General features: G+C 38.1%; 1 protein-coding gene and 1 long non-coding RNA gene across 2 annotated transcripts; both read right to left on the bottom strand.

Moving 5' to 3' along the window:
- Positions 1-12373: 12373 nt before the first annotated feature.
- LOC124230117 (uncharacterized) lies at positions 12374-19105 on the bottom strand. Its single transcript, XR_006886070.1, has 4 exons — positions 17479-19105; positions 14802-14931; positions 13757-13900; positions 12374-13585 (listed from the first exon to the last, which is right to left on the bottom strand). It is a non-coding gene; the product is annotated as an uncharacterized LOC124230117 (long non-coding RNA).
- A 1680-nt stretch (positions 19106-20785) lies between these two features.
- Positions 20786-24108, bottom strand: PRMT6 (protein arginine methyltransferase 6). Its single transcript, XM_046645881.1, has one exon. The coding sequence runs from the start codon at positions 23112-23114 to the stop codon at positions 21984-21986; it is 1131 nt and encodes a 376-aa protein (XP_046501837.1). The 5' UTR covers positions 23115-24108; the 3' UTR covers positions 20786-21983.
- Between the last annotated feature and the right edge of the window lie 47981 nt (positions 24109-72089).

Raw genomic sequence — 72089 nt, 5'->3', positions numbered from 1 at the left:
TGCACATCTTTCAGGCAGAGCTATTGACAGCTTTTAGTTCTCCCAATATCTTTTCAAGGATGTTTGTCTGGGGACAGCCTTGAAGATAGAGATAGCCTCTCACTCTGGAGTACAGGGCATGTTTTCTTAACTTAGAGTATAACAAAGATAATGTCTCCCTCTGGAGCACAGGTTGGACAGCTTTGCTTGTAGGCCACTGTAAAAGTTTGGGGTTTTCTAAGCTCAGGGTTTCTCTATTGTGATGCAAACCCACTGCATGTGCAGCATCCACTGGGCCTCCGCACAGTGCCCCCACTGGACTTGAGTGGGAAAAGGGAACTGGCATGAATATGAAGCTTACTCACCTTGCTGTGTTTTGAGTAATAAAGTCATTTGCTTCCGACCCAAGAGTCTTGTGTCTTTTGCCAGCATCTGTGAAACTGTGACAGGCTAACTTGTTAGCTTGCAAGTGGGGTGAACTCTCAAACTTTTCACAGGCCTTGACAGGTTGGTAATGGAAATTTGGGAATGATCAGAGTAGTGGCAGTGGTTACAGTCTTAGGATTGCGTAAGATCTCCAACACAATGTGAAAAGAAAGCAATTCTTCAGCCGGGGATACAAAACATTTGTTTTCTTTCTTCTTATTATTTCATTTCCTTTGTTCTCCTTTCTTTTTTCTTTTCATTTTATCCTTCCTTCCTTCCCTCCTTTATTCCTTCCTTCCCTCCTTCCTTCCTTCCTTCTTTCTTCCTTTTTTTCATTCCTCTTGACCCTATTTCTCTCTCCCTTTATCTCTCTTTTGTAATGGCAGATAAATCAGTAGGAATTGAGAGCAGACTGCATCTCTCTCCTTCATCACTGTAGGTAGAGATGGCATGCTCTTCCCCTTGTCCAAACAATCCTCTCAGAGAAAACATCCCATCCAGATCTCAGAACAGGCAACCCTGCCAGAATTTCATAGCCTGGCCGTGTACTAGATGGAGATGAGAAGATAAGCTGCTTCTACTTAAGAGGACACAGAAGAAGCTGATAATAGCAAAGTACTGCAGGGAGCATTCTGTGAAACCAATTGAGAAGAAAGGTTTGTTTATGAGGGTTCCAGAGAAAATGTCATTTATTAAATCTTTTGATTTCTCTACATAGACACTGTAGCAGAATAAGAACATTTAATCTGTTTTAATACAGGAAGTTAACACTTTGGTTTTTCCTCCTTTTCTTGCTATCCTGGAACTGCTTCAGATAAGCCTGTGTTTCTATTTCTAGTGGTAGGGGCAGAATACTACTGTGGTGGGGCATGAACCACAGGAAGAACTTTGGAGATGAGAAACACGTTTGTGTTTTTGGAGATGGAGTAGTCAACAGATGAGATGCCTAAAGTTTAGGAACTAATTCCAGGAAAATTTTCAAGAAGTGAGAAGAGAAGGAAGAACTTGATGGGTAGACATAATGAAGAACCACTGGATAAGATATTGAAGGACCTGCCAGGGGCTGGGTCTTGGTCCATCAACCACTCAGCTTGCAGTCAAGCAAGAGCATCTGAGGGCTAGCACCAGGGACTACATTCGTTGAGTCTCTTGAAGCCCTAAAGAAAATCTTTCTTGGGGCCAGCCCAGTGGCGTAGCGGTTAAGTTTGCGCATTCCACTTCCGCGTCCCGGGATCGCCGGTTCGGATCCCGGGTTCGGACATGGCACCGCTTGGCAAGCCATGCTGTGGCAGGCGTCCCAGACATAAAGTAGAGGAGGATGGGCATGGATGTTAGCTCAGGGCCAGTCTTCCTCAGTAAAAAGAGGAGGATTGGCAGCAGTTAGCTCAGGGCTAACCTTCCTCAAAAAAAAAAATCTTTCCCTTATGACACATCCCCTTTCACTCTGAACGCCAGCAAGAGTAATGAGCATTCACAACACAAATCTTAATTTGATTCTGCCACCCTCTGTGTACACCATTGCACACCTGCATGGTGTCACAGAACACCCACAGGCCCTGAGGGAGCGGTCCTGAGCTGGAACCATTGGAGGCAGAACCTCATCAAGAATGTTTTTTGAAAGAGGGATATTTTTAAGCAGGGCTTGAAAGAAGGATGAGCACTTTTCTGGGAAAAAGAGTGGCATGAGCACAAAATATAATTTTTTTAAAAACTGGGGGTTATTTTGCAAAAAATGGTGACTAACCTGAACCAGTGGTGATTCTATTGGTAGTCCCTAGAAGGTTACTTACGTCGATTAGAGGATAATTATATTACATAGAAAAGAAATAAGTGATTTAACTTCTGCAGTACCGAGTTTTGGCATTGGGTATCTGTGAGTGCAGATGGATGAAATAAATTTAGGATGCTTCAAGGCATTGCTGCTAAGTGCAGAATGTTATGTGGTTAGTAAACATTCTTTATCTGTGGAGTTAACTCACTCTTCAAACTAAAAACGAAACTGAAAAAAATTAATAATCAAGGCAGGGATATACAGTAAAATATTTCTAGAAGAAAATAATTATTATTTTCCTTTATTCCTTTTGGGAAAAATAAAAACCCAGTTATATAAAAGTAAGCATTTCAACGAATAACATTATAGTACCCCAAGTAAATGCTTTCCATAAAAGTATGCATCCCATTTTCTATATATTTGTTTCAAAATATGGATCTAATTTTCCAGATACTATTTGTGAACACGGGAGCAACACCTGCATATACAGTTCATGTTTTTTTCCGAGGGTAGACAATATGCATACTATGGCCTATGCAGGCTTGTGAAAAGAATGTCTGTTGAAAAGATATGGACTCATTGTTTCTGCAAATGCACGTCTGGATAAAAGATGTCAATAACTATTCATCAATACGTTTTACTGCCCAGTTTTGGGTTGTCTTTTTTTTCCAGCATACGCAGTTCCTGTAATGTGTTGTGATAATGCTGGTTGAAAATAGCTATGATTCCAGTCAGTTCATATTAACAGTAAACAGATGGCTTATCAAAGGATGGATCTTCTTTTCCAATAACCCAAATATGCCACATAACCTACTTTTATATATATGAACACCTATAAAAATGATCTTCTGTGATGGTTAATTTTATGTGTCAACTTGGCTAGGCCACAGTGGACACATATGTATTTAAACACTATTATGGATGTTTTCTGTGAAGGTGTTTTTTGGATGAGATTAACGTGTAAATTGGTGGACTTTCAGTAAAGTAGATTACCCTCCACAATGTGGGTGGGCCTCATCTGATAAGTTGAAGGCCTTACTAGAACAATGACTGACCTCCCCCCAGCAAGAAGGAATTCTGCCGGTGGACTGACTTTGGACTTGAACTGCAACTCTTCCCTGAGTCTCCAACCTGCCAGCTTACCCCATCAGATTTTGGACTCGCCAGGCCTCCACAATTGTGTGAGCGGATTCCTTAAAATAAATCCCTCTTTCTACAGATAGATAGACATAGAGATAGATAGATATGTAAATACATATCCTGTTGGTTCTGTTTCTCTGGAGACTTCTGACTAGTAAAATTAGAAGTCACTCTACCTATTTAAAAAAAATCTTTTTAGTGGGTGTTCTTAGAAAATTCAGAGTACACATGAGATTAAAAGTATCTTGTTTGTTGACTTGTAGGTCAAGGAAGAAGGAAAGGGACCACATAACTATGTTGAATAACCACAAACACCAGCCAAGCATTTTTCACGTAGCAACTCCATCAATAAATTGTTCATAAATTCCCCTATGTAATTAATTTTATTGAATGCTTACATGTGGCATATATCCTATTCTTGCAAAGGGAATATCTGAAGGAAATAAAGCAACCCCTCTTATCATAAAGTTATATTAAGATGTTTAATAAACCACATACTATATAACATGTACGTCGAACACTAAGAGAAGACATTGCCAGGAAAGATGCGGGAATAAGAGGAAGCTTATAAAGGCCAGCCCACACTGAAATGTACCAAAATGAACAAAATAGGCAAGGAATTTGAAACGAGGGATTAGTTTCAAACTTATAACACAAAATTTATGGAGCAACTTTCAGGATAAGTACAAACTAACAAAACTGAAAGAGGACTCTGTAAATTGACACTAAATAATCTTTCCAAAGGGAAGGATTCAGTGTTTCAGAAAGTAAGTGAAGTAAATCGGGAAAATTATCAATTAACATTTCCCATTTTGGAAAGTGGTCTGGAGGTAGGAACTAGATTTGAGAGTAATAAGGAAATCTTTTCATTACCAGCTGAGTGTCATGGATTTAGTGCCCAACATGTATGCTCCGGAAAGAAAAATCCCTCCAAATCTTCAGGGAAGACAAGCAGATTACCTGCAAAAGAGTGAAAATATAGTTAAGATGCCCTAACTTTTCCTTAGTGATAATGGATACCAGAAAAGTAATTTCTATGGATGAGCAAATGTCAGTAAACAGTTGGATGTATGGTCTATAGCTTGCAAAAGAGCTCTGGCCTGGAAATTTAAATACCTACTTTTCAGCTTCACCTGATTGCTATCAAGAGGAATGCTAGGCCAGTATTGCTGGATAACCCAAGCTAAAATTCCAGATTTTTAAGTGAAATCTCCTGATTCTTAACTATTTGAATTTAAGACTATTTGAATTTAAAAAGAAAACATTTGGAGGCTGACACATGGTTAAGCCAAACAAAGCACAGGGGCCATTAATTTGAAAACTCTGGAATAGAATAAGGAAAAAAGGCCCTAAACTGAGTGTCAGTGAACTCTAACAACCATCAGATTTGTTAAAACACATATACCCAACTTGATCTATAGATTCAAAGTAGTCTCAGTCAAAATCCCAGCAAGTTATTTTCTGGATATTGATAAACTGATTCTAAAGTTTATATGTAGAGAATAACCAATACTACATTGAAGGAGAACAAAAAAGTTGGAAGACTGATACTACCTGACTTCAGGGCTTACTGTGAAGCTACAGTAATCAAGCTAGTGTGATAGTAGCAAAAGAATAGACAGATTAATGGATCAGAATAGAGAGCCTAGAAACACACCCACATAAATATAGTCAACCGATCTTTGATAAAAGAGCAAAGACAATACAATAGAACAAAGACAGCTTTTGAACAAATGGTGCTGGGACAACTGGACATCCACACAGGCAAAGAAAATTTATCTAGATGCAGACTTTACACCTTTCATGAAAATTAACTTAAAATGTATCATAGATCTAAATGTAAAATATAAAACTACACAACTCCTAGAAGATAATGTAGGAGAAAACCTAGATGATTTCGGGTATAGTGATGACTTTTTAAAAACAACACCAAAGGCATAATCCATGAAAGAAATAATTCATAAACTAGACTTCATTAAAATTTAAAACTTCCACTCTGCAAAAGATGCTATCAAGAGAATGAGACAAGCCAAGACTGGGAGAAAATATTTGGAAAAGATACACCTGATACAGGACTGTTATCCAAAATATACAAAGAACTCTTAAAACTCAACAATAAAAAACCAAAAATCTGATTAAAAAATGAGCCAAACACCTTTACAGACACCTCACCAAAGAAGATATACAGATAGCAAATAACCATATGGAAAGATGCTCCACATCATAAGTCATTAAGGAAATGCAAATTGAAACAAGGAGCTACCTCTACATACCTATTAGAATGGCCAAAATCTGGAACTCTGACAACAGCAAATGCTGACAAGGATGTGGAGCAACAGTAAGTCTCATACATTGCTGGTGGGAATGCAAAATGCCACAGCTACTTTGAAAGACAGTTTGGCAGTTTCTTACAAAACTAAGTATACTCTTTCCATACAATCCAGCAACTGTGCTCTTTGGCATTTACCTAGAAGGGATGACAACTTATGTGCAAGAAAACTGTATACCGAGGTTTATAGCAGCTTTATTCCTAATTTCTGAAACTTGGAAGTAACCAAGATGTCCTTCAGTAGGTGAATGGATAAATAAACTTTGGTACATCCAGACAATGGAATATTATTCAGCACTAAAAAGAAATGAGCTATCAAGCTATGAAAAGACATGGAGGAGTGTTAAATGCATATTACTAAGTGAAAGACACCAAACCGAAAAGTCTACATGCTGTATGATTCCAACTATATGACATTCTGGAAAAGGCAAAACAAAGAAGACTGTAAAAAGATCAATTATTGGTGGAGGGTGGAAGTGGGGGAGAGGATGGATAGGCAGAGCACACAGGATTTTTTAGGACAGTGAAAATACTCTGTATGATATTATAATGATGAATACATTTCATTATCCACTTGTCCAAACCCATAGAATGTACCACACCAAGAGTGAACCATAATGTAAACTCCAGACTTTGATCGATTACGATGTGTCAATGTACGTGCATCATTTACAACAAATGTACCACTCTGGTGGGGTATTTTGATAATGAGAGTGGTTATGCATGTGTGGGGGCAAGGGATAAATGGGAAATCTCTGTATCTTTCTGTGATTTAGCTATGAACTTAAAACTTCTCTAAAAAAATAAAGTCTTTTTCAAAAAACAAAAACATATAAAAGCATGATGCTGAACCAGGGACACATAAATAAAACAATGGAAAGTGTAAATAGTTACCAAATAAATCCAAATTTTGGAAATCTTGGTATGGTGGCATTAAAAATGAGTGAGGTAAATATAAGTTAGTCAATATTTGATTTGGGTACAATTATATAGCTATTTGGAGAATAAAATCATGTTGAAAACCTGTCTCACATATTACATCAAAAATAATTTGTACTTGAATGTAAAAATGTAAAAAATAAAATAATAAATATACTAAAACAAAATTTAGGTATATATTGCTGTAATAATAATATAATGAAAATAACATCTGCACATAACCAAAGCCATTGTATCAGTTATTTATTGCTGCATAACAAACTAGCCTAAAATTTAGTATATTTAATTAATGCTGTATTATTCCTTATGGTTCTGTGGATTGTCTGGGTGGTTCTTATGCTGATCTTGGCTGGACAGACTCACATGGCTGCAATCAGATCATAAGTCAAATAACAATAATTTCTTACTATTTTTGAGACAGTCCATATTTGAATCTCCCTTATTGCCCCAAATATAATTTTTACAAATGGTTTGTTTGAATCAAATCCAACTAGGTACTCACATTGCATTCAGTTGTTATGTCTCTTGACTCTTTTATTCTTCTAACAACCCCCTCCTCCGTCATTGCAGCCTTTTATATGCCATTGATTTGGTAGAGAAATTAGGCCATTGTTTTTCTGTAGAATTCTCACATTCTAGATTCGACCGATTGCCTCTTCGAGGTATGTTTAACTTATTCCCATATTCCTTATATCTGTTGTAAACTCAGGTTTGGTATTTTAGGCACGTATACTTCCTGCCGCATCCATCATGTTTTAAGACAGAGTAACTGGTTTTCCCACTTTTTGTGATTAGTCCTGTTGATGGATTCTGAGCATGTCAGCCTAATTCCTTCATTATAAAATTTTCCATTAACTTTGCCCCTCCTGGTTTCAGCAAACTATGGATGATGATTGCAGAGATCTATTAGTTCATTATGGGTTGAAAATGGTGATTTTCTATTATTCTTACTGCTTTATTTGCTGGAATTCTATAGATTAGAACTTTCCTTCACTAACTATTGGTTATCCTGAAATGCAAGTCAGGAGGCTATTGTGATTGGTTTGGCCAGAGGTTTTGGTGGCATGGATTAAGGTGATGGCAGAAATGATAAAGAATAAATGGTTTCAAATATATTTTGGCAGTAAACCCCTTAGTATCTGCAACCAATCAGATGTGGCAAAGAAGTCATATGAGGAGTTAGGACTGACCTCTAATTTTCTGACTTGAATAACTAACTGGTGGGTGGAGGTGCTACATACTGAGATCCAAAAGCTTTGTGGAAACCAGCCATGGGAGACCATGAGATAACTAAGGAGGTAGCGTACAAAGACGAAAAAGAGTGCCTTCATCATACTTGTCCGTTATAGTAACTTTTGACAGAAAAGGAGTTTCCAAAACCAGAAATGAGTTTTCCAAACTTTTAGAAACACAGGAAAATATTTCAGCAAGCATTCAACCAGTTTTGTATTTGAAATACTACATCTAGCACCCTCGTCATGCTGCTACACTGACTGAGGCAGCAGCAGCAAATGCTATTACAGCAGCACATTCATCCTTCGAAAAGTTAAGGGTCTGTTGGTATTTTCATTATAAACTCCAATTTTCAGGGGTTTATAACTTGGCTATTTTAAAATCACATCAGGCCGAAACTTGCAAGTAATAAAACATTTAGAAAACTAGATTTAATGCATTTTTGTCAAGATCTAGTCAAAATATTGCCTAATTTTTCTGAGATAAAGCGACTTACAGTTAATATATTGTGAGACAAACGTTTAATTAAAAACACTTTTTATTTTAAAGTTTCTGAAAATATTACATTTTATAATAACGCCACATTTCACATGTATAGATTAGATATGGATGGACCACAAACATCATACCGAAGCAATTTTAACACATTATAGCAGAAGTTGGCATACACATTGCAGTTTGGGATGAATTTCTTCCCAATAAAACTTGTTGTAAATTGGTTAAGGTTTTTTTAAGGAACAATAACATGTTCAATTTTATTTTATACATAGATATTTTATATTTTACCAGACAGAATTTATTCTCAAAGTTATTGTTCAATTAAAAAATACACCATCTTCTGTTTGGGATACAGTATTTTGATTTCCTTTTAGTAATAGAATTTACTAACATATGGATGCCAAGTTCATCAAAGGCCTTTTGTAAAGTCAGTTAGGCCAGGAATTCTGCCTTAAAGTACAAAACACTCTCTTTCCTCATGAGGAACAGGAAGAAACAAAGCGAGTGTTATAGAATCAAAACAATCAAATACTATATGGTAGGGAAGGTGGAGCAGGTCAAGATGAATAAGAAATGTGCCCTGCCCTTAAAGGACAATAAAACTAAATGAAAGAAGACCCAGGTAAGACCCCAAAGGGTAGAGTGGGTAAAGTAGAATGCGAGATTGTGAAGAGATTCCTTCCATGGAGGGAGATGAGGAAACACCTAGTACAGGAGATGGAATGTAAGCAGGACCTTAAAGCTTGGACATGTGAAGGGAAAGGGAGAAGACGAGCGTTCCAGACAGCAAGGGTGGCAGCATGAGCGAAGGAAAGGAGCTAGTGGGTTGCATGCTGTTTACTGGGATGACACTGCCATGTTTCTCAGGAACTGAATCACATTTGCCCAGCAGATGTTGCCTTCTGGGTCTGTTTCAAGCACTTCTAAAAAGCGCGTGTGTGTGTGTATGTGTGTGTGCATATTTGACCAATAGGGCAAATGTGTTAAGTGCAAAGTGGACTCTACTGGGCAAGTTCCTTGATGACTAAATTTAATGTTAGGAAGAAGCTTTCTGTTAGGGGAAATTTGCTCACGGATTCTTCCTTGTAGTGACAAAAATATTCCAGTCTAACACAGAGAAAATCGATATCCTTAAAATGTGATTTTTCTATATATTTTAACAAATGGCATTGGAAAGATAACCCAAATGACTCAGTGTATATAAAATACTTGTCCCATTTTGTTTGGAAAATGTCATTCTTGGTTACAATCTCATTAAAGGAAACCTTTACATGTGCAGGAATAAGGTACACAGGATGCATTTACTCATACCCTCTAAACACAAGTTAGCTACATCTTAAAATTTTGTTTCTGGCAATTAATATTGCATATTATTTGGATTAATTATCTAATATCTTTATTTTTCCAGGATTATCTCAAAACGTATAAAATTTGTAAACTTACCGGGAGGTTAAGAACAGTATTTGCAAGTTTTTAAACAAATGAATATTTAAATTTTAAAATATTTAAAAATTTATAAATTTTAAAACAAAATAAATGTTTATTGATATTGATAATAAAGAATAATAAATATTAAGAAAATAATTCTTTAAGAGAATAGCAAACGTCAGACTGTCTTAGAAACAATTATCCAGGATTATAAAGCCTGCATCAGAGTTGGCTCAGGCACTTAGGCAGGAAAAAAACTGATACACAGCAACAGTTTTTTGAATAAAAGTATTAATGATGATAAATTTTGTTTACACTGCAGATCATATTGTTAGGTTCTTTTCTTTGTCAGATATTTCGTCTCATCTACTGTATCTGTATTCTGAACAATTTTTGAGTTTCCAAGCTCCAACCACTTTGTGAAAACACTTCTTGTTTACACCGGTGGACTGCACTATCGTTTTGATCCTCTCTAACATTTGACTCACTCCTCTCGCATTCTCTTTTCTGACTTAAGACTCTCAGTTTTTCTCCCTTTTCCTAAAAATCTATCTATTGCTATTCTCCATGCATTTTTTTGTATATAGCTTCCCCCTTTCTTCCACTTTATCTATTATTAAACTTATATTTTCTCATACTTTTGAAATGTTGAGATAGTTTATGAAGAACCTTGATCCAACTTATGCTAAAAGTGAAATCCGGCAATATTACGCAGATTCTGTGCTTCTACATTGAAAACAAAAGTATCCCTATCTCAAACTGTAAAAAACAAACTAAAACACAAATTACATAAGGATTAAATAACTAAATTTAAAAATCGACCTAAGCGCCCATCAATGGATGAATGGGTACAGAAGATGTGGTATGTATACACAATGGAATATGACTCAGCTATTAAAAAAAAGATGAAATCTTGCCATTTGTGACAACATGGATGGACCTTGAGAGTATTATGCTAAGCAAAATAAGTCAGACAGAGAAAGTCAAATACGGTATGATTTCACTCATAAGGAGAAGATAAAAACACCACCACCAACAAATAACCACACAAATAAAGAGATTAGATTGGTAGTTACCAGAGGCGAACAGGGGAGAAAAGAAGGTGAAAGGGGAGACAGGGCACACGCACATGGTGGTGGATGGTAACTGGTCTCTGGGGGGTGAACGTGATGCAGTCTACACGCAAACTGAAATATAAGGATGTGCACCTGAAATTTATATAGTGTCATAAACCAATGCTACCTCTAAAAATAAACAAAAAATTAATAATGAAAATGGAAGATAATTTGGGAGCATATTCCCAACTTTCAATCAGGAAAAGCCTTCTTAACCAGAAAAGAAACTCAGCAGTAATTACAAATAAAATTACTAGATTTGGATTCATTAAAATGGAAAAGTTCTGAATGACCCAAAATTAATGAAGTAAAAAAGATTAAATGGACATATTATAGCACATATGATAGACTACTCCTAGTTAACAAAGAGCCCCAAATAGCCATAAAATCCAACAGGAAAATGGGTAAAATAAACAGTAAATTCACAGAAAATGAAATGAGAAGGGCCAATAAACACAAAGAAAGATGCTCAACCACTAGGAGGTAGGGTAATAAAATTTAAAATAAGAAGTTAGCATTTTCACTCACAAGATTAAAAAATAAGACTAATAAACATCTAGGTTAATGAGAATATCAAGAAACAGACTCTCTCATATATCTTTGGTAGGCACATATATTATGACAATCTTTTAGAAAGCAATCTACCAAAGTTTATTAACATTGAAAATAAGCAAAATACTTAGGAAAATCAATCCTAAGGATGTGAAAATTCCAGCACATAAGGTGATATTTATAAGGATATTAATTTAACATTTATACATTAATTAACTAGTTTCTTGAGTTCGTAAGAGAGAAGAGGACTCTGCTCTCTATAAAATGTAGATTTTATTTGGAGGAAGTCAATACAGAAGTAAAGAAATGAACAAAATTTCAGGTAGGAATAGGTGCTGTTTGGAAAATAAAACAGAGTAGTGTGATAAGCAAATTAAGAGTTGTAGAAGACACCATGAGGTGATTTTTATAAAGATCAAAAATAAGCATACATAAAAGTTGGAATAGAAAATACTCTAGGGGGTGAAACTATGGGTGATGTACTATTTTTTCTCTCGTTTCTGTAGTTTAAAATTTGCTGTAATCAGCATGCCTTACCTTCTTAATGAAAAGAATACCATTAAAATAAATGAATTGTTTTTCAAAATAGTTTTTAGTAAAATTCTGTCAAAATACGTTGGCATACTGTAGCCTCACTCTGTGGTTGCCGCCCCTTACTGTGGTCTGTCATAAAGAATGCCTTCGATGAGTTTTGCCCACTCAGAGCACTAAGTGGGAAGATCCCACCTGCTTCCCACCACAAGCGAAGAAATGCAGACTCATACTAACCCAAACGGACTAGGCCAGGGATGAGCTCACGGCATAGACTGGGCAGTGTTAAAGATGACAATGAATGAAGAGCATACAGATTTGTAATTCCTTCAGTGGCTTTTTGGCAGTTTTGTGGGATCTTGTCCACTCAGGCCTGGTGGGGAAGAGAAGACTGGCAGATAACTACTTGTCAAACAGTAGCTGGGGAGAAATCTGAGTAAATCAGTATCAAAATATAGTTTTGAAAAAAAAGTTTTCATCAACCTTAATAAACTAGACCTTGGTTTCATTTTCATCCTTCATCATAATTTTCAGCCTTTCTTTTTTGTTTATGGAAATCCTAAAAAATAAGCCAGTTGGCTTGGAAGTCTCCTCAACACTTTTATTTGTCTTATGCCTTGTAAAATTTTATTTCTAGAGATCCAATCAAGTCTTCTTTGACAAGCTTTCTTCTGTGAGCTCAGGAAAAACTGGCAGATCCAGAAGGCTCACTGTCTCCAAACTGGCCAGGGGTTATTATTATAGAGGCAAGCCCTATCACTTGCACTGATCATCAGTGATATTATCAGCATCCTAGGTATTACTGAAATTTTCACATAGAGAGTAGAAAGCTGTCTGTAGACCATGACTGAAAAGAACTCTCTAAGGCCATGTGTGTTTCAGACCATCGTCCTTGCGTAGAATGGCCACTCTGTCTTCTCATCTAAGTTCCTCTTGGTTCACAAGGCCCATTACCCAACAAATATTTATTGAATACCTACTTTGTGCCAGATAATGTTTTAGGCAATGGATAGACAATGGTGAACAACAGAGACAAGCTTCCTGCTCTCATGAATTGTGAGAAAGACAATAAACAAGTAAATAACTAAATTTCAGATAACAAGGGGAAAACAGTCTCTGTGGTGGGGAAGAGGACTGTTTTCATCATTTCAGTCACGGAGAGCTACTCTGAGGTGACATTTGAGCAAAGAACTGAAAGAAGAGAGTGAGAGTGAAACATGCAGTCTAAGGAAAGAACGTCCCAGGTGGAAGGATCTTGAAATGACCAAGAATCAACAAGACCCAGTTCCGTTCCTCCATTTTCAATGAGAAGCTCTCATTCCCCTATCTTGCTATGACGGAATTCTTATGATAGCACTTGTCTGTGTGACTCATTTGGCATTGAATGCATGTTGTGTTATAATACTAGTTACCTTTGAGAAGTTGAGATGCTTGCTCTCTACTTAAGACTCAGCTCCTTCAAGTCAAGGATCTTGTCCTATGTTTCTTGATATACCCAAAACCCAAAATAGTACTCTTATGTAACAAGTATTTAATGAACACTCACTGAAGATGATGATCCGACGTAATGATCTGTGCTGTTGTTATGGAACATATCAACTCTTGATGAAAGATACGTGGGCAGAGGATAGTGAGAGGTTCTGGCTATTTAAAAAATATATCCAATAAATATATACTGGTTTTGAAAAAAACAGAAGCAAAACTTAAGAATATGCTGTTTAGAGATATATACATATATGGTAAAACTATATACATATAATTATATATAAATATACATATATATAACAAAGTTTGGTTATGTTAGGCTTGAGGTACCTATCATGGCCAAGTGGAGATGACAACTAAGTAGTTGTATACATAAGCGTGAAACTCAGTAGAGATGTCAGGGATGACAATATAAATTTGTGAATCATCAGCATATAGATGGTACACTATTTAAAGTAGATGGGATGAGATCACCTAGGGAGAAAATAGAAAGAAGAGAAGGGCAAGTAAAATTTGTAGTAGCAAAGAATTGCAAAGAATTATCAATAGAAAACTAGTGGAATAAATTATGGATTATGTATACCATACATTTTCACATTGCTATTAATAAGTTATATATACACATATTTACTTCCTGAGATATTTAGTATATGTATTTTAGCCTGAATAAACAATTTGCAGAGTAACACAAATAGCGTGTATGTATTTGTAAAAAAACTACATAAATATGTATATATATTTATGTAATAGAAAGATACATTCTAAACTGTGGGGAACAGGAGATTATTAACTTTTTCCTTCTAAACATTTGTTATATTTGTATTTTACTCATTTTAGTTTTAAGAATCTAATGAAAGGGGGACATAAACAAAACAAATGTTTCTGTAACAATTTCACTGTTTAGAATGTAAGGGAATCTTAGAAAGGATATTTATGACAGTAGCAATACCCGATCAGTGCTCCACTTACGTCCCTTTGTATCCTTTACTTTTTTTTTGTATATCTGCTCCCCTAGTACTTTCACTCTCAACCTTCTACACTGGGCAGCCCTTAGCTGGGGGACTGTCTTTAGGCTGTGGAAACTGCTATGCCTGCCTGCAGGAGAGCTAGGAATTTATGTCTCCCCAGGGGCAGCCATTAACCACTGTCTGATGGGTGGAGAGAGTATACTGTTCCAGCTCCCTTGCTCCCTAATTAGCGACATTCAGAGGCATGATCTATGCTGTCTCCAGAGCATGTCTGCAGGACTGAGCCACATTCTCTTTCTTAGGAATTGGCTTAATATTACACTCACCCTGGTCTCTTTCCCTTCTGAAGCCGGGCCTAAGACAATGACCAATCTATTTTAAGTGCTAATAGATGTCACCTTACTTACCTCTTGAGAGCCCAGGCATCACGGATAGGATATATAGTGCTCAGACTTTCAGAGATGAGTCCCAAACTCTGCCACTTACTCTCCACATAGTCATGGACATTCACCAAACTCTATGCCTTTGTCTTCTCACCTGCAAGATGAGATTGATAATGGAACTACTTCACAGAACTATTTCAAGGAGTAAATAAAATAATATACTTTATGTGCATCTAGCACATTTTAGGCACTCAATGATTTAAAAATTGATAAAGATGCTTTATGTAAGTATCATGACTATTTATCTCCATGTATGCTGTGGCATGTCTGACAAAAGGAGGAGCTGCCTTTAAACAAAAATTTATGATATGGAGTCTTCCTTAGGAAGAAAGCCACTCTTTACAGAACATTATTTTATTATGTATAACTCATGTGAAGTAAACAAAGTTAATACATCATTGATTTTAATGGGACTTTGCACAGTTTGATTAATATACCATTATTGCATAAAAACATTCTACATGCTGAGAAGTAGTAGCTGGTGCATTAGAATATCATTTGGTATAAAGTTTCAGCATCTGCTTTTTCACTGTATGTCCTTATGAATGCATTATCATCTGGTATAAAATAAATCAGATAATGAATAAAAAATGAAAAATTATATCTCCCTAACAACTATATCACATATTTTAGCACTGAATATTGTATCATTTTAATATCTTAACATCAACATTTATGGGGATGGTGCAAGGACCACATCCTTTAATAGTCTAGTTTTAAGAACTTTGTCTGATTACTTAGAGTAACTCAATTATTCTGTTTTGTATCTGCGTAAGGACTTAGCATCCTGAAGTCTATTTTTCTTGGACTGAATACCATGGAATTAATTTATATGTGAACCTATTTTATAATAATGTCTGGACTCTACAAAGTTCCCCTCGTTGGGGTTCAAGCAAAGCTAGCTGATACTGAATTCTATTTATTACAAACAGCACATTTCCTGGTAGTTTCTAATTTCATTTTGTATTAAAATCCTCTTGTTGTAATTGCTGTCATTCTCTCTCTGTTTTTCCCTAATTATTCTGCCTAGAGTAAATTCTCAACTATTCAGGAGCTGTGTTATTTAATCTGTGGATTTTCCAAATCCTCTCTTTTTAATTCTGTCTTTCACTGTACATTCTTAACCATTTCGACATCTCCTATTTTTATAATTCACCAGATGATAAAGGATGGTAGAGTGAGGAGTTCACATTAAAATAAGCAGTTTGTTATTTTTATAGAAATTCCTGGTAAAAACTCTGATTCCAATGAATGCATAAAGTGAAAATTTTAACCATTTGTGGATCTTAATCCTTTTTTCATAATCATATATAAAGTTAAAACTCTACACTTCCTTCTTAAATATAATAATTTTACCAAGAGTAAAGCTGCAAGTGCTTTTTAAAAAATGCCTAATGTCATCCCACTCCATACCACCCATTACTAAACTACACATAGCTTGAGATAATGGAGGTTGGAAGGTTTTGTTCACAAATTTGAGAGATCAAGAAGCTCTTACATAGAAGAGTCATTTAACAGGTTTAGAAATTAAGCTGGAAAGAGAGGTTAAGGACAAATATCAAAATAAGCAATAGTTTGTAATCAATCAAACTACCCTTAGTTATGTTCTGAGTGGAAGACCAGAAAAAAATTACCTCAAGGATATTGTGATATAGGTAAAATTTATGCATGGGAATCCTAATCTTCATTTATGTGCTTCTCTCACTGACTTCAGGTCTCTTTGACCCCAAGATGTTTTTTATGCTGTCCTTGGGCTCTGGAAAAACACCTATTGTCCTAAATCCTACTTTCTAACTACCTCTCCAACAACTATTTTCCTTCCACTCCACACAGGTCAGAATTTCTATTCCCCCTTCCAGTTGATCTTTCCAGGTGACAAAAATAATAATAAATGGATTCATACTAAAAGGTGGTTATAGCCACCTGTAAGACTCCCCCGCTCCACTCCATTTTCCTTTAAGAAAATTTGCATTGAAAAGAAATGTAAACCCAAAGGAATTCTAAATTACTTTAATTTCTGGAAATTGAACAAAAGACAGAATGTTCTGCTACAAGGCATATTTCTGTAAAATGAATGAACTCAGATGACATTGGTAAAAAGAGGAACAATGTCAGAACACAATGTGGAAGTTGGTTGATTTATATGTGATCATTTTCATCATTAATATTTACCACCACCAGGTACCAACTACCGAACACAAAATACACTGACACAGTTGATTGCCGCCAGCCAAAGAGAAGTGTATCACAACCTACATTCTTCCTCTTGGCTCTGTCTGGGCACATGCTCTGTGTCTTTGAAATGTTTATTAAACTTTCTCCCCATCTTTGTGCATTTTGCTTTTTCTCCATAACTCTTTCTTACGCTCTTCCATCAAGCTATCTTGACTTACATTTACTGCAGTGTTTATTTATTAGGATTATCTTTTTAAACTGCCACTGTTTTTATTAGAATTAACATTCTTAGTACTCTTGGTTACAATAGGTTTTGATGGACTACCCAACCTAATTTTCCCTTAAGTTTATTTTTAGTGCATAACATTGCAGAATGCGAATGTTTTCGCAAACACATGTATCATGTGATTGCAGGAATGCCTGTAAAGAATTTAAAAAGTGTGGGGAGGATTTCTTTCCATCTCACCTTCCTTTCTTTGTCCTTCCTTTTCTTGCAGAGGGCAGCCTGGAGAAAAAAGACGAGGAATTTTACCACTCACAGCTCTCTCTATTCTAAATGTCTGTTACAAGTGATTGTTTTTAAAGTTAAAAAGCTACCCAATTAACTGAAATCTTCACCAGTCTTTTCCCAAAGTTACTATTATCAATGATGATGAATTTACTTATCAGAGCACCCAAAGCAGCACCATTCCAATGTTACTGGTCATGTCTTATTAGAATTCTCTCTCTGTTTAGTTAGGTCTAGATTCTTTGTTTCAAAGGTCTTTTCCTACAAGCACATACGATATTTTGAGAAACAGTCTCATTATATCATCTTTCTCCTTATCATCACTTTGAACTATTTTGACATATTTTTGGAAGAGGTTTGGCAACCTACATTTCTCCTTACTGTTATGTCTAAGATTCAATCAGGGCCTGTTCTAGGCTTACAAAGACCTGCAGAATGTTGAAGCTTTCCTCAAGATTGCCTACCTGTTTCACACATTCAGAAATCTCGTTTCTACAAAATGTAAAATGCTACAGGTTGGCTAAAAGGTTGGGATCCAATCAACTATCCACCCGTATGAAGAATTTGGGACACCACATTTCTCAGGAAATAAAGGGAGCACATGTGAGAGTCCTCTGGTCCTTTCTCTAACTTCCTCACCCTCAGAACTTCTGCAGGTATTCCAGAAAGTAGGAAAATACTTTAATTCCAGAAAGTGTTAGAAGAGAACAAAGATACATAAATTCTAACAAAGCATGTAACATTTATTATAAGTGAGAGGAATAAATCAAGAAAAAAAACTGGTGCATGGAAACGGAGCCAGACATAAAGCTAAAAAAAGCACCAGTGAGCCATAAATTTGGCTCAGTTTTCTATTAGCCCGTGTGGGAAGGGTCATCTACCAAATATACTGTGAGCATTAGCCGAAATAAACCTGTTATTTAGAGGACACACATTTTTTTTCGGAACTAACCCACAGAGGAATTGTTCTCTGAGGATCTCCCAACCTATGTGATAAGTAATACTTTTGCACTTGGGAGAAATTTAAAGGATGGAATTGATAAGAGGCTTGGCTCTCATCCTTGCTTCAGCAGACATAAGATTAACTTGGAATGAAGTCTTTCCAGGCTAAAGAATACATGTAAATTCCTAATGTAGGTGCTTTTATTCCCCTCCGTATCCTAATTCTTTGGGCATACGATTTGCTTATTTATCACAGAACTTAATTGTTAGATAGTTGGTATTTATTAAATCATTAAATGAATGTCTCATCAGATCAGATGCCTCTTCGCTCTCCAGCACCAAGCACCTATAGCCGGAATGGCAGAGTTCATCTACTTTTGCTACTGTGTTGAGGATTCAGTTTCCTGGGAGCCTCAGAAAGAGTGCCACATTTGATTAGCTATGTTAGGGAAATGGGTACAGGAGGTGTTTCAGGAGAGCCTATTATTTGTCAACCTTGAGGTCCTATATAGTGAAGGTGGCTCTTCTGGGCCTATGAGATAGATCTCCAATGAGGCTTTCTTAAACTAAAGGGTTGTCTGGGGTTAGGAATTGAAAGACTTGTGTTCAGTTTGTCAAGAATTAGCTATGTATCCTTAGGCAAATCCTTCAATGTCTAATTCTTTCCTAGCACGTAAAGTGAAGAAAATTACCCACCCTCCCTAGCATCTACACCATCCCAATCTTTTAGCCCATTATTGTTTATGTATTTTACTTTCTGCTTTATGCCATGAACATACCTTTTTGGAGGCAGAAACTGTTTTATTGGTTTGTATCCTAAATGCTTATCACAATGCCTGCTACATGGTACACTCAATAAAATGTCCATTGGCCCAGTGATTTAATGGAAATATTTGGAAAGTTTCAGTGCTAAATAAATAGGAAAGCAGGTGGAACTTCACCGTCTTCTTTCCTCAGGGCTGGTAGTTCCTGCCTGTGGCCCAAATGGCCCTAAGCAATCATAACAGTTCATACAGAGATTGGACAGTGCCTGGATGTTGGCGCATCTCACACTTTCATCCTTCTGGAAATGTCCTCACTCCAAAGGGCTTGGGTTTCCTTTGGCTCATCTGGTGTCCAGTGTCATACATTGCTCGTCATATACAGCCATGCTGATACTGTCAAACAATACCTGCAAAAAATTAAAATGTTGAATATTTACTCTGTAGCACATTTTCTACGTGTCCAACGCTCCAGGTTTGCATACTGCTTTTCCATAATCACAACAGCTAAGAGATATTAAGATCTTACCATGTACCAGGCACTTTGTTCTTACACGTATTAACTCTTTGTAGCCTCACATTTCTACTGAGCAGATATGATTGTTATCCCCGGTTTACATGAAAGCATTGGAGAAAAAACAAAAGTTAAGTATTTTGCCCAATGTTGCAGTTAAAGAGCGGTGGAGCCTAGGTTCCAACACCAGCTGGCTGGCTTGAGCACAACCTTTCAACCACTGTGCTATGCTGGCTCTTGACCAATTGCTTTAGTAACTGTATTTTTATGGTAATTCATTGTTCTTTTGGAAAACAGTAACAGTAAGAATTTTTAAACTTATTTTGCCTAATTATGAAATACTTACCATTTACTTCTATAGTTACGCAGTTTTAACTGGTGTTCCCTTTGTGTGCTTATATTGGTAATAACTCTCTAGTACTTGCATATTTATGAAACATAAATAAAAAATGTAATTTGTAAGAATGTTTTTGTTTGCCCATAAGCAAAGGGATTGTTAAAGGAAGTTAAAAAAAAACCCACCAAGAATCTACTCAAAACCATACATTGAAATTTCAAATAAATAAATGTTCAACTTAAAAATACAGCTGACCCCAAAAGAAGGAGCTATTTTATACCTCTAGTTTAAGAGGCCTAGGTTGCTATGACTGCACTATTTACACAGGCTGTTAACTGTCTTCACATCAAAATGGTGACAATTATCTGTATTGCTTGCTATTCAAGGAGCCTGTAAAGTCGTTGATTTTGTGTTTCCCTTCATAATGGCAGATCTCATGTGCTAACACCAAATTATAATACTTAAGTACTTTAATATGTGATGATTAAAGTAGAAAACTCAGTTACAATAAACTATGTTAGAGTACTTCAGAAGACTAGTTTTTCACACCTGTTTTCTATTAGCATACAAAAGCTACCAGTATGAAAACAACCATACATTAAGCATAGCTGAATTACCCTGAAGCTCTATTCTGAAGGAGTTGTAACACTTTTCTTAAGAACTGACAATATTAAAAAGGCAAAGGCATTATAACTCAGACAGTACACAAGATTTCTTACTTCATCTATAAAAAGACAGAGAATGCCAATGGTTTATTTGCCACGGGGATAAGGAGGGAAACAGTGGTGAAATAAATCTGATAACATGACACACCTCATTACAAATGATTTTCCTAAATTCACAACTTTCATATTTGGCTGAGCTAAAAAGAAAAAAAACTAAAAAAGGAAATTTCAGTTGATGTAAGTAGGCCAAGTCACATGATTCCTCTAAATGAGGGAGTTTAAATGAGAATGAGTGTACTTTTCCAGCTGGGAAAATATTTTCCGTAATTTAGGCAGCTTAAATAATTCCCCCCTGGTGATGAATAATAAGCCCTTGGGTCAGGTTCAGCAACCTCTTCTATCAATCTGTTTCATAGCAACTACACAAAAATTTATTATGGGACATACATGAAACGTTTTCTTGGTTGTCTTAATAAAGAATAAAAATATCATACTACTTCACTGTCTCTCGGGTCTTTTTCTCCTAAATATACCTTCTAGATTTCTTAGGAATGCTGTACAATTAAATATAAGATCTTTATTACTCAATGGAATAACGTGTTCATCAACTCTAGCACCCTACGGAAGCAGCAAGTGTGATGAGAACAGGGCTATTTAAACCGCTTCCTCATTCTCCTCCCTCTCATTACCAGTAGTAAAGTTTTCTAAAAAACAATGAGAAATAAGTACCGTAGCCTAGAGGCACCGCGGGAAGGGAGGGAATTCAGAGAATGAGAGAATATGGCTCTGGAGCGATATTAAAGTCAGAGTGGAAATTTATGGAGTCTAAACCCTTTTACCCTTCTCCCGGGTTTCAGCCTTAGACAAGATGTGAAGTGTCAGGGATGTGCATAGAGCTTTCACACAGTGACATTTTCTTCCGTGAAACAAAAGAAATAGAAACCCAAGTGCTTGGTCCCACATGCTTTTGAGACTTAAAAGCCCATTAATAAACACGCTGTTTCCGTCTTTGGGGGCATCGGGATTACTTTTTAATTAAATACCGCCAGAAGCAGCTCCTCGAAGGGAGGCTGAAGTCACTCTCCCTCCCCAGGAGCCACGAGGGAAAAAGGGAGACGGAAGCTGTTTCCCCCTATTTGCACGTGGGATCTCCCTTTCTCCTTCGACCCCCCCCCCCCCCCCCCGCCCCGCCTCTCCCCGGGAGGGCTGGCCGCTCGGGAGGTAGCTGGGAGAAAAGGCCACGCTCAGTCCTCCATGGCAAAGTCTTTGGTCTTTTCCTCCTGGTCGCCCACTTTGTAGCGCAGCAGCACGCGCAGGAGACGGTGGTTGTCCCGGGAGGGCAGCAGCGTGATCTCTCCGGAAATGGCCGTATCTTGCTCCACTTGCACAGGCTCGTTCAGGTAGAGGAGTGCCTGCTTCCAGTGTGTGACCGGGTGGAAAGGCGAGGTGGACAGCACCAGGGGTTTCTCTGAGTCCCCTCCGGGGAAGGTCACCTGGAACCAGATGGCGAAGCCGTGCATGGGCGCCGAGCCGTAGCAGCTGAAGCGGAAGCGCCCGCCCACCCCGGCCTCCAGCTCCTGCTCCAGGCCGGCGCGGGCCAGCTCCAGCTGAGCAAAGCGCTGCGGCCGAGCCAGCACGTCCTCGCCGGACAGGCCCTGCACCACGATTTCCGAGTGGCCCATGAGGCAGCGCGTGGCGAAGCTCTCCAGGCAGCTCATGTCTACATCGTAGAGCTGCTTCACCTGGCTCCAGAAGTCCAGGCGCAACTCCAGCATCTGGTCGCTGATGGGCGCCACGAAGAGCTCCGCGGAGGCCGGCAGGAGAAGCCCGCCCTCCTTCAGCCACTTGGTCCGCGCGTGGAGCACCGAGCTCAGCATGGACTCGTGCAGGAGCCCGTAGCCCATCCACTCGCTCACGATGGCATCCACCTGCTCCGGTAACTCCACCGTCTCCACTGGCCCCGGCAGGACGTGCACCCGGTCCTCCAGCCCGTTGAGCCGCACCACCTCCCGGGCCTGTTGCCAGATGGCGCTGGCCTCCACCGCATACACGCGCCTGGCCCCGGCCTGGGCACAGAAGATGCTAAGGATGCCGGTGCCCGCGCCCACGTCCAGCACCGTCTTGCCCCGCAGCGCCGCCCAGTTCCGCAGGATGCCCAGACGGTAGGCATCGGTGCGCACGCGGTCCGCAATCATCTCCTCGTGGACCGACACGTCCGAGTAGCACTCGTAATACAGCCGGTCCCGCTCCCTTCTAGTCCTCCGGGGTCGCGGCACGGCCGCCTCCAGCTCTCCGCCATCTTCCTCTTCAGTGCCCTCCCCTCCTCCTCCGCCGCCGCCCCCCGACTCAAGCTTTCTTTTCTTGGGCTGCGACATCTTGGCGGCTCGGGCCGGCTCCCGGCGGGCGTTGCGCGGCACCGCGCGAGCTCCAGGAAGCGGGGCCTTCTGGGACTTGTAGTGCGCGCTCCTTCTTCCACTTCCTGCGGGGTCGCGGGTCCAGTGCCCGCTTGATACCTCCGAATTCTACTCAACTGTGTGGTGGTATACGCTGCTTTGGTGTCCTGGAATCTCTTTCCCACCCACCGCGCCCACATTCTATGATTCTTTACGTTCCCTCTCCTTCCCTTTAGCTCTTCAATTCTCTTGCTTTAACTCCCTTCCTGAAGTGGACACGCCCACTGAAGACTGAAAAACCTCGTTTTGTCTTGTCTGCTCAACACCCAGATTTTATTCCACTGAGTTATCTGGGCCGCACCCTTCACACACTACCACCTCACCTGGACAGTTGCAGCTCTCAAAGCTCGCCAGACTGAAGATTTAGAAATTGCACTAACACGTTTTTCTTTTTTGTTTTCAGTGGCTTTAGGGTGCGAAGAAAGCGTAAGTGGAACAAAGTAAAAACCTGACAATTTAAAATCTTGGTTCTGATTCCAGTGAGACCATAAATTAATTGAATGATTAGGGCAAGTTATATAACTACTCTTGCCTTCCATTGTCCATTCACCCACCAGCAACAAAGAATCTTCAGGGCAGTTGAAGGATTACGTTTCTGGTGTCTATTTCAGGAGAATAGCTGGTTGGCTCTTAGTCCTGCTCGGGTAATTCTGTGGCTCATCCAAGAGTTAAATCTTGGAAGGGTTCAGATTAAAGAGCAGCTGGAAAGCAGCAGTGGTGTCATACAATGAAACCCATTGCCGGGTGTATACTGATAACCAATTATAATTATTTTCCCTCCAGAAATAACTCAATCCTTCATCCCTTGTGATCATGTTTTCGCTGAAAATTCCTTATTTTATCCTGTGTGTTTCCTTGTCTGGGCAAGATTGGTATCCCCTTCTTCTTCTGTTTTTCTTTCAGTCAACTATCAGCTATTAATCTCTTCCCTCTTTGTTGTTCATAATAGAAATAAAATATATTTTAAAATATGTGTATATGAGTGGTCTGTGTTTTTAACAAGTAAGGTGAGAATAACATTTTTTCCAAGCTTAAAAAAAAACACATCAAAGAAAATGGACTTTTATTTTCTTGTAGCTCGAACTATGTCTGTTTGACCAATGGGCCTATATTCTATATCTGGGGGAAAAGTTCCTGCACCCCATTCCCTCTATTAATCCATCATTTAATGGGGTAAGTTTATTGACCTGACATCCTCAGGTGTACTTCTGCCTCAGGGCTCTCAATTCTGGCTGCTCATTAGAATCTTCTTTTTAAAAAGTACCTATGCCTGTGTTCCACCTCAAACTAAGGAAATTCAGAACCACTCTGGTGGAGCCTGCATATGGTTCTAAAAGCTCGCCAGAGAATTTGAATGCGCAGCCAGAGTGAGAACCACTGTTTCTCCCTAAAATGATCTTAGTTAAATCTTGCTTCATAATTTTCATTGGGTAAATTATCTTTCTTCAGTGGCCTGGGCTCAACCATTTAAGCCTAAAAAAATTCTCAGAGCAGTTCCTCTCTTTTTCTGCCTGGTTTTAATATTTCGTTTTAAGAAAAGAGAGGCCCAGAGCAGGACATGGGATTAGAGTTGTAAATGTGACCACTTTAATATCTTACTTTAGGCTTACTTGGTGTATACGTCTCCCATTCTTTCCTTCCTCACAATTTTTTCCTTCCTCTTAAAAGCATTCAGTGCTCCACCCAATTTTTGATTCACTTACTTGTGGTCTCTCTTAAGAAAACTCTGAATGTAAGTTTTGTTGGTTCTACCTCCAGAATACATCTGAGTCCATCTTTTCTCCTTCTCCACCGCCAACACCCTAGTCTAATCCTGCATCTTTGCTTGCTTGGAAATCAGTCTTGTAAGAGATCTCTCAGCTTCGAATCATACCCCTGTCTAATCCATTCTCCACATGGCTACAAGAAGGAGCTTTTAAAAACCCAAATTGGATCGTGTCATGCTCCAGAAACTTCCAATTCCAGTTATTGCAACAATCCAGTAACTTTACGTAACTTCCTGTCTCATCTTGTACTACTCTTTCCAACTCCTCACTGGGCTCGAGATAGACTGGCCTTAAATTAGACACCTCTTTCATGTCTCAGATTTTCGTTTATGTACTTCCAGGGCCTGGAAAATTTTTTCCTTAGCTCTTCACTTCAGTGGCTCCTTTGCATTCAGCAGCTCTCGACTTAAATATTACCTCCCGAGAAAGTCCTTTCCTGGCTACTTTAAAGACTATTTTCTAACCCAAGACGCTATTTATTTCCTTCATAGCTTTTATTATTATCTGATGTATTTGTCTATTTATTTGTCTGTTTTCTGTAAAATATAAACTCCAAGAGACTTGGATATTTGTTTCCCCACTGTCGTAGTTCCTAGTAGTAGAACAGAGCCTGGCACATAGAGAGTGCTCAATAAATAGTCTTCAACGAAGAGTGTTGTGGAAGCAGTTAAATTGTTATTTATAGAGGAAGGAGAAGAGAGTTTTGCTTTTTGTAGTGCAGTGTAACAATTTGACTCTGGTAAACTTTAAGGTAAATCCAGATATAGATTGAATTTAGGATGTTCCCAGATGTAAGAGTCCTTTCATTTTCAAACACTCGTAACCCTTTTAGATAGAATAATGATTAGCCCTAAGGATTATGCCCACAGTAAAGAAGAAATGGCCTGTGGCACTTTCCCTTCCTGCTCTTTGGCCTAATATAGAGAGGGATTTCTTTACTCATCTTTTCTACCACTGAGTTTTAAGTAGGAAAGGGACTTAGATCATAGTCCCTCTCTAAGAATTGCAGCTCAGCAGCAAACCACCTGGATGAGAGGAGAGTTGGAGCTGTGCTGGCAGAGTGTCCTTTGTTATTTTCATTTCAGTGGTCTGCTCCCCACATCTATTCGATACTCAGACCCAATGTTTTTCAAACAAATGGATCTTGAAATTGATTTAGTACATCTTCACTAGCATTAAGAAAAAAAGAAGTAGAAAATATTAAATGTATAAAATGAGTAAAGATGAGCATTATTTCATAAAACTTGTTTCAGTTAAGTATACTATAGAGGTATTTCTTGCAGTTAAAAAGTTCGAAATGCACAGCTTACTGTTCTCCAACAGCGCTGTGAACTTGGACATTTCTGTACCTTTGCTTTGGGTCCCCATACTCTTTTGTCCTCTCACTGCTCTTTTTAGCTAGTGCTCAAATGTTATCATTTATTTGCAGCTTTTTCAACCAGTCTGTGGCCAGACTCTTTTTTCACTTATCCCGTTGTACAAGAGGTATTTGTATATCTGGCTTTTCCAGGCCAGATGGCGGACATTGAACACCAAGATTTTGTATTTTACATTGAGAATCAAGCACGTCGTGCTGGAATCTGAGCCATTTCCCCATTCCGGATTGTCGGTGTTGAGTACACACAGGATCATAGACGTGTTTTCTGTGACTAGGAGAACCATGATCGATTTTGTATGTCACACACATTCATGCATTTATCTAGTCTTTCATTTATTCAACAAACATTCTTGACTTCTACTCTGCACTAAATATTCTAGAAACAAGGAACATAGCAATAAACAAAAAGACAAAAATCCCTACCCCTGGAGAGCTTATATTTTTGTATTAATGTTATCTATTCTTACGTTTTCTTACTTAAGCAAATTATTATACCGCCTTTAACTCTCAACTTTTTTCCCTGTATTACTTGATTCACTGATGTGATTATCTCTCACAAATACTTACTTCTAATTTCTTTCTCTCTTTAATTTGAAGTTCTTTTGTTTAAAAATGTATTTTAAAGCCTTGTATAAGAACTGAAGGTAGTTCCTTCAGGATTTCAAGAATTCATTATAATTCTCAAAGTGTGTGTTGGGAAAGGGTAAAGGAGCAATGACATGAAAAATGTTATAAATATCTCTTTGATATGAATATTCATTAAATGGTGTAGTGCTTACCATTCTGCAGTTACTTGGAAGCGGCCGGCATAGACAGAGGCACTTCTGTCAAAAAAAAAAAAAAAAAATCCTTTACAGAACATGAAGACAAAAGGTGTTAATTATAGTATTTAAACAAATCGGAACATCAAGCATAGAAAGCCTAGGTATACGTTATTCTCTTGGTGTGTGTAGTGTCTTTAGATCCATGGTATACTGGCCCAGCTATTAAACCTAACACTAAAACAGATGAATAGCAAATTCATAGCTCCCTGATTATATTATTATGAGTAGTTGTAATTCTTTTAAAAAATGTTTGTATTGAATTGTGTAAGTCGTGACAACAGTGATATTATGGACTTAACCCATAATTATCAATTTGGTTTAAATTTATTGGGCCCTCTTAGAGTATTGAATATGGCATTTTAACAATTTCAAGTATAAATATCGGCTATGACATTTTAACAATTTCTACTATAAATCAGGCCACTATAATGAAAATAGTACAGAAAAACAGGAACGTAAATTGTAAAATGGGGAAAGGTAACGATTCAGTGCATCTCTGGAAGTAGGCATTTTCTCCTGGCCCAGGTGTAATAAGAATCAGGTAGCTTAATGAAAATCAGGTATTAAGCTTAATGAATATCACTGAATAAGATTTTCCTCTCTCTTTTTCTCTTTGTGAAAACCTTTAACATAGAAGGAAGCCAACCATTTACTTCAATCGGATGCTTGTGTTCTCATGGTATTTTGCTACTGAGGGCATTTAAAGTGCATAGAAGTAAATGTAGTCACACTAGACCTGTGATTCTCAAAGTGTGGTTTCTAGACCAACGGTATCAGCCTCACCTTGGAAATTGTTAGCATCACGCATTCATGGACCCCACTCCATGTCTCATGAATTAGAATCTCTGGGCTTGGGATTCTGCAGTCTGTTCTAACAGTCCTTCGGGTGATTCTGATGCACACTCAAATCTGGGAACCGCTGCACTAGACAGTTTGAAGAGTACCAGGACCAGTGGGAGGCCATGTAGAGTTTATGGAATGGGGGATCTATTCTTTTTTTTACTGCTAGATAACAAATTACTACAAGTTTAGCAACTTAAAGCAAGGAACATTTTTTTATCTCATATGGTCCGTGGGTCAGGAGTTCAGGCACTGCCTCCCTGGGGCCTCTGCAAGGCTGCAGTCAGGGCATCAGCCTGACTCCATTACTTTCTGGAACTCAGGATTCTCTTCCAAGCTCCTGTTGTTGTTGGCAGAATTCATTGCCTTGCGGTTGTAGGACTGAGGTTTCCCTCTTCTTCCTGATTGTCAGATGCAGGCTACTTTCTGCTCCTAGCGACTGCTGGCAGTTCCTTGCCACATGGCCCTCTCCCAGGCTTTCTCACAACACGGCAGCTTACTTCTTCAAGGGGAGCAGAAGCGGCCTTATTGCCTCAGGGAGGCCTAGTCCAAATCATGCCCACCCCCTCCCCCCCCACCCCCAGCATAATCTCCCTTTCAATTAACTCAAAATCAGCTGACTTGGGACTTCAGTTACATCTGTAAAATAACACTTTGTGCTGGAGAAAATGGCTCAGGGTAAAGAGACCAAGGGTGTGTTCTCAATAAAGCTTGATAAATGTGGCAAAATATCTGCAAATAAGTCCATGTCTCAGAGAACTCTGGGTGTGGCTCAGTGGCTCATGGCATGTGGGGATGACTGGATCAAATAGATCAGAAACAAAGTTTTGAACAAGCTGTGTACCATATCTGGGCAGAAAGTTTTAATGCAGCCAGCTGTCCAGTTTGCCTCAGTTACCTTGAGTTTCTGAACCCTGTCCCGTGAAAAAGTATACCCCAAATAATGGCTACTTTTCTACTCTGGGTCTAAGAAGAGAAGACTCCTGGAATGAAGCCAAGCTGAGCTGAGCTTAAATGAACCCAGGGGAACCTAGTAGACTGCAGCTTTCATGTAACGGAAGCAAGGAACAAAAAACTTTTGTTGTTGTGAGCCTCTGAGATGTTGGGGTTATTTGTTACTGCAGCAAAAACAAAGCTGACTAATACAAATATGTACAGGATGAATTGTCATTATTGAACCACTACCCAGGTCACATCATAGAACATTACCAATGCCATAATTGTTCCTGTGTCTCTCCAATCCTATACTTTTCCTCCTGCCCAAAGGTATGTATCCTAATAATATCATAAAAGATTCAGCAACGTGGTTTTTGAACTTCACATACAACTAATCACACAGTATGTTTTCCCTTGTGTCTAATTTCTTTTGTTCACCATTATGGTTGTGAGATTCATCCACGTGACTATGTGTAGCAGTCTTTTTCACTTTCATTGCCATATTTTCTAGTATTCCATTGTATGAATAACCCATAACTTGTTTAACCTGGTTTCTGTTGTTGCAGAGATCCTCTGAGATGGAAATACTCATTCCTACCAGGAATTTCATAGTTTTTTTTTCTTTACAATTCTTTTGACTACTCTTAATATTCTCCTTTATTATCATATTATATATTAAGTGCCTAATAATAGCTAAAGCTTATTGTGTGTTCACCATGTGCTAGACATTGCCTGAAATGTTTTATATGTATTATTCATTCATTCAACAAATATTTGCTAACACTTGATACTCTGTGTCAAAAAGTATGGGGTAAACAAGACAGACGCAAATCCTGTGTAGGGCTGGGGCCTCTCTTGCTCAGCAAGGGCCCCCAAGTCCATTGTAACCATGTATCCTTCTAGCTCCCTTCTGGGCAGGATGCCCAGCTGCTGGGATTTGTAACAATCCAGGGCCTGGCCAGCCTGGATCCTACATTATCTCACTTAAAGAACATGGCGTCTTAAAGGGACACAGAGCCCCTCCAACGTGAGCTACTGTTCCTGGGAACGCTGGTCATACAAGGGGCAGCCTCTTGGCAGGTATATAGCCTTTGTGTCCCTTGCCTATATGAGAAACCCTCTCCCCACCTGCAGTTGTGGATACATATTGCTGGCTAGTAGGGCACGACTGGACCTCCCTGTAAGTAACTCCCAATAAACCTAAATGTCTCATTCGCTGACTCTGGATCTTTCCTTTGGTCTCTCCGCAGCCTATGCCACACTGCTCACCCAACTGGGTGTGTCAGAACACTGTGTTTTTATGAAGTTTGTATTTTAGGAAATCTCTAATTCTCAAAATCTATGTGGTGAATATTATTATCTCTATTTTCACAATTTGGGACACCAAGGCACACAGGAGCTATGTCTATCTTTTATTTATCTTTTTTTTTTACTGGATTGTAAACACTTTGCACTGAAAGTTAAGCTGTTCTAAGGGGATTAACTTTATGGCTTGCACAATGGGAAACTGAGGGGCAGATGATGATGAATAAGCCCTTGTAGGATCAGGGTATGTGGAAGAACATTTGGGTTCTCATGCAAGAGCCAGAGGCAATCCTCAGTGTCTTCCACATCCTAGCTTATAAGGCACTGACACCCCCGGCAATCAGGATGCTGATGCTCTAACTGGGGACCAGCCCTAGCAATTGACCTTTCAGTAGATATGGCAGATTGGGTACATAGAAAGAGTGGGTACATAGAAAGTGTGGCCACTGTAGTGCCTGGGTGAGTTGGCGTATTGCCAAGGATGCCAGCTTGCCCTTGAAATACAGTGACTTGGTTAATGCAGTAACAGCACGTCCTATGTGTTCTAAGCAACACCCAAGGCAACTGCCAAAGGTGTGTGTGGCCATTCACCAGAATTCCCAACTGGTAAGGGATTGGCAAATTGTTTATATTGGCCCCTCCCTCTGAGTGAAGGTTCTAAATATGCCTTGATTTGTGTAGCTACTGCGTCTGGCCTAACCCAAGCTTTCCCGTCACCATGCAAACCAGGCTGCCACCATTAGGGAATTAGAGAAACTGAGTACCATGTATGGACACCCTCATTGAATGGACAGTGATCAAGGGTCACATTTCAAAGGTCCTGATATGCAAAACTTGGCAAAAGGACATGATATTGAATGGAGGGTCCATCTCCCCTATAACCTGCAGGGTTGTTAGAAAGGAAAAATGGAATATTACAACAATAGATTAAATTACTAACAAGTAAAACCCACTTAGTCAGCCCTGGTGGTCTCGTGGTTAAGGTTTGGTGCTCTCACTGCCTTGGCCTGGGTTTGTTCCTGGTCAGGGAACCATGTTACTCATCTGTTCGTTGTCATACTGTGGCTGTGGTGGCTGCATGTTGCTGTGATACTGAAAACTATGCCACCGGTATTTCCCAGGAGGATCACCCATTGTGGAGACAGGTTTCACTGGAGCTTCCAGACTAAGACAGACTCGAAAGAAGAACCTGGCCACCCACTTCCAAAAAAGTTGTTTGGGAAAACCGTGTGAATAGCTGTGGAGCATTGTCTGATACAGCGCCAGAAGATGAGAGGATGGAACAAAAAGACCAGGCAGGGTTCCCCTCTGGGGTACATAGGGTTCTAGGAGACAGAATCGACTTGATGGCACTACCAATAACAATGAAAAAGCCAACCTTGGGTGAGTGGATTAAAGTACTGTCCAGGCTGAGTGATAAACTAACAGGGCCTATTGCCCCATATGTCAGACTGGGGACCCTTGCCAAGACACTCAACACCATACAGGTATGGAAGTGTTGGGAGACAGCTATTGCCCTGCCTCTTATGCGGATTATCGTGCTCTGCTACTGAGAAGGCTAAACTCCATCATGCCTGAGGAAGGCATTATCTACTGGAATTGGCAACGGGATGCCCCACAAGGATGGGTGAATTACTTTGTACCCCTGGGTGAGGGGAAACTACTCAGTCTCCACTGTGATCCTGTTGTCCTGCTGCAAGCCCTCTAGGCCTTTTGAAATGCACTATACCTGGAATGGAACATGCACTCCTGAAAGAGGGAAAAAAATGGAGGTCCTGGTCTGGTATATCCTGCCCCCAGTCCATCTACTCACACCTGACAGTGTTGCCTCTCCCAGCCAACAGGTATGGTGTGTACAACCAAGTCAAATGCAGCCACATTGGCATCTAAAGATCAGGCCACAGGTGTAATTCTTATATAAGGGGAAGATCTTTCCATACAAGTTCCTACTAAATATCTGTCTTTTTGACCTTAGACTTCTGCTGCTCTTGTGCTGTCTGGTTACAGGAAGGGCATCTGATAGAAATAGCTTTTTACAGTGGGCCCACTTATTTGCCTGCCAAGGAAATCAATCCAACTGTGGGACGTGTGGGCATCTGTCCCTCTAGCTTGTCAGGATTGCTATGGTGGGTATTATCATTCCAGGGAGAGAATTGGAAGGCCCTAAAGCAGTACGTTAAGGAAGAACAAGCTAGGACTAGTGCTCTTAATTTATCAGATATTACCAATACTGACCCAGAAACCTAGCCTGTGGCACTTACTATCAAAAACACTGGGCACGGGTATTCTTTTTCTGTGAATCAAACTACATAGGCAGCCCATCAAACTGCTGACCAGAAGAGTCCTAAAAATACTATCATCAGAGCCACGGGTGGCTGTGCTCAGATTTGGGATGGGTTCATGTGGTTCACCCTGGGTTTTGGACATTTCAGCATCCGGGCACCCCCATTTTAGGAACAGAAGAATTACTCTAAACAGAACCAACCCAACTGTACCAAGGACATGGGATGGATATCACCAGAAAGAAGTGTGTAGTCATTCTGTCTCATTAAAGAATAGGAACTGGTTTGGCCCTGACTGGTTGTCCTGCCCAAGTATTTATTAGGTAGCCCTGAATGGGACCCAATGTTGTGTGGCACAAATTTTTGGCCATGGCTTCCACCTGGGTCGTTGGGCCACTACACTTTGGGTTTTCCCTGGGCATGGGAGAAAGTCTGCCCCACAGTAACGAAAATTGTCAGACTCCCTCTTCTCAAGGCCACATGGGCACTTTCTGTTTTCCACTGGTACCATCACTTGGCCATTATCTATGTTCTCTCCATTGGCCTGGAGGACATTATAGCATACATAAGAGCCCTTACTAAATTCACACAAGCCTTAAATGATAGCCAGCAAAGCCTGTCTTTACTGAACTGAAATGTCTGTAATGAGATAAACTGTCCTCCAAAATAGGATGGCCTTAGACATTATTACTGCCTTGCAGGGAGGCAACTGTGCCATCATCCAAACAGAATGCTGTATGTTCATACCTGATGAGTCTGCTAATGTATCATCTTTATTAAATCACGTGAGGACACAAGTGAACACCCTGAGTGATCTGACCTTCAGCCTAGCGGATTTAATAAATCAGTGGTTTGGATTATGTGGCTGTTCGTGGAAAAAATTTTGAGAATCGTTATCTTAATCTGTGTTTTCTCTTGCATGTGCCTGTATTGTTGCTTGGGTATCTGCCTCCAATGCAGCCAGATAGCTGCCAAATGAGCCATCTCCATGATAATGGAACCCCCTGCTGACCAGTCAGGGCACATGTGGAAGAGGGGGACAAATAAGATTGTAAGAACTAGTCATGGAGCGATGGAATGTTGGAGGAGGTCATTGAGAGGACGTGACCTCCTGTTGACCCATAAGCTGGTTGCAGGCAATTAGAGGCTCCTTATGCCTCTCCTCCATCCTTGAAATGTATATTTAGTCCACTGTTCCCACAGTGGGAGCTGTTTTCAAGGATGCAGCCTTGAGAGAGTAAGGTGTTGTTGAAACTGTCTGGACTGCGTACATGACTGAACCCCATGAAGGTCTCTGTATAAACTTTAAAGATTGTGGCAGACAGACATGGAGATCTGCTTGTCTTGCGGCAGCCCGAGATCAGCCTCATAAGTAAGTTCCCTTGCTTATTAAACCCATCACTTATCAATCTGGAGTGGCCTGCCTCTTTCTTTGGTCTCTTCTTGCTCTTTGTTGCGGGTGCTAGTTTCAGATTTCAGCTGGGAAGCTCCCAAGGGTGCAAACCAACAGTTGGGGCAGACCAACATCCAAAGAGCTCACCATCCACTTGGCAGTCATTTAATCCAGGTTTGTCCATGGTTCGCAAATGATGTTGTGTCTTTCTCAAAAACTTGAGGGTAATTCTTGTATTATCCAAGTATCTTTCCTACATGGCTCTGTAGATATTTAATTTGCACTGAATTTGTTTCTAGTTATAGAAGGTATTGTGTTACTCTTCTGACAAATGCTGTTATGTTCGCTACTTAGTTTATTTGCCTTAGGATATCATTGGATCGTGTAATGGCCATACTTAAGAATTCAATTAATTTTCACTTCATGTATATTGAAGTCCTTTGTAAAGTGCTATGAAATGGCATTATAATTATTGTTGTTGTTATCATTGAGTTTATGCTTTCTTGGCATAGTCAACAGGAGGAAATACCTGGATGATTGAATCTAGTTTTTGTTTTTAAAATGTCCGTTGATTTGAAGACTTTCTCCAAGGACAGAAAGCAAAATTTAACACAGGCTTCTAGGCTTTTCTTTACATTCTCAAGTATGGTTTACAGCCTCAAGCATGGTCGTCCTTACTGACAGAACTACCTTTTATCTTCTTTTTACAAGATAAGATTGATCTATTTTTTAAGTTAATACACCACCGGCTTTATATCCTTGTTGTAGGCTTTGGGACTAGGTTAAAGCCTCTTTGTGTTGCATTATTTACTGTGCAGCTACATTCAACAATACAATGAATACACTGAAATTAATAACTCTAGAACAGTGCAAAGTGATAGTATTCACACTCAATTACAGAGATGATCTATTACATTAATATAATAGTGATGCTGTTTGAATGCAATATGGTGAATAAAAATAAAGTGGCAGGCTAACAGAATTTCAGCTTTTGAGTTTAGAAAAAAAAGGGAAGATAAATGGTTAGCAGACGTGGTTAATAGCTCCAACGCATATGCTATAAGCCCTTATTTCAGTGTCTTAGCAAAGGACACCAGGCAAATGAACTTGAATACCATTTGATTAACTAGCTTCTTAAAAACTGAAATAAGCTTTTTTTATACTTTGGAAAGAATTGCTAGCAAAAGGGATAAGAGGGTGGGTTTTAATGGAGGTAATCCTTTAAGAAATTACTCCTTAGCAGTTAGAAGTATAGAAAAGCAAGATAAACTTGAAATAAGCCTAATAAATCCTATCTTATCCATTGTCTTCATTTAATAGATACTTTGGATCTGGATTAAACTGTGCTCAGCAGTCACCCTGAGAAATCCTATTCTTTATGTATTCTCCTTCCATCCCTCTTCTTACTGAACTAATGATTACTTTTCCCCCTGTAAGTTATGAGTGAAGTCACTGAACGCAATTATTGGGTGGAATCATAGTTCTTGGATTAAGATCATGGCTGTCTAATGAGCCTTTATGTGTTCTATAAATGGTGATTCTCAGCCCTGCCTGGCCATCAGAATACCTGTATAGCTTGCTAGAAATTCACATGCCGGGGTCTCTTTCTGTAGATTTTGGTCCTATGGCTCTGAGAGGAGCCAGGACAAATACAGTTTATGATGCACGAACAGGATTGAGAATCCTATACCATTGTTGGTTCAAAGTACATTTCATAAAGAGGTGAGGATTTAAAAAAAAATTAAGTGTATTTCAGCATCGATTTGAATTTATATGTATTTTTATGCATATAAAATTAATTTTTATTATCCAGGAAGCATCAGAAAATACAGAAGCAAAAAGAAGAAAATAACTTTAAATACGACCACTGTTAATATTTTAAAATACACAAATGGACATTGAGAGTTGAACTATTGTAATAGAGCATTTGCATTTGCAATCGGAGGCAGAATTCCATAGGTGCTCCAGAGCTGTTTTTCATGTATGTAATTAGATGTTATTTGTTCAGATTGGCATTCTTTACTGAAGGGAGGATCCCATCCATCCCTTCTTCCTCTACCCAAACATTTTTCTGGTTCTTTCCGTCAAGAAAGTTGCATATGTGAGTTTAAACTGGGGGTTCAACAAAGCTGATAATGGGCTGTTGGAATTGTCAGTCCTTGGGACATACCAAACTGGTTCATTCATCCATTCATTTATCCATTCAACAGGAATTTATTGAGCACCGACTAGTATGCTGGACATTATGCTACGTGTTGGTGATACTCAGTCCCTTCCCTGGAGAAACTTCACACACTAGCCTGGGAGATAGACAACAAGCAAAAATTATGGTATATGGTGTATGCGCTTTGAAAGATATATGCATAGGATGTGTTTAGTGCACAGATAAGGAATACCTAAATAGAATAGGGAGCCGGGGAGGATGAATGTAAGGAAGGGATGTGAAAGCAGGTTGTCAGAGCTAAAAGACACTCACATGTGGCCATTGCTGATTTTGGAATTCTTTATCAAGGTGTGTGCTAAGTCTTCACGCACTGTATTTACTGTCCAGAAAGATTTTTGTTCTGTGATATTCCCCCCCTTTTTTTTTTTTATAGTGTTTTGTTCTCTTTTTATATGTGCATTAGATTTTGTTATACTTCTAGGGGTCTTAATGATATTTTGAAAATTTCTTCTTCCTATGTAGTTTCAGTTTGCTCTGAGAAGCCCTTTCATTTTTGTTTGTTTTGGACCCTATCTATCAAGGTAGAGGTCAGATTCTTCTGAGAATGCTCTCCTGATCTCATGCTTGATGGGCTATACATAGGCCCGTTTTCAACTTCTGTGAAGTGCAGGGGTAAGAAGGCTGGGGTGGCAGCATTCAGGATGTAAATGTCCACTGCAGAGGAACAGTCACCCAACTGATCTGGTTTTACTGGTTCTTTTTTTTTTTTTTGAGGAAGATTAGCCCTGAGCTAATATCTGCTGCCAAACCTCCTCTTTTTGCTGAGGAAGACTGGCCCTGAGCTAACATCCATGCCCATCTTCCTCTACTTTATACAGGGGATGCCTACCACAGCATGGCTTGCCAAGCGGTGCCATCTCTGCACCTAGGATCCGAACTGGGGAACCCCAGGCTGCTGAAGTGGAACGTGAGACCTTAACTGCTGCGCCATTGGGTCAGCCCCGGATAACTGGTTCTTAAAAAGACTTTTCATCAATCTTCATATTTAGGCTTTATTTTCACCTACAGTTCAGTTCCGGTGGGGGCTGTGGGGGGGGGGGGGGGGGGGGGGGGGAGTGATGGAGAGGTGGGCCGAAGTTATATCATGTAAATAGGGCTGCTTCTCATTTTGCCTTTACGTTTTGCCTTCCTGGGTCTGCTGTCAGTTACCAGTTACTTTCCAGCACCCAAACTTTTGTTGCTTTTCTCTACCTTTCTTTATCCTTGGGGCTTTTAAAACAAAACAAACAGCTCCATTATGGCCTGGTTTCAAGAAGGAAAGTAAATTTGTGTATTCTGTCTTCTCTTTGACCTGCATCGAAGTGCCTCCTTTTTGGACGCTGTGCTAAGAATTTAAGTCATAATAATTCTAGGTAACAGGCATCATTATTGTGCCACTTTTGCAGGCTTGGGAACTGAAAGATGAAGTGGCCAGAGAGCTAGTAAGTGGTAGCGCTATGTCTAAGAAATGGCTCTCAAATCCGCATAGGTTCTGAGGTCTCTTTTGGGCTAACATTGCCCTCAAAGACAAGCTTGTTCTTCTCCTGCCTTTAGCAGGGTTAACCCTAATTCCGAAAGAGGACAGTGAGGGCCTGTGATGGGAAAGTTGGCTGTGCGATACCATGAGAGAGCCCCTCTTCTGGACAAAGCTGACTTTTATCAGCTCTATCGCCAGTATGGATTGGACCGTATTCTGATATAAATTCTTTCTTTTAGGAGCTTGACAAAGTGGTGTTTTGATGATCTATTTTAGTATTTTGCTAATTATAAAATGCAAGCCACCTGCTTTCAAAAGAAGGAGCTGGAATGGAGAATAATATAGATGTAAATATGGTGACTTTTCTGGGCAAAAGCAGATTTTTAGCAACACGTTTTTAAAAATTAAACATTTAACAGCTGTTTTGCAAAATAAGTGAAATGCTTCCGTATTGTTAAAGAATGTGCGTAGGTAATTGATTTTAAAGTAAAACTTGTGACCTCCTTTGACTGTATTTAACATCACTAAATTGGTTAATTAACTAATTTTATCTATCAAATTGTCTACCAGATACTAACTCTCTGCTTACTACGTGTATTGATTTTTCACGAAAGATAAATATAAATTAACAAGACCAATTTTCTTATGTAGTTTGTGAAATTGACCTCATGGCTTTATGTACATAACTGACACAGAATGGAATATACATTACCTTTTCTAGAAGTGATGGCTGGTAGTAAGAAGTGTTATAAGATGAGATTTTTAGGGCATGTAATGTTTGCAAATTACACAGTGAAGTTTGGAGTGGACAAAGGTTTTTAAACACACTGAATTTAAAATACAAAAGAGTGAAAAGGGATAATTGACAAATCATGTCTTTTCCAACAAGGCTTCCGTTGGCATGCAAATTTCTTACCTAGCAAGTAGTTTACCTTGGCCCCTTGTATGGACTGAATGTTTGAGTCCCATGACACACTTCCTCCCGCCACCAAATTCATGTATTGAAGCCCTAATTACCAAAGTGATGGTGTTTGGAGATGGGGTCTTTGGGAGCTAATTTGGGTCATGAGGGTTGTGGGGCTCTCGTGATAGGATTAGTGGCTTTATAAGAAGAGGAAGAGAGGGAGGGAGAGACAGTGATCTCGCTCTGTCTCTGCCCTAGGTGAGTCCACAGTGATAAGGTGGCTGTCTGCAGGCCAAGAAGTGAGCTCACCCCAGAACCTGACCATGCTGGCACCCTAATCTTGTATTTTTAGCCTCTAGAATTGTAAAAAAATAAATTTTTGTTGTTTAAGCCACCCAGTGCATGATATTTTGTTACAGCAGCCCATGCTGACTAATGCACCCCTCATTGTACTTTGTCTTGTTCTAAGCTTTGTAGGCCAAGGCCCATATTGTTTCCTCTCACCTGGTGCTTCCTCTGTTCTCAGAGTAAAATACATCCCATGGTACCTGAAACATTTCCTCCTCTCAATACTTGGCAATCCTCTATGTCCCAGTTTTTGAAGAGAAGCTGAAAATCCAAATTTTTATATGAAATTGCCTAGTATTTTTAATATTGACATATAATTCTATAATATAACACATTTCTATGCTGGATCTACCCACCAGCAACAAGTTTGCAAACTGTGTTTTAATGTGTATGTCCTATATCCTAAGCTGCTTGAAGGAAGTATTCGTTGGATTTTTATTCTCTGATTCCCAAGGTCTAAATGGTTGGTAAGCAGTTAATATGTGTTCCTGTTGATGCTGATTCTACTTGCTCTTTCTCTTTCCTCTCTCTTCTTCACATAAGATAATCTCAATTCCGTTCATTCTTACATTCTTCTTCAATTATATTTTTAATTCATTTGGTTGCACTCCTTTGATTTCTCAGATATTGATGAAGACTCTTATTAGGAGCCATAACGGGAAAATCTACTTGTCTGAACTGAGCACTTTTTCACGTTTACTTTTGGACCCAAAGGTGAGAACATCGGTGTGGACATCTCTTTTCAACTGGGAGCCTTGAACGGTACATGGAAGGGAATTGACGATGCTAAATACAAGGACGGTTTTCCCGGGTTTCTATTTTCCTTCTGTTTTCATTCCCTGCTGTCTCAACAGTAGTGCCATGTTACTGCTTTCTGGTCCAATTTCTCTTGGTCTTTGTGGGAAGGCTTCTTTTTTATTTGTCCATTTGTTCCTATTATGTGGAAATGAAGCTTTAAGTGGTTCTACACCTGTTTATTCATTCTGCAAGTGCTATTGTTCACTGTCAGTGCTTGTTTTTGATGCTAATACTGCTTCTTGCCCCCTTTTATTTGGATTCCTGACATGTTTGCAGGCCTACAATATCTAATAAATAACAATAATGAATTCTTTACCAGTTCCTGTTCCTGCCTCACCACAACCTTCCTGGAGTCGAAATGGAGAAATATTCTTTTTCTCTAGTTTTCTATTTGGTACATATAAAGTGTTCAATCATGGCGCTTATAAAAAGAAGTTAGTCGGCATTTCAATAATGCAGCACTGATATGATTTTCTTATGAGCTGTTTTTCGGCAACTATTTTTTATCATTTGATTTTTAGGATGGATAATACATTTTCAGAGTTGAAGAATAACGTAAAAAATGCAAAAAGATACCCATAGAAAAGTCGTACTCCTACCTTTTTCTCTCCTTTTCCTAGTCCCTACCTCCCAACTTGACAGGTAACTACTTTTATTAATTTTTTATATGTCCTTCCAGTGTTTCTTTATATACATAAGCAAATGCAAATATATATATATATACACATACATACATATGTTCTCATTTCTCTGTTTTTAAAACACAAGATACCATTGTTCTGCTTTTTGCAGTTTTCACTTAACATTATTTCTCAGAACTTCTACCATATCGTAATATAGAGGGCCACATTCTTTTATGCAGTTGATGGAGATTCTATCGTTTATTTAATCAAGGTCTTACTGATGAACATTTGTTTTGTTTCTAGTATTTTGCTAGGGCAAGTCGCAATGCAACAAATAACCTCTTACAGACCTAGTGTCACACATATGCAAGTGAAATTGCATAGGATAAATTTCCAGAAGTGGTATTACTACGTCAAAAGGTCTATGCATTTGTGACTTTGTTAGATATTGGTAAATTGCCTTCCACAAAAGTTGTACCAGTTTATACTTTCAACAGCAATGTGTGAGAGTGCTATTATCAGGCTCATCTATAGAACGCTTTATCCAGCTTTTGGGTTTTATCAGTCTGATGGGTAAATACAGTATCTCAAAGCAGTTTTAATTTGTATTATGAGAGCAATTGGGCTTTTCATATGGTTAAAAGCCATTACTGTTTCCAGGTATGTATGAACTGTACATTTATAGCCTGTAAATATTTTTCTATTGGTTTGTTAGATTTTCTTCTTATCAATTTCTAAAAAACTTTTTATATATTACAAGGTTTAACCTTTATCTATAATATGATAGTCAAATTATTTTTTGTGATTTGAAATTTATCTTGGGCTTATGGTGTTTTGTTATGAAAAAGTTTTTTAAAATTTTAATTCATTCAAATTTGTTTGTCTTTCTGTAGGATTTTGAGATACAGTAGAAAGGCCTTTCCTACAAAATTCCTCTACCCACTCAACACACAGTTTTCTTCCAGTATTTTATAATTTTATCTTTTTAATATTTAAATTTTTGTTTGATTTGTTTATCCATTCATTGAACAAATATTTAGTGAGTGTATCTTACGTACTACTAACTATTTTAAGTACTTGGAATGTATCAATGATTAAGACAGACAAATATCCTTGCCCTTGTGGAGTTTATATTCTAGTGGAAGGAAATAGACTAAAACCAAAAACAATGAAATTAGTAAATTACATAATATGTCAGAAAGTGAGGAGTGCTATTAAAATTCAGATAGAGAAAGTCACTTAAGGGAACTGAATTACCAGGTGGCGAGTATAAGTTGCAATTTTAAATAAGGTGATTGCCGCAGACCTCATTGAGAAGGTAACATCTAAGCAAAGTCAGGAAGGAAGTGAGAAACTTTCATGCAATACGTGGGAGAAGAAAGTTCTAGGTTGAGGCCCTAAGTCAAGGCATGCCTGAGAAAGAATGAGAGGCCAGTGGGACTGGAGTGCAATGAATGAGGAGAATAGGTGCAGAGGAAACCAGAGATGCAATAGGGATCAGATCATTTAAAGCTTTCTAGACCCTTTAAGACTCTTTAAGCTTAAAGTTAAAAGAAACTTTAGCTTTTACTTTGAGTGAAATGAGGGATCATTGCTGAGTTTTGAGCACAGGAGTGACAAATATGACATGTTTTAAAAGGGTCATGTTGGCTGCTGTCTTGAGACTAGATTGCAGGAGAACAAGAGTAGGAATGAAGAGACCAGTTAGAGCGCGATTGCAAAATTCCAGGAAAGATATGATGAAGCTTGAGAACAGGGTGAAAGCAGCAAACATGGTGAGATGTGGTCACACTGATATATTCTGTTGGATTTACTAGCAGAATTTCCTGATGGAGTGGAGATGGGGAAAAGAAAAAGAGGATACGAAGATGACTTGATGCCTTTCATGAGCAATTGGAAGACTGGAGTTGTCATCAACCAAAGTGGGAATGCTGTGGGTGGAGAAACTGTGGTGGGTTGGGACTTGGGTATTAGAAGTTCAGTATGGACTTGTTTTATTTTAGATTTTTAATAGGCATCTGAGTGATGATATTGAACAGGCATCATGAGATTCAATGGCATTACCAAGAGAGTGAGTATAGAGAGAAGAACAAGGACTCTAGCTTAGGCACTTTATTATTAAACTTTTGAAGAGAAGAGAAAAAACCAGCAAAAGAAGCTGACAAAGAACAACCATTAAAGTTGGAGGAAAACAAGGACATATAGTGTTCTTGAAATTCAGTAAAGACAGTGTGTCAAATGTTGCTGAAAGCAGTAAACATCAAGAAAGATGAGGACTGAGAATTGACCATAGGATTTAGCAGTGTGGAAATCTTTGGTAACTTGATTAAGAGCAATTTTGATGAAGTAGTGGGGATGAAAACCTGTCTGAGTTGGTTTAAAAGAGATGGGAAGAGAGAAATTAATAACAGTTTAGAGAACATTTTCAGGGAATTTTGGTATGAGACAATAAAGAAATGAGAAGGTAGCTAGTGGGGAAAGTGAGCCTAGGAGAAAGTTTAAAAAAATTTATTGTTTTAATTTGGGAGAAATAATAGCATGTGTGTATGCTGATGGAGATGATACAGCAGGGAGGAAGAATTTGTTGATAAAGGAGAGAGTGGTGGCAAGTGCTAAATGATGCTCTTGCTTAGGTGAAAGCGGTAGGATCCAGTGTACAAGTAGGGGGACTGGCTTTAGATTATAACGACTAGGGAGCATGTTTTACTTCAGTTATGTTCAGCTGTAAGGATGCAGGTAGAGAATGCTGAGAGTTGGATTTAACCAGAATTGTGGCTTTTCCAAATTAGTTCAATGAAGTGAGAGAAGGGGTAGAGGTACCAAGTAATTTAAGCTGGGTAAAGAGGGGAATCAGGACATCAAAGGGCAGGGAAAAAGTGATGGGATCTTTTTTTTTTAGGTGAAGGAGATTGGCCTTCAGCTAACATCTGTTGCCAATCTTCATCTTTTTGCTTGAGGAAGATTGGTGCTGAGCTAACATCTGTACCAATCTTCCTTTATTCTGTATGTGGGTGGGATGCCACCACAGCATGGCTTGATGAGCCATGTAGGTCCACTCCTTGGATCTGAACCCGCAAACCCTGGGCTGTCAAAGGGGAATGTGCGAACTTAACCACTATACCACCAGGCTGGCCTCAATGTTGGGATCCATTTTAATGGGGTTGAGGAATTACTGTGACTGAGAAGCTTTTTGAAGTAGGCTGGGAAAAGGAAGGCCCAGAGAGTGGGAACCAATAAATTGAGATTATGGAAAGGTTGCAGTTATGACCAAGTCTATAGCGTGATCTTGAGAGCAAGTGACTCCGATAGGGTGAATGACAAATATGACGTATATTTTTAAAGGACATGTCTTTAATGACAGGATCATTAAAAGAGATGATGTTAAGGAAAAGAGAAGACAGAATATAAGCTGGTTTATCGCTGTGTGTCATGGGCTGAATTGAGTTCCCCTAAAATTCATATGTTGAAGCCCTGACCCCCCTACCCTGTACCTCAGAATGTGACTGTGTTTGGATGCAGGGTTTTTAAAAGAGGTGATTAAGTTAAAATTAGGTCATCAGGGTGGGTTCTGATCCAAACTGACTGGTGTCCTTTGAAAGGAGGAGATTAGGACATGCAGAGATGCTGAGGAGGTGTATGCACAGAGAAAAAACCATGTGAGAGAGGCAACAAGAGGATGGCCACCCGTAAGCCAAAGAGGGCGAACTCAAGAGGAAACCAATCCTGTCAGCACCTTGATCTTGGACTTCCAGCCTCCAGAACTGTGAGAAAATAAATGTCTAATTTTTTTTTAATTTTTTTATTTTTATTTTTTGCTGAGGAAGACTGGCCCTGAGCTAACATCTGTACCCATCTTCCTCTACTTTATATGTGGGGTGCCTGCGACAGCAAGGTTTGATAAGCGGTGTGTAGGTCTGCATCCAGGATCTGAATCAGTGAATCTTGGGCTGCAGAAGTGGAACATGCAAACTTAACTGCTGCACCACCGGGCTGGCCCCTTAAATGTCTATTTTTTAAGCTACCTATCTCTGATATTTTTTTATGGCATCCTAGCAAAATAATCTAGCATGTTTATTGAATCACCACAGAGGAAGGAGGGAGTAGTATTGGAAAGAGACAGTGACTCAGGGGCTAAAATTGTTGAGAAAGTAGGGGAAATAATCCAGAGCATATGATACATCAGCAAAAATAGGGAGAATTGATGATATAATCTGATGACAAGCGATTGAAAGCTGGGTTTTTTAGGGAGGGAATGGTCTGCAAGCAGCAATGATGTTTGAGGCCTATGTCCACCTCACTTACAGCCCAGGGACAACATGTGAGAGAGCTACAAGGAAAACGCGGTCCGCAGGGGAGAGCCAGGTTTCAGGCGGGTGAAGAAGGTGAAGGAAGGAGGATTTCGCTGGTAATGGGACAGTGGGTTTCAGAGGGTAGGGTGGGAAAGTCTCAGTCATTGGATGACTCGGAGAATGAACAGAAGAGAGGATGTAGGGGTTTTTATTGTGATCAGCGTGTAGTTGTTCTAAGAGTGTGGTGATGGCTGTAATAGCGATAAAGGGCGTAATGACTCAATCCGAGAGTGTTTCAGGCGGAGAGCCCCTTCACGACGTAAGAGTTTAAATTGGAGCGTGGGGAGGGCGAGCTTCTGAGTGAGCGGATAGAAGCCCTAGGAGGTGTGGTTTTAGGCTCTTGACTTCGAATGGAGTGAGGGTGATTTTATTCAGCATGGGCTGCGTCTTGACCCCATACTGAAGGTTTTGAGGACTTCTGGGGACGCAGAGTGTTACACTAAATGTGTCAGCTGCTTCACTTCTGATTATTTGGAAATTTAGCCTGTTTTGCTGTGTGACGTAAAAAACCAACTTTGTTTTGTTCTAGGCAGTTACCCAGTTGGCTCAAAACTTTGTTTGGACAGTCTTGGGGCCGGCTCCGTGGCCGAGTGGTTGAGTTCGCGCGCTCTGCTGTGGTGGCCCAGGGTTCGGATCCTGGGTGTGGACATGGCACCGCTCCTCAGGCCACGTTGAGAAGGCGTCCCACGTCCTATAACTAGAAGGACCTGCAACTAAGATATACAACTGTGTACGGGGGGGTTTGGGGAGATAAAGCAGAAAAAAAGATTGGCAACAGTTGTTAGCCCAGGTGCCAATCTTAAAAAAAAAAAAAAAAAAACACTTTGTTTGGACAGTCTATCCTTCCCCCAGGGGTTTGAGATGCCACCTTTAACATATTCTAAATTCCTATATGTATCCTGGATTTTGTGCATATATGTATTCCTGCATTTGAAACTGTTGTGATTAATAAAACAAATGTTCTTTAAGAAGTATCGTGTAGGTTATAGAAGCCTTTTGTTAATGTAATTTTCTCAAAAGGTAGATCGCAAAAGTATATAACTATTATTTGCTGGAGGAGGGGTGTGTTAGGTCACTAAAATTTCTTTGCTGTAAAAGGATTCTCATACCAAAATGTTCTGAGAACAAACTTCTTCATTGTTTTTCTTCACTGAGCTTGTAATTCTGCAGGTGTTGGTCACTGCTTCTGTGTGCGCACGGCCTTCACCATCAAACAATGATACAGCAACACAGCATAACTCCCAGGAGCAGCGTTATCACAAATTGCCATCTGCCACAAGGTAAGTTAATAAGGCAAGGTTGACCAAGGCCTTCTCTAAAGTAACCAGGAGATCCTGGCAGGGTCAAGTACTACAGCTGCACCTGGGCATAGGCTGTTTGTGCTGCCATCAACAAAGCGAGAATTGCAGTTGATTAGTAATAGTAACGAGGATAATAAAAATAAAACATAGTACTACTGTTAACAATAATTAAATAAGTGCCAGTTTTTGAGCACCTTATTAGATGCATGCGACTGTGCCACGGGTTTTGTTAGTGTATGTTTAAAACAATAAGAAATTATTATTTTGGTTGTACAGAAGAGCGTGCTATGGCTCAGGGAAGTTGAGTAGTTTGCTTAAGTCATACAGCTAGGAAGTGGTAAAGCCAGGTTTACACAATGTCTGTATTCTACTCTTAAGTAGTAAATATTTTTCTTGCTTTCTTCTCACTTTACTAATATATATTGTTTAGACGAATTGTATGATAGAGAAAATCTCATAAAAGACTAAACTTCAGAGCAAATAACGTAAGAACACCTTAGGTATTTTGATTTTATATAAGTAATTATCTTTTCCATTTAAAGTGTCAATAAAATCCATGCACACATACTTTAATCTACCCATCACCTATCTTTCTATCTATCTGTCTATCTGTCTATCATCTATCCCCATGCCAGAGTAAATTTATAGAAATGATTACAAAGGTAGCAAACACTTATGCAAATTAAAATCTTTTAAAGAAGCAAAATAAAAGAGGGTTGTTTTAATTTCATAAAATCCAGGATTATGGAAATCCCAATGACAAACATATATATTGAGTGCCTTTTACCTGATTATTATAAAACACATACCTCAAGAGAGAGCATCTTTATTAATAATACTTAAGAGAGTTGAAGAATGAAAGTCCGGTTTCATCAGACTGTGAGATATGTATTCTAATTTCCCACTAGTAGTGAGTGAATTTGTAAGCATGTTTTTCACTTTCCTATTGAAAGTTAGTTAGATTTTAATTTGACAGAGAAAATATAATTAAATGATTTTCTAAGGCATCATAAAAAAAAACAACAGTGCCTTTGTTTTTGTTTTATAAATCACAGTAGTATTTTTTTTTCCTTAGCATAAGTGTGGTCCACATATTGATCACACTATTGATTTTTACTCAGTATGTTTATGCATTTTGTTCAAAGGTTTTTCTCTTTTTGCATTGTGTGGGACAGTAGCGTTTTAAACCAGTGTGTGGAAATCTCTAGCAGTCACTGTAACGAGAATTCTAATACGAGATGGATTTCCCATTGCATTCTAGCCATGGGTACTTCAATTCTGTTCTTTGAATATGCTGAGTACACCTGCTGCTTCAGGGCAATGACAGTTTCCTTGTCGAAGATTGCATTCACCCCGGAGAGCCGCATGTCCCCTCCTGTACTTCAGTCAGATTTTCCTTCAACTTACTTTCTTGAGTCTTTCCTGACTGGCCTTTCTACAAAGTTGTCTCCTTCACTGTGCAGCCCTGTATCTAGCTCTTCTTCAAGCACATTTGACTACCTCACATTTTATTTTGTATGTATTTAATGTTTATTTATTGCTGTCTCCTTCACTAGAATATATCACATTCTATCACAGATTATTTTTGGTTCACTAATGTGTCTAGGTCACAAATGTGACGTAGAATAGTGTCTGGCACCTAACTGACACTCCAAAAATATTTGTTAATGAGTGTGTTGCGTTTTGAAAGTATGAACACTTATGGGTTCTCTTCCTTTACTTTCCTATTTCCCAAAATATCTGATCTATGAAGAGCAGCTTCTGAATTCTGTTCTCTTTCTTTAAAACAAAGTAGCCATATATTGAATCTTCCTTAGAAGGTGTGATTCCTATCCCACTGAGCATCTTCCATCATCTTTTTGGTAGTTACTCTTCTTTAGTAACATATGGAATCAAATTATTTCCTTTTCAGATTGTCAGAATTTTCAACAATGTTTATACTGTACCAAACTTGTAAAAAATTGGTGTAGTGGTTGGGTTCGTGCACTCCTCTTCAGAGCCTGGGGTTTGCCAGTGTAGATCCTGGGTGTGGACCTACACGGTGCTTATCAGGCCACGCTGTGGGGCATTCTACATAGAAGAACTAGAAGGACTTACAACTAAGATATACAACTATGTACTGGGGCGGGGGGAGAAAAAAAAAAGTAATGTAAAGACAATATTTATCTCTAAATGCTAGTCTTTAAAGCATCTATATTCCACCCTTTATTGAAACATTTAAGATTTATTAGTATGAATAATGCTTATGAAAGCACTTTTAAGTGCTTTTTAGGTATAAGATATTATTATTATTTAAGATTTGACTGTGGTAATTTGGAAAATTACTTGAACCAGCATTAGACATTTTATCTTTATTTTTAACAGAGCACATTGACTTTATTGCTGAGAGTTCACTTCTAAATATTCTAAATATAAGTGTGTTCGTAAGAGATTTGAAATTTCTCTATTAAAGCAGCTTATTTGCTTGTAATTGGCGGCAACTCAACACCAAATATTTGAATTTAAAATCATGGGGAAAAACATTCTAAGATTAGTAGCCTTTTTATTGGCGTGCTGTCTGCCTCAGTTGGAAGTCGGTCTTCATGGAAAGTCATTTAGACCGTTTAACGAGACCAAACCCATTAAAAATATGCAAGCTCTTGGAAAGCAAAATCCAGTATACTAATTAGACCTATTAAGGCAATTACAGAGCACGATAAATGATGCAAAAGTTATGTTGGGCTCCTCATGGTACCAATGACAAAATGCCAAGGAATCCCTATTTTTCTAAATAGAGATAAAGAGTCTGGATGATTAATTTCAGCACCATTGAGTTCATTTACAATGTCAACAGCAGAGAACCTTTCCATGGGCATAGAATAATGGTAGAAAAGGGCTGTTTTACCACTTGATGGTAATACAGCTCTTTGTCAGGGAATGCTTTAGTAATGAAGGGAAACGTACTACCACCTGTTGACAAGAAAGAAGAAATATAAAAAGTTTCCTAAAACTGTTTCTGGTCTTCAGTTTCAGCCACATCTCTGAGCTTTCTCTGATTAGCAGGCACATTTGAGAAGATTCTTAACTACTGCCTTAATGTCTTTTGTTGGTGATCAAAACATTATGACTTCTGTTTCAGAAGATAACTTCAGGCTTATGAACTAGTTATAGGAGTTTCAAATCTGTTCCCAGAAAGGCACTTATTATTGTCTGGAAAACCATCTGATTTAAGGAATATAAAAATGAGGCTGTGGTCAATAAAAGCTTAAAGAAAGTGTTTGCACAGACTTGTGAGAGACTTTTTTAAGTATTTAAAAAAAGAAAATCTCAACTAATGTTTATAATCACTCTGAAGCATAATCACTCTGAAGCAACTGAAACAGATGTATCTATCCCCACTCTTCAGATGAAGGATTGAGGCAGAAAAGTTAAGAAATTTCCCTAAGACCTTTCAGTAAGGTAGGAGAAGTATTAGATCAGCATTCAGCTTTCCTAACTCCTAGTCTGGCCCAAGATGGCTACAAGGAGGTGCTCCCTGATACTATATGATTATTTCCCCATTCTCAGCTGCCGAATGAATTTTCAGTTGTTTGTGCTTTGCAGCATCACACATCGCAGAAGCGTACTTATGGTTATTCCCCCAAGTATGACAGATGTGCTAAGTCAGCTAGGGTAGAATAAGCGTGAAGGAAGGGCAACCAACAGCATATGTGCAGATGTAACATCTATTAGAGTCATCCTCAATGGTTTTGCTAGGGAATGGAAACTACCAAAGGAACTGCTTAAGGCTGCAGAATCTTGTACAATGCCCTCCTCCAGAGGTAATCGAAGCAGAACAACATATTTGTTTTGGTTTTGCATTAGAGATTGCCATCCCATTTAATGTGTTCATAAAAATAACTTGTATACATTTTAATTGGTGTATGCCCCATGATAGAATGGAATGTATAGGAAAATGAATCCAAAGGAAATGTAATTAATGACCTGTTTTAACCTTATAACATCCAGGACTTAGGGATCCCAGTCCAAAGACATAGCTAACTGAGTTGCTTTTACCCAGTCGCTGCAGCACGCATTCCTTCAGAGTTTATAACCCTAAAATGCATTGACCATGTGAGGCCTTTTGTTGAGTTTTTAATACAGGCTAAGAATTCATTGAGAGTAGAAATTTTCTCTTTCATTTTTTTTTAAATGACTCTTGCTTAATATCACACCACAGATGTTGAATAAATGGTGCATGAACCAAGAATTTTACATCTGACCAACAATCAAGAGAGAGCAACACGTAGTCCTGCAATGTCTAACTGGAAAGAGGACCATGTCTTTGGAGTAATTATAACAGGGGACATGGTGAAAGTTAGCAAACATGATTCTGATTTTACCATTTTTAAAGGATGAATAAAACTGAAAAAGACCCTAGAGAGCATATCTAGGGCCTATGAAGCCTTGAGTTCCTGTTTCTCCATCTATGGTTTAGACTATGCAAGAAAAAGGAGGATATTTTCAATTAAGAGCTTGGTTACTAGACGATGTCAGTGTTTTCCTAGATAATGGTTGAAGATTACCAAAATGATGAGCTCACGGTGGGGAAAAAATGGAGCTCCAAGAGTGGAGAAAATTCATTTACTAAGAGATCTGCCAGGTTGATTAGCTCAAAGCAGAACAGAGATTTGAAACCATGTAAATATATTTAGTTACCTTAAACTGATGTGGAAAGAAGAATAACAGTGGAGAAAGTTCCCAATAGGTCATTCTGGAAATGAAAAAAAGATAAATACAGACGGTCCCCGACTTAACGATGGATTGACTTAATGATTTCTTGACTTCACAATGGTGCGGAAGCCATACACATTCGGTAGAGACTGTACTTCAAATTTTGAATTTTGATCTTTTCCCAGGCTAAGGATATGAGGTATGGTACTCTCTTGTGATACCGGGCAGCAGCAGTGAGCTTCAGGTCCCAGTCAGCTATGTGATCCCGAGGGTGAACAACTGATACACTTATAACCTTTCTGTACGCGTACAACCATTCTGTTTTTCACTTCAGTACAGTATTCAATAAATGACGTGAGATATTCAACTTTATTATAAAATAGGCTTTGTATTAGATGATTTTTCCCAACTGTAGGCCAATGTAAGTGTCCTGGGCACGTTTAAGGTAGGCTAGGCTAAGCTATGATGTTTGGTAGTATAGCTGTGTTAAATGCATTTTCAACTTACGATATATAGATATATTTTTTTTGAGGAAGATTAGCCCTGAGCTAACTGCTGCCAATCCTCCTCTTTTTGCTGAGGAAGACTGGCCCTGAGCTAACATCTGTGCCATCTTCCTCTACTTTATATGTGGGACGCCTACCACAGCGTGGCTTGCCAAGTGGTGCCATGTCCGTACCTGGGATCCAAACCGGTGAACCTGGGGCACCAAAGTGGAACGTGGGAACTTAACTGCTGCACCACCGGGCCGGCCCCCAACTTACAATATTTTTAACTTACAATGGGTTTATCAGGGCATAACCCCATCATAAGTCGAGGAAGATCTGTACTAAAGATGACAGAAGATGGCACAATTACTTATACAAATCTCAAGATATTACTGAGATTTAGTATGATAGGATTGACTACAAGAGTTTTGGCTATGGAAAGGTATAGATAAATACTGTCTAATAGGATGATAATATGAGCTACATATATAATTTAACATTTTAGAGTAGCCACATTGTGTAGTAAAGAATTTGGCCTTGCACAAAGGGAGATTTAACTTTTGTCTTCACTTCTGGAAGTAGTATATGTCATATCTAATAGGAGTATTTTTGTTTAGGGTGGGGGCTGGCTACACTAGATCATGAGGTTCAGGAACAGTCACACCTAACAGTCAGAGTGGGGCCTGGCCATGCCAGAAAGCCCAACCCTGGCATTTAGGGTTGGGGCTTTGGGTTAAATGGTATCATTTAACTTGGAGGCGGACTTCTACCAGTAGTTCACAATCTAGTGATGGTCAAAGCAGTCAATCAATCTTGCCTATGTAATGAAGTCTCAATAAAAACTCTGGAAACCAAAGCTTGGGTGAGCTCCCATGGTTGACAATACCCTGTGTGTAGAGTTCTCACACATTGATGCCAGGAGAGTGGTAATACGTTTCGACACTGATGGAATCTTCCAGTTTGGAACCCACCTAAACTCTGCCCTATGAGTCTCTTCCCTTGGCCAATTTCACTTTGTATCCTTTCCTTGTAATAAACCATAACTGAGTATAATAGGTTTTAATGAGTTCTGTGAATCCTTGTCGTGAATTATCAAAACCGAGGGTGATTTTGGAAACTCCTCAAACTGACAATTGGTGCCTGAATTGAGGGTGGTTTTCTCCCTAACTTTTTAGTTGGACTCCTTGCAGTTGTCACAAGTGTGGGGCACACTTGGCAGTCTGGGGAATTTTTCCCTCAACTTCACAGTTTGGCTAATTCTGGGTACACATTAATAAAGTAAAAAGATAAATTACTATCAACAATATATTTTTTTAGCTCAATATATTAAAAATATCATTTTTATAGGTAATACAATAAAAATTATTAATCAGCTATTTTATATTCTCTTTTCATACTAAGTCTACTGGCTAGTGGCTACCATTTTGGACAAAGCAGGTACAGATTGTTCAAAAATAATAGAGCTCTAAGCAGAAGAGATTAAGTAACATCATTTGTCAAGACAACATTCACCTACTGTAAAAAGTCATGGAACTGAAGGTTGAGGTAGTTTGGGGAATATTTGGATACAGAATAGAAGGGGAAAAGAATATACGTAACAGAGGACTGCATGTCCAGGTCAAGTACATGGATTGTATATCCCTGAATCTGATTACAAAACCCACACAGAGACAGTATATGGCAGCAGCATTGGGGGACTTTAGCTATCAGGTCATCTACCTATAATCTCCCTTCAGCTAAAGGCGGTACACAAGAAATTCTTACCATTTGTAGGAAATCTCTCTGTGTCTCTGCCTCTCTTTCCTCGTTTCCTCCTGCTTTCCCTGTCTGGTCCCCTTCTTCCCTCCCTTCCTTCATCCTTCACTCTTTTTTTTACTTTCCTCTTTTTCCCTTCTTTCAATAAATATTTATTGACTGCTTATTTGTATGCCATGTACTATCTTTCTCCTAACGATTTTGACCCCTAACCCCAGTAGACATTTGACTATGTCTGAAGACATTTTCAGTTGTCATACTTGGGACAAGGGTGCTACTGGAATATCGCAAGTAGAGGCCAAGGATATTGCTAAATAAATGCACAGAACAGTTCTCCACCACAAAAATCAATCCAGCTCCAAGTGTTAATAGTGCTGACATTGAGAAACCCTGTCCTAGAATGTTTTAGAGATGAAGGAAACTACTCTTCTAGGCATGATTTTCATTGACAAGGAAAAAGTGGAAGTTAGAAAGTCTTTAGAGAAAGCAATAATTGAATTATAGTAATAACAATAATAATATCATAGCTAACCCAATGTGTTTACTATATTACAGGAACTATGATAAAGTTTTTACTTATATAAATCTCCTTAATATTTACAACTTAATAAATAAATGTTAGTATTCTCTTCATTTTATGGATGAGTACATTGAGACCCTTGCCCACTAGTGGAAGCTATGAGGAGTGGCATTCTCATGCCAGAGTAACAGGAAAAAGGAATAATTGACTCACTCATAGGCAACAGAGAGATGGAAGGAAAGACAGTGGGCTTCTTTGATCTGAGGCTGCAACAGAGAATGGCTTAATAGGATTTGGAGTTTCTGAAAACCCATTCTAACAATGACATAGGAAATGATCTCATCCAAATAAAGAATAGGTGCTTCCTAAAGTGACATTCATCATCTTAGTGAGTTGTAGCAGATGCTGTCAGTATCCTTGTCCGTATTCGCTGAACACATATAGTTCCCGTGCTCGAAGACCTGACCCAAGATCTTCCTACTATAAACACCTGCAGCTCTTTGCCTGGGACTTTTCTTGGGAAAGTGGAGAGTTCTCAGCCTGCAACGGACAGCCCAGACATGTTTTTAGAATTAATTTCTTCGGTAGAAGCCTTCACTGATGGTTGACAAGAGTGTGCATAGTAAGTCAGCTGCCATTGCCCTCTGAGGTGGGGTCTGTGCAGTTTCCCAAGCTCCTCAGCAGAATTGAGCTCTGTTGTCCACAGTCTTGTCCTGCTTTTTAACACGCCTTGCGTTGAATTACTTCCTTTCCCTCTCTCATTTACTCTGTCTTCTATGGGTCAGAGAATGACCTTGCACCCATAACCTTTCTCAAGGTCTTCTAGTGGAACACAACCTAAGATGGGTGTTTTCCAATTGGGTCAGATTTTGAAAGTATGTGGAAAAATAATAAATGAGGGACAGCTAGGTAAGGATGAATATGAATAAACCAAAGAACCATAAAATCTAGAACAAACTAAAGCTTATGAATATTGCTGTGGACAATCTAAGTGGCTGTCTTAGGAACTAAAGAAGAATGATAAAGATATGGGAAATCTATGTTCCAGTGTCAAAGAAACAGAACCAATATTGCTTCTACCTTCTCTCTTAAGAAAAATTATCTTTACCTTTAATAAAAAAGGTAGAACAAATATCAGTGAAAGAGAATCGAAACCCAAAGTCCTTGGAGAGGTGGCGACTTCTCAGTTTACAGGGGGCAGGTCAGACATATTCGAGAGTTAATCTCTTTGGGAAAAGCCTTCAACTAATGACTGACAAGAGTTTGTGCATAATGACCCAGCTTCTTGCCCCTCTGAAATGTCCTCTGTGCAGTCTCTGAGGTGTTCAGCTGTCTAAACTGTTTAAGTATCTTGATTCAGACAAATTATATTGCAGGAAACAAGAAACTTGAAGATGATATTACCGAACTTCTGTCAGAAATGTTATAAGAATCATGAAAAATATGTAAGGATAGATATAATCTATGTTTTCAATAGTGTAAAGATATATAATGGATCCACTTTATTTCCCCCAGTGCATCTGGACAGAAAAATAAAATGAATTACGAAAAGAATAGTTTGTGAACATTGGTCTAATGAAATTGTAATCATTTGGAACCTGTATGGATTCTTTAACTATTCCTGGTTTACCTGGACCCAAAAGGAGTAAAAAGACCCAGAATTTTCCCCATCCAGTGTCAGACAATTTGGTCACACCAATTATGACCCTGACTGTCATAGTTTTAAATTATGAGAAAATTAGAAGTATATATTAAAGCACAGACCTTATTTTTATCTTCCAGAAAAATGATAGCATAAGGAGTTTTAAGCAGATGAACATAGTTAACTATCTTTTAAAAAACAAGCCTTGAAAGAAGTAGAAGGAGTGCATTTTGAGACTTTATTTCATTTTAATTTTTTTCCTGTTGATTGCGCAGAACTTGCTATAGCCTAAGAGACCAAAGGAAATTAAACCAGCAAAAAGAGAATTATGTAAATTATAAAACAAACTATTTGAAGTGATTTTTACTGTATTAACTTAAATATTAACATAAAGATACAATTTAGGATGATGATTAATGCTTTCTAGTAAAACATTAGTAATTGGAATGTCTCATGACAGAAAACATAAATAAAGGTATTCTGTTGTTACTTTTGTTCTCTGCTTTTTAACTCCTTTAGATTAGACATCTTTGCCTTTCTTTGAACTGTGTGAAAGGAAGTTTCCATGTACATATTTTATGATTTAGCATGAACCCGCTGTAAATATTAAAATATTAATCTGTTTAAAAAAACGTCCTGTTCTCACTTCTCCTCAGACATTTTCCAAAATATGGGATCCAATGAGTAAAAACAGTTCTGACTTGCATTGATACATTGTTTTCCTATGACTTATATCACAGTTTCCTCATATCTATAAGTCTGTATTTTTGTATTTTATGGGTGGTGGTAGTGGTCCTGGTGCACATAGAAGTGGTTAGATCCATTAGTAATATGTTGGTAATTAAAGAATCAGGTAGAGGAAATTAACGATTTATCCCCACAGGGTTCAGATACCTGCTTCTCATCAGCACTAACTCAGAGTAGGGCTGTAGCCATGTCAGTACTACCCTTTCATGTTAAGTCTCTAGTGGCTGACAACTTATCATCTCGTGAATGCTTTAGTGTTTGTTAAAGCTCTATGTCGCTCTTCAAACTGGTCCCAAGGCAGAGCATATGTAGATATTAGAACCCGATTGTAAGCAATCTGACAATTTGTCTCAGTCAGTGTTTTGCAGGATCTTCTTATGATGTAAAATTGTTGAGCCATCAAGAAGGTTTTACTTTGTCAACACATTTCAGCTAATTAAACGTTTGTGTGCCCAGTAGACATATTAACCACTATGTGGGTCAGTTGTTTTCTGTTTCACTTTCATAACTTTTGTCAAAGCTCATTCTCAAATCAGCCTTGTAGCAGCTTTCTCACATACACAGAGGACTGCTGGCTGCTCAGAAGTATTCGGAAATGGGGTGTTTTGATTATATAAGGAGTCTGTCCAAATGAAATTAACTCAAATATCAATTTACATGTAACCTGAAAACATTGAACAAAGTTTTCTTTTTTTAAGTCAATGTTGCAGTGTTAAATTATTAGTCAAAATTATAGATGTTTCAAATGTTAATAATCAAATAATTAAATTTAAGAATCAAAACAAAATAAATTAATTCAATAAATAAGATTTGATATGAGAAAACACGAGGCTTCCTCTTCCTTCTCTTGTCCATTTTTCCCCTCCTCAGAGAAATCACTTTCACATCTTTTAAATATCTATGTTTACTATCATCTGTCTATCTATCTCTACCATCTCTCTCTCTCTCTATCCATCCATCCATCCATCTATCTATCTATCTATCTATCTATCTATCTATCTATCTATCCTCCTCCTCCTCTATCTATAGAGAGTGTATGTGTGTGTGGTGTTTACCTCCTGTTTCTAAATACCTTGCCTAATTGTTATTTTTTGATTTTTCAGTTTTAGGCATTATCTACTGCCTGCGGTGGAAAGCAAGGGCTTAGCTCTGTCTTCCTTTGCTCCCATCACAAACACACACACACAAACACACACCACAAACACACTCCCTCTCTCCCTCTCTCTCTCCCTTGCTCTCTCCTGCAACTCAACTCTCAGCCTCTCACTACAGCTATATTATAATTTTGGTTGGAGCAGATTGCACTGTTTACATGATTAAGACTAGGGAATTTTATCCAGAGTTGCACTGTGTAATAAAGTGGAAGTTACTGGAATGATCCTGTTGAGAATCAAAGGCTACTTGCATTCCTGTCTCTTTGGATGTGATTTTTTTCTTTTCTTCCCCTCTCCAGAAGCTTTTAGGATCTTGTCTTTGCCCTTGGTGTTTAGAAATTTCATGGTGATGTTCTGTGGTATGGCAGTATTTTTACCATTTTTACTGGCACGGGGGGCTTCTCAATCAGTTCTGGGAAATTTTCTTTTATTATTTCATGGATAATTTTTCTCTCAGTATTCTCTGTTCTTTTCTTTCTGTCATTTGGAGTTTGGATCATCTATATTGATCCTCTCATTATCTTACCTTTTCCCCCATTTCCATTTATTCGGGTTTTTTCTTTTTTTTGGTTGGTTTGTTTCCATTTGTGGCGTATATGCTCAGTGTTCTCTTGAGTGCTGCGTATCCGCTACCATATTTCCTCCATTTCCAAGAACTCTGTTTTTGCTCTATGAATGCTTTAAAAAAATATTCTATTCCTGTTTCATGATTATAATACTTTATTTTTTCTCTCTGAGGATATTGATGATAGTTTGTTTAAGAGTTCTCTCCACTCTATAGTTCATTTTCCTTCAAATTGCTTTTCCTGTTGATTATTTTGGTCTTAATTTCTTATGTTAGATGTTTTCAGATGCTTGGTACTACTCAGTTGTCTCATATTCAAAAGTGGGGAACTTAAAATTCTGATTGGAAGCTCAGAGAACATGAAGGGAGTTCACCATCTACGAGTTTTGCTGTAGGATTATCTGGCTGGACTGTTTAGTTATGAAGACTCTGATATCTTGATCTTCAGGCTTTTATCTTAGGCTGGTCCTATTCGGCAGAGAAGGATCCTCCAGTTATCTGTATGGGATGAAGGATGGCTGTTAGCATTCTGGGATTTGGAACTTTCCATTCCTAAACTCTTCAGAGATTCAGAGATATAAATTGGATTGGCTTTCAGCTTTGTCCAGTTCCCATTTAAGATTCAGTTACATATCACTCTTCCATCTGTTTTCCAACTTCCAAACCTTATTTCCGTTGTTCTTTCTACTATACTCCTAGTTATTGTGGGATAATGTTGAAAAAATGTCCACTTACTGTTATTTTGGTGGAGTTTTCAGAGGAATGAAAAGTAGATAGGCTTGTGAAATTTGAGGTCTTAATCTGGAATCTTAATCTTTCTGAAGTTATTCTATAGAGACTGAAGAAGGAAAACCAGAGATTATCCAGGCTAGGTTCAAGCTTTCTGGGGAAGCTGCTCCTAAATTCCACCAGGCAGATAAGCATTAGTCAAAACTAAAGCATATTCAAAGAGCAAGATTGGCCTTGCGATGATAATGGTTGAAGTTCAGATAATACATACATGTGGATTCATCATACATATGTCTATCATATATATTTGACATTTCCCATAAAAAAAGTTAATAAAAAAGAAAGGCTATTTTACAATCCTTGGTAAAAGTATTTCTGAATCCAAGAATCAAGTAGTTTTCCCTTAAATTTTACATAACGTTTTGTCATATATGTTATATATTCAAAAGAATTTAAAATTATATGCCTCTAGGAAAGCTGTGGACTTCAGTCAAAACATAAATATCACGAGTCTTTTTTGAATTAAAATCAAATTAACTTCCTAATAATCTAGTGTGCCACTGCTATTGGTTTAAGTAGCCATGTAATTATTCACTCATCCATCGTTTTAAGAGCCACTTCTCAGTTTCTTTTCTTTCTCTTCTGCTTGTAACTCTAGCTTATGATGGTCCCCTCCTAATGTCAGCTCAGTATACCTCTAGTATCTCACTTTAGGTGCTCACATTTCCTTTTGCCTTTCGCTGCCTCCCATACATGTCAGTTAACATATGAAAAAGATGAGCTTGGAAAAGACTTTATTGTACTTTAATAAAATAAATTCAAGGTCACTAAATATCTATGTGATTACAATTTGTCTAAGAAAAATATATCTTCTTCATGGAATAAACATTTTTTGTAATATTTTGTAGAATTTTTGAAACAGAATTTGTTTTGGATGTAGTATTCTACTCAGAGTAGTGCACAAATTTAGTTTGGCTATCCTATAGCAGTATCGTCAAAAGTAACTCTTTGGACAATAATGCACCTGACCAAATGTATAAAAATATGTCATGGAGATTATGAAATTTTGCCTATTTATAGAAATTACTTTAGAACTTGGAAATTAGAAGTAGTCAAGCAGAAATTCAAGATAGTAGCAGTAGACAGAAATGTCAAACTTATGAAAATGCTCTTACCAATCACATTAAGTCAACATTTATTAATAAACGTTCAGTTCCACTGGCTGCACTTAGAACTTTGTGTTATCATCTGTTGTTTTGTCTCTTGAATTTACTTTGGTTTAATTTATCAAAACCCAAATATGTCTATAAAATGACATTTCTTCAACATGAGAAGTCTGGGAACCCTGATGTCTCTGTTTGAGGAGCATGTCTTACTGAAATGAAAGAATCAGGAAAGGTTTCTTGGTATGTGGGAGATCAAAGAATCATAAGATTGGAAGAAACCATCAGAAACCACCTAGTCAAGCGGTTCTCAACCTCGTCTGCTTATAGCTTCTCCACGGGGTATTTGGAAATGGATTTGGGCATTTTTCATTGTTACATGACTGGATGGAAGGGACCTACTGGCATTTAGTGGGTGGGGGAGCAGAGGTAATAGATATCCTACAATGTTCAAGATGGATCAGGACAATGAGGAATTGTCTTTCCCAATTCCTGATCGGACCAGTCACGTTCTGACGCTTGAATCCTTTCCACATTGTGGGCTTACTGTAAGAACGATGAATAGGAAATTCAGTTTTAGAATTACAACAATGCAATTCTGCAAAGTTGGGGAATAGCTGTAACAGTAGAGAACAGCACAAATTCACTGAAATTAGAAGGTCACATAATAGAAATCTATCTGTCATCTATCTATCTATCTATCTATCTATCTATCTATCTATCTATCTGTAACAATTAAGGTTCCCAAGGTTTTCTGAATAAAATAAATCCAGGTTTAAATTTATTCAAATTAATTCAAATACATTAAAATATTTTTTCCAAATGGAATTGCCTTTTACCCTGATTTTAAAAATCACAAAAACTTCTTTCTGTAAATAATCCAGGAAATAGAAAAGCACAAAGAAGAAACAAAAAAAACCCCACAATTAATTCTATTACCCAGAGAAACCATTATTAATTTATACATCAGGATTTCTCGACGGTAGCACTATTGAAATTTTGAACTGGATAATTCTCTGTTGGGGAGGCCTGTCCTGTGCAGTGTAGGATGCTTAGCAGCACTCCTGGCCTCTACTCACTAGATTCCAGGAGCATTCATACATCTTTGACAACCAAAACTTTCTCCAGAGATTGCCAAATGTCCACTGGGAAAGAAAAGCACCTCTAGTTGAGAACCACTAGTTTAGATGCATATCCTTTTATATGTGTGTGTGTAAGTGTATGTGTGTGAGTGTGTTTAATCAGGTTGTCCTGTTGGATGGGATCAGGAATCCCAATGCTTAACCAAACTAAACTAACCAGCTTGATGCCTTAGCATATTTTGAAACATTTTTCAGGATTGTGACTTAATGGGATTCCTGGGGCCCAGTGAATTACATGCATTCTTTTGTATGTGTACAAGAAGGCCTTACTATAGTTCATTCTTTAATTTGCTCCTCTTTCAGATGTGAACCAAAGTCTGCAAGGTTGATGATCTGCATAGGTAAGCCACCTGGCCTAACCTGCCTGAGGACCAGCACCGTCTCACATCGTAGTCATTCTGTTGCTGTGTTTCTATTGTTTCCGTTTTTCTCTCTGTATTCTCTTCATTCTGGGCTGGCATCTATTTTAACTCAGGCTGAATATCATCCATTGGTGGTTCTCTGTGGGGCTTACATGATGTGAAGACATTTTAAATATAGCTGCACACATTTCCTCCTGTACTATGTTGTCAATTTCATATTCATTTCTGCTTAAGCTGGTCGCTAGGTTGGCTGATGAGAATTCATTCTTGGAAAAAGCATGATAAGTATTTTCTACTTTTTGCAAGTGAGTCAGACTGTGAATGCTGTTTTGTGTCTTATCAAAACATGAAAAATACATGTTGGCAAGTAATAACATGCAGTGGATTTACAGTAGTGCATTCCAAATGGATATATCAGGACTTTGTCTTTTTTAACTTTCCCGCACCTATTGAGCTAGACTCACATGACAAAGTCTTTAGATAAATTAAAAGAACCCTTCCTTGCCTGAGCCTCACATCTCATTTTCTGTGTCCATAACGAAAAGAGGCAGCCAGACCTCTATTGACAAGCTACTCGCCCACTTATCTTCAGCCTAACTCAAATTATCCTGAAAGAGTAAACATTTACTGAAAACTATGTTACCAATTTACTGGGAAATTCAATGGACTCCAAGAGCAAGAGATGCTAAGATGGGAATAAAGCCACACACACACAAAAATGCTCTTTCATGGTAAGCAAAACTGTAGCATTAGAAAATCTTAGGTGAAGAGAGAGAGCATGAACACAGGTCCAGAAGTTCTGTATCAGAAATGATTATTACTCACCCACTACACATGCATTCCTCTGCAATTTCCAGCCTCCTTGCATATGATGGCTCTAGCCAATGAAATGTGAGTGTATCACTTGCAGGCTGAAGAAGAGCCAGGAAGCCACCTATTGCCATAGTTTCCTGCTATAGTGACTTTAGAACATGAATGTTCTGGATTACATGGTGGTAAGAAAGAAGCAACCTAGATCTCTGAGTTACCACATGGAAGAGAAATGTGCCGGTCCTGACCTGTGACATGAATAACAAATTATTTGTTACTGCAGCATGGCTTCTCCTAGCCTAAGACATCAGTCAGCCTGAAAGAGTTGGAAAAGAAAAGTGGGAAGTGGGACTCAGACACAGCCAAATAAGTAAAGAGGAGCAGAGAGGCAATTAGCTCAGTTTGAAAATTATAGAAATATTTTAGACAGCAATTGTTTTCTTTGGAAGCAGAAAGAGGGATTTTTGTCTGAACCTTTGGCTTATTGATGGCAACAAATCTCTTAGCAAATTTCTGGGAGGGCAACTTCATTGTGTTGGTATTTTACTCTTCCATTTAAAAATCTTTTTTAAATTAAATTTTTTTTGTTGTCTAACATACCTGTCTCAAGTAGTCACCAATCAGAATCACAATCTCTTAATTAATGATGACCTTTTGTGTTTATTTTGTTTTAATGCTGTTTTTTTGTGTTAGGCACAACTTAAAGCAACGATGTTTTTACCTCTTTTAAATTGAAACAAGTCTTCACTCTTATTACAAATTACACAAATTAGGAGAAAAAAACAGTTTTGAAAATTTTTTTACTCTATTTTCAGTTGGGGCTCTTTGCCAACTTTGTTGTTAAATTTTAAATGTGAGTGAAATTTCAAAAACTAGCTAAATTGTTAGTTTTTTAGTTTTAAGTTTTATCAAAGGATTCTGAGACTGTTATAGCACTTAATTCCAAATAACAGGGACAATCAGAAGATTGGTAGAAAATTTAGAGATCCCAGATATCTTCATTTTGATTTTCTTAAAGAAAACAAATATTATCTTACTCCATTTCCAAAGTTACAAGAAGAAAGGATTCCCCTATTTTGTCCTCTCAAAAGATGACAGAAAGAATTGGCAAATGAATTAAGTCTAGGAAGAAGGCCACCTGGCTTTTGTATACTAGACAGGAAGGATAAAGTCCAGCAAAAGGGTTTTCCCCATAAGGAGACAGCGGTAGTGGGGAGGATTCTTGAGGGTGGATGGAGTTAGGGAGTATAAGAAGCTGGAATGTAGCCTAGTTCCACACACAACTTGGAGAGCTTGATTTCACACCAAAATTGAGCCAAGGCTTAGTGGAAGCCTTACACTTTAGCAAATGTCAGCTGAGTTTCAGATTTCACAAAAGAGCTTAAAAGAAGAAACAGAATCTTGGCAGTGATGGTGACTGGCTGGTAATGGCCGCTGCTAGAGGTGGCCACACAAATTGCACTGTCCTGCCCCAACAATGAATCAGTGCAGTGATCCAGGGGGTACATGTTTAATTTGTGAAAGTTAGTAGCAGTAGAGAGCATTGTGTGTTCTTAGCTCTCTGGATGTTCTTCATGTGGGAAAGCAAAGAATCCATTAGCGATTTAAGAGCTATAGAGGAAATGGAGGGCTTTTAAAAAAGGATCTATTTAGTTTTCCATTTATTTTATTCAATATCTTGCAGTTCACAATCACACAAATAATTAAAATAAAGATTCAGTCAGCTCTTGGCTATCAGCTGTAATAATCTTTTCCTACAACAGCTTTATTTTAATGGGGTAAATTGGGCAATTAAGGATTTGTTTCTGGGCAATGAGCAGAGGTGTCAAATCCAAGAACATCATCATGTTGAAACTCTAATGGAACACCGGGTTTAGACGACAATCATCAATGACTGTGAAAACCGTTAGATAAAATGGTGATGAGCAGCTTTGTAATAGACAGACTAGAGTCATCTGAACTGACTGATAACCTTAATAGCCCTAAAAGACAGACAACCAGCTGTTGTATGTATCCTCATGAATGCAGGAAGAAGTACCCAGCACAGTCTGTTCAATATTCTTTTCAAAATTATAACATGAATCTAATCAAGCCTTTAGATTTAACTATAAGCTAATAGAAAATGGGTGGATAGAGGAACTGATTAAACGTCACCATGAGACTGAACGGTTCTCACAGTCCTGGAGGCTGGGAAGTCAAAGATCAAGGTGTCAGCCTATCTGGTTCCTGGTGAGAGCTCTCCTCCTGGCTTTCAGATGGCCATCTTCTTTCTGTGACATCACATGGCAGAGCTCTTGTATATCTTCTTTTTCTTGTAAGAACTCTAATCCCACTGTTGCGGGTGGGGGTGGGGTGGGTGGCCATCCTCCCCATGTCATCTGAACCTAATTACCTTCCAAAGGCCCCACTTCCAAATACCATCACTTTGGGGGCTAGAGCTGCAACATACAAATTTGGAGGAACACATTCAGTCCACAATAATCTCTTACGTGGTTTTATCTATATGTATGCCACCACTAGTATATGAATGCTCCCATTGTTCAACATCCTCTCCAATGCTTGGTATTTTCAAGGGTTTTTCATTTTTATCAATCTATTAGGTGCAAAATTGTATCTTATTCTGGTTTTAATTTGCATTTTTTGATTGTTAGGCTGAACATATTTTCACTTGTTTGTTGGACATTTTAAATTCCTCTTAAGTTTAGAGATCTTGTCATTTTTTTTCTTTTGGGTTGTTAATCTTTGCTATAATGATTTATAGGTCTTTGTAAATTCTGCATCCTAATCTTCTCCAGTTTATATGCATTGAAATTATCTGGTAGTATATGTTAGACTTTTACTTTTCTTTTGTTAATTATGGCATCTCTTCATGATATACTTGTTTAAATCTTAATTTTTATGTAGCCTAACAATTTTTTCTTTCTAGTTTGTTCTCTTTGGGTCCTATTTATTATATTCTTCTCCTAGAAGTAATAAAAGACATTTTATAATGGAGAAGTTCTTTATAACTCCTGAAAGTTCTAAATATTAAATTTGCAGAATAGGTTGTATTAACTTTCTGATATTAACTCTCGGGTATGGTGGGAGGTAGGAATCCATATACATTCGATTTCTTCTGCATTCAGTTACTCTGGAATCTAATTGATATAGAAAAGGCAGCGTGAATGTTTGGTTCTCTCTCTTTATTTACTAATTTTAAGAATATTGGCTTAGTGTCTCTTACGATTATCTTGTAAGAAATGTGCTCAACTCCCCACCCATAATTTGGTTTAATGTTGAGACTGATGATGCCACAAATGTATCAAGAGGGTGTGAAGAGATGTGTTATTCACATAAAGAGTCTTTCTGAGGAGAGCAGAGCAAGCTCCCAAGCAGCTTTAGAGAGCAAAGAGGGAGTGACTGGCTTTGACCTCTATTGTGGTGAGGGAGTAGGGCTAGACGAAGAGCTCTTGCATAAAGGCTGGGGCTTGCCTAGTTTAAGCACTGCCTTAAGGAGCACGTGGGCTTGCCCAGCAGTAGGACGACAGGAGAAGGGGGAAGGATGGGACTTGAAAGCTGTCAGTGGTCAAAAACAAAAAAATAGAGTCGAATTCTTTACTACAATTCACCCTTGATATTTGACTGCTGATTGAAATATGCATTGCTTTATTCAATTAAATTTGAACTTAAGTAAGCCATTACAGCATCTATGAGACCTGACACCTGAGGCTGGTAAAGGAGGTTAAATTTCTATTGAATGCCTTATTCAAGAGCCCAATATTACGTATTCTAAGAACTGAGTGCCTTCACCTCTTCTCTAAATAGGTCTTGTACCATGGATTTCAATTCTTGAAGTCCCTGTTTTAATTTACACTGGGCCATATTAATTAGTTTTAACCAGAGAGGTACATGGAGTCCCATTTTGTCAAGCTGATTATAAGTGACAAAGATTTAATTTAATTTAAATTTATAAGTTGTTGCGTCAGAGTGTCCATGCCCACCCTGGGATAATTTATGGGAATGGGTGCAATGGCTGTAGAGAATTTATGCATGGCAATAGTTCTGATGGCCAAGGTGAATCTTATCTGTTTGTCCTTTATTTTATGTCCAGTGACTATTGTAGGAGTATAGGGTATACATTATTGAAACTTATGGGATCCCAGGTGTAACCGTGATTTGAACCCCAGTATAGATTAAGGTATGAAGGTTTGTCAACTTGTGCATTTCATCACATGTTAAAGTTAACTTAGAACCTGTGTTATAGAAGCACAAAAGCCAATCAACATGGGATTATATTTGGGGGAGGAGGATTTTTAAAATAAAATTAATTTTTAAAACTACTTTACGTTCACAGCAAAATTGAGCATAAGGTGCAGAGATTTCCTGTATACTCCCTCTCTTGACACACACATAGCCTCCTCCATTATCAACATTTGCTGCCAGAGCAGTACATTTGTTAAATGATGAACCTACACTGAAACATCTTTATCACTCAAAGTCCACAGTTTACATAACAGTTCACTCTTGATGTCATACATTCTATGGCTTTGACAAATGTGTGATGACATGTATATGCTATCATAGTATGAGATACTGTATCATATCTACATGATATACTATATCATATCATGTACTATAATATAATATAGACGAGTTTTACTATCCTACACTTCCTCTGTGCTCTGCCTATTCATCCCTTCCCACCACTCGACTCCTGGTAGCCACTGATCTTTTGACTGTCTCCATATTTTTGCCTTTTCCAGAATGTCATATAGTTGAAATCATACAGCATGTAGCCTTTTTAGATTGACTTCTTTCACTTAGTAATATGCACTTAAGATTCTTCTATGTCTTTTCATGACTTGATAGGTCATTTTGTTTTTATCACTGAATAATATTTCATTTTCGGAATGTACCATAATTTATTTATCCTCTCATTTACTGAAGGACATCTTGTTTGCTTCCAAGTTTTGGCAATTATGAATAAAAGCTGCTATAAACATCCATTGCAAGTTTTTTCAACTCCTCTAGGTAAATAGCAAGGAGCACGATTGCTGCATAGTGTGTTAAGAATATATTTAGTTTTATAAGAAACTACCAAATTGCCTTCCAAGTTGGCTGTATCATTCTGCACTGCCACCAGCAATGAATGAGAGCTCCTGTTGCTCCACATCCTCACCAGCTTTGGTGTTGTCAGTGTTTTTGATTTGGCCATTCGATTAAGTGTATAGTGGTATATCATTATTGTTTTAATATGCCATTCCCTAAAGATGTATTATGTTGAGCATATTTTCATATGAAATATGCCTTCTTCCTTGGTTCAGATCTTTCTCTCATTTTTTAGTCAGGTTGTCAGGTTTCTTATTGTTGAATTTTAAGAGTTCCTTATATATTTTGGATAACTGTCCTTTACCAGATATGTCTCTAGCAAATATTTTCTCCCAATCTGTAGCTTGCCTTTTCATTCTCTGGGCAGAGTCCTTTGCATAGCAGAAGTTTTTAATATTAATGAAGTCCAGCTAATTAACTTTTTCTTTCATGCATCATGCCTCTGGTGTGTCTAAACAAGTCATTGCCATACCCAAGCATCTAGATTTTCTCCTATGTTATCTTTCTGGAGTTTTATAGTTTCATATTTTACTTTTAGGTATAAGACACATTTTCAGTTAATTTTTGCAAGAGTGTAAAAGTCTGTGTCTAGATTCATCATTTTTTTCACATATGGATGTCCAGTTGTCCCAATATCATTTGTTGGAAAAAATTATCTTCTCTTCATTGTATTTCCTTTGCTTCTCTGTAAAAGTCGACAAATAGTATGACTATATTTGCGTGGGTCTGTTTCTGGGCTTTCTAGTCTGTTCCATTGATTTATTTTGTCTATTCTTTTGCCAATGCCATCCTCTCTTGACTACTGTAGTCTTATGGTAAGTCTTGAAATTGGGGAGTGTCAGTCTTCCGATTTTGTTCTTCCCCTTCAATATTGTGCTGTCTATTCTGAATCTTTCACCTCTCCACATAAACATTGGAATCAGTTTATCAATATCCACAAAATAACTTCCTAGGATTCTGATTGTATTGAATTTATAGATTATGCTGGGAAGAACTGACATCTTAACAATATTTACTCTTTCTATCCATGAATATGGACTATCTCTCCATTTATTTAGTTCTTATTTGATTTATTTTATCAGAGTTTTATAGTTGTCCTCATAGAGCTTTTGAATGAAATGGAAATCTATTTCATTTTTTGGATGCTAATTTAAATGGTATTGTGCCTACATTGATGATCATGTTGATTGTTAACAAATACAGTTTTACTTTTTCCTTTCCTGTCTGGATGCCACTTATTTCTTTTTCTTGTCTTATTGCAGTGGATAGAACTTATAATACAATCTTGAATAGAAGTGGTGACAGTGGACATTCTTGCCTTTCAATGTTTCACCATCAAGTCTGATGCTATCTGTAGGTGTTCTGTGGATGCCCTTTTTCAAGTTGGGGAAGCTCCCTTTTATTCTCAATTTGTTGAGATTTTAATAATCAGAAACAGATGTTGGATTTTTGTCAAATGCTTTGCCTGCATCTTTTGAGATGATATTTTATTTATTTATTTCTATCTGGCGTTATTACCACAAACTTCACAACTTAGAACAACACATATTTATTATCTCATAGTTTTGGTGAATAAGGAGTATGAACAGTGATTACTTAGCTTAGTCTCCTGCTTCAGGGTCTCACAAGACTGAAATGAAGGTGTTGGCCTGGGCTGAAGTCTGATGTGAAGCCTGCATCAGGGAGGATCCATATTCAAATTCAGATCTAATCTCAAATGTTTGCTGGAAGCATTCACTTCCTTATTGGTTGGAGGACTGAGGACTTCAGTTTCTTTCTGGCTATTGGCTGGGAGCTGCCCTCTGTGCTTTTCTGTGTGGTCCCCTCAATATGGGAGCACACAACATGGCAGTCTGCTTCTCTGAAGCCAGCAAGGAAAAGTGTCTTTTAGCAATACTGATATTACAGTCTTATGTGATGTGATCACATCCACAAAATCACGTACATTCTTTCACCTTAGCTGTATGCTATTCATTAGCAGCAGGTCACAGGCCATGCTCACACTCAAAGGTAGGAGATTACACACAGGTGTGAATGTCTTAAGGTCAGGATCATGGGGACCATCCTAGAGTCTGCTCCCCACTGAGGATAATTTGGATGATTTTTTTTTTAATCAGTTACTATGATGAATTACATTGATTTTCAAAAGTGAAACAAACATTGCATTCCTGGGACAACTCTACTTCATTATGATGTATTATCCTTTTTATATATTATATTTGATTTGCTAAAACTTTGTTTAAAATTTTTGCATCTGTGTTCACGGAGATATTGTTTGCAGTTCTGTTTTCTTTTGATATCCTTGGTAGGTTTTGGTATTAGGCCAAAGTTGTTCTTATAGAATCAGGAAATTTGTCCCCTGTTTGATTTTCTGAAAGAGTTTGTGTAGAAATGGTACTATTTCTTCCTTAAATATTTGATAAAATGCCCTGGTGAAGACTTCTGGGCCTGCAATTTTCTTTCTGGAAGATTTCCACTACATATATAATTTCTCTAATAGATACAGTGTTACTCAGGTTATCTATTTCTTCTTGAGTTTGTTTCAAGGAATTTGCCTGTTTTATCAAAGTTATCAAACATATTGGTAGAATGATTTTCATAATATTCCCTTATTATTCTTGTTATGTCTGTAGATTTGTGGTGATGTTGTCTCTTTAATTCCTGATACTGGGAATTTGTTTTCTCTCTTTCTCTCTCTCCTGATCAACCTGCCTACAGGCGAGCAATTTTATCTATCTTCTCAAAGAATCAAATTTTAGTTTCATTGATTTTTCTCTATCATCTTTTTCTATTTCATTTATTTTCCACTCTGATCTTCTTTATTTTATTTCTTCTTTTTACTTTTAATTTATTTGAACTCTTTAGCAAATATCTTTAGGTGGAAGCTGAGGTAGTTGGTTAGAACCCTTTCTTTCTAAAATAGGGGTTTAGTGCTATAAATTTCCCTCTAAGTAGTGTTTTGGCTACATCCTACAAATTGTGGTATGTTTTATTCAGTTTGAAATACTTTCTAATTTCTCTTTTAATTTCTTTATTAACTTTTGGGCTATCTGGAAGTCTGTAATTTGGAAGTGTATATTAGTTTCCAAATATTTAGGGATTTTTTGGATATCTTTCTGTGCTATGAAATATATTTTGCCCAATGTTAACATAGTCACTTCATTTTTCTTTTGACTAGTTTTAGCAAGACATCTATTTTTTGTGTCTTTTACTTTTAATTTATTTATACTTAACTGAGTTTCTTGTAAATAGCATGTAGGTTGGATCTTACTTTTTTAAAAATTCAATTTGACAATTTTTGCCTTTTAGTTGGGGGTGTTTAAACTATCTAGAGTTAATTTGTTGAATTTATTGGTATAAAGTTGTTCATGAGATTCTTTTATTATCCATTTAATGACTGTAGGATTTGTTGTGGTTGTCACCTTCCTCATTACTGATATAGTTAATGTAAGTTTTTTCTCTTTGTACCTAATCAGTCTTGCTACAATTTTATCAGTTTTATGTATATTTGCTTTTTAATTGGCATATTTAGGACTTTTATTGTTAATGTGATTATTGTTATAATCATGTTTAAATTTATCATTTTACTATTTTTTAATTGTTTCATCTTTTTGCTTATTTTTCTTATGTCTTTTTTTATTAGGTAAATTTCATTTATTAATCTATTTTGTCTTCTTTATGGCTTATTAGCTGTAACTCTTTTTTTATTTTAGTCCTTGCACTAGGATTTATAGTTGTGTGTATACATATTTAACTTATCACCAATTATCTTCAAGTGATATTATACCACTTTATGTAGCATATAAGAAATTTACAATTGTATAGTTCTATTTATCCCATGCTGATGTTTGTACTATTTCATCAGAAATTTTACTTTTACATATGCTATAAACCCCACAAGATGTTTTGTTTAAACAGTCAATTTTATTTCCCAGATATTCAAATAACAAGAAAAAGTCTATATCTACCCATGTAATTATTGCTTGCATTGCTTATGATGAGCAATCTGCTGTCATTTTTTCTTTGTTCATTCATATGTATTTTTTTTCTGACTGCTTTTAACTTCTTCTCTTTATCTGATTTTGTGCCTGTGTAGTTTTCTCCATATTTCTTGTGCTTGAGGTTCATTGAGAAATTTTTATAACTCTCCCTCTCTGTCCTCTGCTTTGGGACTCCTATTATATGTATATTAGGTCATGTAAATTTTCCCCACAGCTTTCTAACACTGTGGTTATTCCTTTTAGTTCTTTTTTCCTCTGTGTGTTTCATTTGGATAGTTTCATTGCTATGTCTTCATGTTCTAATCTGCCAATTATCTCATCTAGTGTATTTTTCTTCTCAAAACTGTGGTTTTCATCTTTAGAAGTTCATTTTGAGTCTTTTAAATTTTCCTATTTCCCTACTTAATTTTTTGAACAAGTGAAATACGGTTATTATAACTGTCTTAATGTCCTTGTCTGCTGATTCTAACATTTGTGTCAGCTCTCAGTCAGTTTTTTTTTCTTCCTCCAGGAAGTCTTCATTTTTTTTGCTGGGAAAGATTTGCCTTGAGCTAACATCTGTTGCCTATCTTCCTCTTTTTTTTCTCTTTCCCAAATCCCCTAGGATGTAGTTGTATGCTCTAGTTGTAGGTCCTTCTAGTTCTTCTATGTGAGCTGCCACCACAGCATGGCTACTGACAGGCAGGTGGTGTGCTTCCATGCCCAGGAACTGAACCTGGGTTGCCAGAGCAGAGTGTGCCAAACTTCAACCACTAGGCTATCAGGGCTGGCTCATGGGTCAGTTTTGACTGATCATTTTTTTCCTCCTCATTGTGGATTCTTTTCTCTGGCCTCTTTGCAGGCTTATTATTATTATTATTTTTAAATTTGATTCCAGACATTGTAGATTTTTCCTCATTGTGTGCTGGATATTTTTGTATTGCTATAAATATTCTTGAGGTATATTCTGGAATGCAGTAAAATCACCTGAAACAGTTTCATCCTTTTGGTCTTGCTTTTAAGGTTTGCTGTATGGAAACAGAGCAGCATTTAGTCCAGGACTAATTTTCCTCCACTACTGGGAAAAATCCTTATGAGTGCTCCATCCAATGCCTTGTAAATGATGTTTTCTAGTTTGGCTGGCAGGAGCAGGCACTATTTCCAGCCTTGTGTGAGCTTTGGTACTGTCCCTTCTAATCAGCATGGTTCTTTTCTAGTTCTCAGGTAGTTTCCTCACACATCATGGACTTTCAGAGTCCCTGCTCTAGGTAGCTCTCTTTACAGCTCTCTGTACTGTGAACTTTAGTTTTCTTGGTGCCCTGGAGTCACAAAT

Source organism: Equus quagga, chromosome 18, assembly GCF_021613505.1.
Source record: "Equus quagga isolate Etosha38 chromosome 18, UCLA_HA_Equagga_1.0, whole genome shotgun sequence".
Lineage (NCBI taxonomy): Eukaryota > Metazoa > Chordata > Mammalia > Perissodactyla > Equidae > Equus > Equus quagga.
The sequence above is the reverse complement of the archived record's forward strand: the minus strand, read 5'-3'. Positions and strand labels throughout refer to the sequence as shown.

Excerpts from the sequence above, each read along its gene's own strand:
- PRMT6 (XM_046645881.1), bottom strand. The coding sequence starts at position 23,114 with ATGTCGCAGCCCAAGAAAAGAAAGCTTGAGTCGGGGGGCGGCGGCGGA.